Source organism: Pistacia vera, unplaced genomic scaffold (genome assembly GCF_008641045.1).
Source record: "Pistacia vera cultivar Batoury unplaced genomic scaffold, PisVer_v2 Contig503, whole genome shotgun sequence".
Classification (NCBI taxonomy): domain Eukaryota; kingdom Viridiplantae; phylum Streptophyta; class Magnoliopsida; order Sapindales; family Anacardiaceae; genus Pistacia; species Pistacia vera.
In genome coordinates this window covers 1,178,951-1,240,612 of record NW_022196339.1, presented here as the reverse complement: position 1 = coordinate 1,240,612, position 61,662 = coordinate 1,178,951, and the positions used below count along the sequence as shown (strand labels likewise).

The 61,662-nt window shown below is 32.2% G+C and overlaps 2 protein-coding genes and 1 pseudogene across 2 annotated transcripts in view; all 3 read right to left on the bottom strand.

Annotated features, from left to right (window-relative positions):
- Positions 1-940, bottom strand: part of LOC116105694 — a 4,896-nt gene extending 3,956 nt beyond the window's left edge. Inside the window, exon 1 of the mRNA XM_031392104.1 lies at positions 742-940. Within this exon, the coding sequence (XP_031247964.1) occupies positions 742-940 (199 nt within the window). The remainder of the gene's footprint in view (positions 1-741) is intronic.
- A 37,751-nt stretch (positions 941-38,691) lies between these two features.
- Positions 38,692-48,762, bottom strand: LOC116105693 (TMV resistance protein N-like). Its single transcript, XM_031392103.1, has 8 exons — positions 48,296-48,762; positions 46,713-47,811; positions 46,279-46,572; positions 45,313-46,185; positions 42,386-42,916; positions 42,034-42,179; positions 40,497-40,651; positions 38,692-39,029 (listed from the first exon to the last, which is right to left on the bottom strand). The coding sequence occupies exons 1-8, from the start codon at positions 48,760-48,762 to the stop codon at positions 38,692-38,694; spliced, it is 3,903 nt and encodes a 1,300-aa protein (XP_031247963.1).
- Positions 48,763-51,948: 3,186 nt separating this feature from the next.
- LOC116105692 lies at positions 51,949-55,411 on the bottom strand (annotated as a pseudogene).
- Between the last annotated feature and the right edge of the window lie 6,251 nt (positions 55,412-61,662).

The following is a 61,662-nucleotide window of genomic DNA, read 5'->3' as shown; positions in this document are numbered from 1 at the left end:
GGATAATGAGGATTACCTAGTGACATTAAAGTAGGTGGAGCAGGATAAAGTGAACTAGACACTGTCAGATTGAGAGCCTTCTAACTCAGGTTTGGAAACATGATTTGTGTCACTGGTGGAACCATGTAAGCTATGTGAAATACCGATAGAGGTTGTATGTGCTGAACAGTTGTACAGATCTATTGTATTAAATTTTTCAAGTCTTATTTCATATTTCTGCAGCAAAAATTGGGCCTCTTGCAGTGTGACAGAATTGAATTTTGACTCAATGTGTGATGTTAATTCATGACAACTACATCAAATTCAGGTCCTAGCCCATCTAGAACATATTGTAATAGATCCTCATCAGCAATTACCAGTCCACTAGCTGACAAACTCTCAGCAATTTCTTTCATTTTTTTAACATAATCACCTACACTTAGATTGCCTTTTTGCGTGGTTTGAAGAAGATTATTAAATGTAATGCTCTAGCCTTTGAGTCAATAATGAATTCATTCTCTAAGGCAAACCATATTTTAGTGGAACTTCTACACTTTGATACATATCCAAACATACTTTTAGAAACTGATGCCAAAAGCCAACTTACTAGAAATTTATCAGTTCTTTTCCATATTATATAGGCAAGATTCAACTGTTCATTTACAGAAACATTACTTGATTTAACCTCACCACTAATTCAACCTAAATCTTAAGTAATTTCAGAATTAGCAATGATAAGAGGTGAGGGACATGCAATCTTACCAAGAAGATGATCCTCAAGTTCGTGTAAACCAATGGTAGATAATACCTGAGAACTCCAAAAGCGATAATTGCTTTGAGTGAGTTTGGGATTGATGACTTGTAAACTGGTGGTTAGAGCTGATGTAGTTCGATTTGTTGACTGGTTCAACAATTCGTTTGAATTGTTGAGTCCATCAGTAGGTTTAGAAGGATTCACCATTGACGCAAGTCAGTGGCTCTAATACCATGTACAAATGATGGATATCGAATTGAGACAGAGAAAGAACAGAGAAAAAGGGTAAAATGATTTCTTAATAGTTGACTGAAGAGTAAAGCAGTTACACTTATGAAGTAGCTACTTTAGTAGCTTAGCTAATTCTCAAAATGACAGTGTATAAGTACAACTCTTAACAAGCCAAACGATAGTGTACAAGTGCAATTCTTAACACTTTGACTCATTTAGAGAATACTAACTTTTTATGGTTAATACATTGAACTGCAAATACTAAATGACTAGAGAAATAACTAAATTATATCATTTCAACTGTAATAGTAAGAATACATTCCAATTTGTTCATCCTAATTACAAGCATTAAGCATTTGTCACCTCACTAGCTCTATCCTTCCTATAACAAAAACCCTAACTTTCTTCTAAATCTTCTATCATATTCAAAGTGAACAAACATCTAAATTTACATAAGCCAAGAAAACAAATAACTCAATTTCTTCTTTTTCTATAAATAAATAAATTAATTACTAGAAATCGCAAAATGAAACAAAGTCAATTCTTGATGCACAATTTACTATCATCATTATTGCTATTTTATGGAGATTATTATGGCAATTAACAACTTTCTTGCTAAGTAATTTCCTTGCAACTCATCAGTAATTTGTCAAAATTGAACTGTTGATTAATTTGAAATTCTCATAGTTACTTAACTAACGAAGACACCTTCACTCGCACTTGGCAATTTAATAAAAAAGTAGAGGATCAATTTATTATAAATAGTTCAAATTATGCAATTGAAGAATCTAATCTTAATTAGTCACGAAGATGTAAATAGTTAACTTGTCGAATTTAATTTAATTCGCCTTGCTGAACAATTAAGCATGTCTAATTAGTTTTATTTAATTATTTTACTGGTTCCCACACTAAATTAGTAAAATATAATTGGTAGCTACCTAGGCCTGTGACTAGTGGTAACTTTGAGTCCAATTTTTCAACAATCTTACACAAAAATTAACCGCTTTCTTGCTTTCTTTGCTCTCATACTTATCCATGGTTCTCTTCTTGTGACAACCAAAACCATGGCCTAACTTTTAATTAATAATTAAGGGTAGGGATGTGTTTCTCATCGGGAAATTTTGTGAAACACATGATAGCCATTCACAAGCAAATTAACAAACCCAAGAAATTTATGAACCCATTTAACTAATCAACCAAAGCAAATAAATATCAACACAACAAAGTACAATACATTAACATGCAAACAAGAATTTTAATTAAATCAAGTACCCAAGCATTATACACAAGAAATGAAAGCTATACATGTGATATTGAAGTAGATATAAGTAAATTGAGATGATTAAAACCCACCTTTAGCAAAGATGTAACTGTCAGCTTGCTCAGAGCTGGAGGTAGAGAACGGCGCATTTTAGAGGGGAAACCAAAGGAGGGTTATAGTATTGAGTTATGCCATTCATCAGCCTCTGTTTTGATTGAAATGAAAAATAGTATATTGGTGAATCTAAAATACAGGAAACTCAATACATTTTTGTATGAACTCTATTCATCAATTATCAAACAGTAATTTTTTGAAAATTTTCACTGTTATTATATTTAGTTCTATAGCTTTACAGGGTGTGTGGCTTGTCTAAATACAAAATCCAGTCCTACAAGCCCACCTAAGACAGGCCCACCTAAGACAAGCCCACTAATACCCTCATCAAGTTAGGCCACTGATGACCCACCAAGCCCAATAGGATTAATGATTCAACACAGCTTATTGTGTATGGTATAAGGATTGCTCATCTTCAAGAGATGTAAGCTTTAACCCACAGGATATAGATGTTTCAAGTTCAAGAATCTAATAATTATCAGTTCAATTAAAGAATTTATGTTAGTGGTAAAATTAGCAGTGAAAATATTAAACTGCTGAAATAGAAATGATTTGGGAATATCATAATTAAACTTCTGATATATGTGAGGGGTTGAATATGCTTGCATGTAATTACCATTGGGTGGCTCAGTGGTTAACTATGACTCTTAGGTGTATTACTCAAAAGATTTTGAGTTCGATCATCTGAGTTGCTCATAGGGGTCCCTACTGAGGGGATTTATCTAGCTGTCAACTTCAAGGTCCCACTGGATTAGTTAGAATACGTGCAAACTAACTTGGACACCCACGATCACAAAAAAATAAAAGTAAATAAAATATACTTGCATATAGCTGTGCATTATTAACAATTTTCTACCAAGAGGGTTTTTAGAGATGAAAGAAATTGGCCTCTTACAATGAATATTTGAGAAGGAAACTAACCATCGACTTTTAACCACTGAATGCGTGCATTGTTGTGCTAGAAGTTTGAGTTTCAATTATTGTAGTTATAATGTTAACTAGTCTTTTAGAATAATGATTTGTTGAGATTCTAATAAAGCAACCTTTTCTGTTTTGTTAATTAACCATGCGGATGAAGAGGGTCTTGCTTGCATAGTAGATCACAATGGGCCTTTTATTCACCCGTTGGCCAAGGACTGCACCAATGGCATAGTCCGACACATCACACATCACTTCAAAAGGTAGGTTCCAATCAAGAGGTTGCATGATAGGTGACAATTTTTAAATAATAATAATAATAATTAAATAAAATATAGTAATATAATCTAAGTTTTATTTATAATATTTAATTTAATTTTTTATGAAATATTTTAAATTATTAAGGTGGTATTTATCTAATTAATTTTTAATGGATTTCATGATGTAATAGAATATACATATATAAAAATTTAGACTTGAAGTAATTTCATTTCAGAATCACAAATTTTATTCAATTCCCTTAGCATTCCTAATTACAAGCAAGCAAAGAAATTTAGAATATACATATAATAATAGAATTTACTATTCCATATCCCTGGGTACATTTCCATCCCATTGCCAGTCTCATGCCGAAACCAAACATTTCCTATATTAATGTATTCGTGCAAAAGTATCAATGTCACAACTCCTCAAAGAGTCTGGATTTTAATAATTTTTACTTACAACTGAATCATATAAATAGATAAAAATTACATAAAATTTATATAAAATGATTACTTTATCTTTTATTTTTTATCTGTTTGTATAATTCAATAGTAAGCATAACAATGCTCTTATGATTTCTTTCAGTTTTATCATCAATTTTGTATGTTACTCAAACATAATGCATCTTTCCAATTTATATTTTCTCTATTGATCTTTCTATTCATTAGTCATTACTGAAATACAAGGAAAAAAAAACTTTTAACAAGTGCGTTCTTCTTCATGTGGAGACGTAAAAAACATAAACTATCCTTTTCGCCTGAAGGACGGTCCAACAGGATTCAGTAATTCTTTGAACTTTTTTGCCTGACTAACAAAAGCTGTCAATGTGAAGAAGATCTCATATAATTAAAATATTGTTGGGTTGGGTTTCCCTCCTTGTGGGCCGATTTCAATAGAGCCCTTGTAGGGCCACTGAGCCCATAAGTAGACAGAGTCATAGAACTAAGTATTTTTCATTATAGAACAATAGTTTAATATCAAATTTATCCATGTAAATGATTTCATTAAATATTAAATTATTTTTAAATATCATCAAAATTGTATAATATATTTTGTTTAATGTAATATTCAATAAATTGTATAAATCGATGGTTGTTTGCAATGGTGGTAAATAATATTTAAACCTTAAAATTGCTCCTCTTTTTTTTTTTTTTTTTTTTTTACAAAATAATTTAATTTTTATTTATTTGATCCAATAAATATTGATACGAAAATTTTTACAATAATTTTTTTAAATTCAAAATTCAAAATGGTTGTAAAAATTCACAACCTTATGTAAATTTTCAAATAATTATTCATGTTTTAGTATTGATCAATGTACTAATATTATTGGGTTTTCTTGCCTAAAGTCTAAGTCCAATGTAAATTCTCCAAGGTCTCATGTCATGTTCGGCCCATATGTTTTGGGCTTGTACAATGCTAGCCAGACCCACTTGACACGTATGTCTGATAAGATTAAGCTGGCAAATCATTTGTGTTTGTCTGAGCTTATAAAAATTAGCTTATAAGCAACAAGTACTTATAAGCTAATATAAGCATTTGAAATTTTAAGCAATTACGTGTTTGGTTAAAGTATTTATAAGTGACTGATAAGTAGTTGACGTGTTTGATAAAATGTGACTTATAAGTACATTTTATTATAAAATGACTAAAAATGGTACTACATTAAATAAGGTTATACTATGGAATTTTAAAATTAAATAAGGATAATGTGGTAATATACTTGATCAAACTAGCTTATAAGCAGAGTGCTTATAAGCCAAAAAAAAAAAAATAACTCCCCCCCCAACTTATTTTTTTTGGCTTATAAGCTCAACTTATAAGCTCAAAAAGATTATAAACAAACAGGTCAGCTTAATTTTAGAGCTTTTAAGCAAGTTTGACCAGCTTATAAGCTTAGACAAACACCCCCTTAGTCAGAACTGATGTTCTATATAAATTTTCGATTTTAATGCAAATTAATATTAAAAGTATAACATTACACATAATAAGTGCAAATATTATAAGCTTGCCTAATGTAATAAAATGCTACATATGCCACTAGTGTCACAAAACTTTTAGCCACCGCGAGCCTACCAATGTCCATACTCCATAGGATAGAACTCAACATCATCACTGCATAAGCTAATCAATAAAACTCATTTCAAACATCGATCCAATCCCACAACCAACCTCCATCATTGCATGAGTCATCCACGAATTTTGTGCTTAAACATAAACAGAAGGTGATGTTAGGTGGGAAATATCTTGCTCTGGAAAGAATGTGGCAGCCCCATCAATTATAAGTATCCCCTCTATTATCCCAAGCTCTAACCTCTTATTAGCAATTTTCTACCAAGAGGGGTTTAGAGATGAAGGAAATTGGGCTCTTACAATTAATATTTTTGAGAAGTAAACAACCATCGATTTTTAAGTGCTGAATGCATGCAGGATTATGGCTTTACATTAGGATTTGGAAGCTCTGCCATATATAGCTCTTTAAGGAGGTGAAGCAATGGGAATCTTGTTGGTGGCTTCATAAGACAATTCTTTAAGGGAGTGTATCGATCATTGCCTTCCAAATCAAAATGGAGCTCCATGTCTTATTAGAAGAAAAGAAACTGTCCACTGAACACAACTGACATTTTAAGAAAACTTTGGTAACCGCTCAACGGATAAAGAATTTATGCAAGTGTTAGAAATGAAAACGGCTAAAAACTTTGACATAGAAAATGAATATTAGTTGCAGAAACAAGAATTTCAGAGAAAAATATACCTTGAGATCACAGCTTCCTTCTAGTCTCCACAACCCATGCCTATAGGCAATAGGCTAGCAAAATTTCACAAGCATCCCCAAAATTCTCCAGCTGGCAAAATTTCACAAGCATCCCCAAAATTCTCCAGCTGCCAAAATTTCAACATATGATCGCCAACACCTCTAAAATTTTTTCACAAAGCAGTAGCGGAAACCTCTACTAAAATGCAAATGTGGGAATCCAACTAAATCTTCAAATACAATGCAACAATTATGCTCACTTCTCTTATCATAAATAACTTTTGATGTCAAACTCTGCAAAATAACCCCAGAATTTCATTGTTCAAGATTAAGCATAGTCACTTTAAAAGCTCTAATATGATGACAGAAACAGAGAAAACAGAGTAATTTATCACAAAATTATGGAAATAGACCAGAAACTCAATGTTGATAGAGCCAATAATGCATTAAAACAGAAATTCACAAACAATATATTGAAAAATTGTTCAACAACTGGAGAAATCAGAATGCCTAAAATAAATACAAGCAGTAAAGAAACATGATGAAGGTGCAATAAGAGAGCACTAACCCTATTCAACCAAATTTCAAGACAATATCAATGAAGATAGCTGAACGAAAAATCCTCTTCATCTTCAGGAATATGGAGTTGTAGTCTATCTTAAGAAATACAAACAAATTCCAGCTTGCACACGAAGAATGGCCTTAATCTTCTTTAGAACTCTGCACATTCTGTAATCATAAATAAAGCATATTGGATTCACAAAATAAAAGAAAGAGGATTAAAGCAATTGATTAATACATAAATTGCAATAATGTACCAAAGAAGAAAAATTTTCAGTTTATAACAATACCTCTATTTCTTCTAATTAATGAGTAAATATGTTAGTGGCATATATAGCTATCACACCTACAATGCCATCTTATCAGAGAAATTAAAAAGATGAGTACTAATCAGAAAGAATGCATACCAAATTTGTGACATATTCCACAACTATGTACTCCACAAGTGCCAAAGTTTCTGGAAGTGGCTGAATGAAAGAAAACAAGAAATTCATAATATATCAAACTAGACATAAAATTTAAAAGATGAAAATTCATATCATTTTACATTCCAATAACAAAATAACAACAGTTCCATGTGAATCATGTAAAAGTAAAATGTGACCATGTGGAGACTAAGGTTTCTAGCTGTTAATGAAGCATGGATTATATGATGGCCTGAAATAGTCATTCAAGTGATATATACATCAATTCATTAAGAAGCTGATATCTGTTCAGAGAGAAAGAGTATAAACAATATATGTCTATGCATGCAGGTATGTGTTTGCAGGACATACGTGGCTTGAAAAAAGATTATTTTGTTTCTGGATTATGCATACTACGAAAAGTTTCAGCTACAGGCCACTTAAAACAGGTAATAAACACCGCAAACTAAGTTCACATTATTTTGATGCAAACTTAAAAAAGTATGTAAAGATTCTTGCTAACTATTTTCTGGGTTTATCTTACCAAATTCACAAAATCCCCCAAAACCAAATAGCTAGAGTCAACCGAATGAACAAGAAGTAATCTGAATGAACAACAAGTGACGACAGCAATCAGCGGAATCTGAACATCAGAGTAAATTCACATGAAAATTAGGGCATGCAGGGAAATAAGCTAATTCAGGTCTGATAGAGGCTGCTAATAGAGCTTACATTTAAAAGTTATGATTTGGAGATATCCACATGAATCAAAAATAAAATTAGTAGATAACAGATACATCAATTAGCATATGCAGTCCCATGCACAACAACCAAATCATTAAATTTGAGATTGCTCAGCAACACAATTCAGTGTCCCAATCCTGTTGATAAGGGGAGAAAAAAAAGTTGAAAGACAGCTACAATTACTTACATTAGGATCATTGCCAAAATCGTACATCATGTGCTGCACTGCAATACCAAAATACATGAGTAAAAATACAAAAACAGTAATAAAACTCCCAGAAAAGGGGTTATTTAAAATAGAAACGTGATGCATTTACTCACAATCTTTTGAAAGACTCATCACTTATGCTTAAAGGAAGTTGTTATCATTAGGCTGAAAGGATCCTGCCTTTTGTTTTCAGGATTTTCTGGTAGAAGAATTACTCATTTTGCATACAAAATGTCTGTCCCTTTAACTGTCACAAAAATCAACTACATCGAACTGTCAAATACTATATGACTAGAGAAATAACTAACTTATATAATTTCAACTGTAATACTAAGAATACATTCCAGTTTGTTCATCCTAATTACAAACATTAAGCATTCTTCACCTCACTGGCTCTATCCTACCTACAACAAAATCCCTAACTTTCTCCTATATCTTCTATCATATTCAAAGTAAATAAACATATAAATTTACACAAGCCAACAAAAAAAAAAAAAAACCTCAATTTCTTCTTTTTCTATAAATAAATTTCTAGAAAACGCCAAAGAAAATCAAAACCCTGGAAAAGTTATCGCAGTAAACCTTATAACATCAAGAAAAATGTAACAAGAATTGACATAAAAATAAATTTACCTGAATATCTTCTGGTACCAAACAAAGAGAGCGTGTGCGAATGAGAGATTCTGCAAAGAACATCACAACGTAGACAACAAGGAAGTGATATGACAAATGGAATTGCTTTGTTTGATCTTCATAACCAATCTAATTCCTCTATGAAAAGCATGGAAACGTTAATTAATTCAAATTTAATAATCTGTGAGCAAAGATGTGGCCAAACTTTTACTTAATTGAGTGAATGGGTGTGTTTCTCAATGGGGAATTTTGTCAAACACATGATAGCCATTCACAAGCAAATTAACAAACCCAAGAAATCATAAGCCCATTTAACTAATCAACCAAAGCAAATAAATATCAACACAACAAAATACAATACATTAACATACAATCAAAAATTTTAATTAAATCAAGCACCCAAGCATTATACAACAGCAAATCAAAGCTATACATCTGATATTCAAGTAGATATAAGTAATTTTGCCTAAATGCAACATCCCGTCCTTCAAGCCCACCCAAGACAAGCCCACTAACACCCTCATCAAGCCAGGCCATTGATGACCTGCAAGCCCAAGAAAGAAGAGCCCAACAACACCCACATCATGAAGTAGCACAAACAGGATTTCAAAATTTAATAATTTGTATCATGAGCAAGAAATTTTCATCCTCTAATTTTAATTTTTTTTTTTTTTTTTTTTAAATTTGGTCTGTTACTGAATTAGTTGCATATCTTCTTGGTTCTTCCAATATTCAAAGATGAGTAAACAATAATGCATGTTCAGAACCTCATCAAAGGAAGAAGCTCTTACCACAGGTAGACATGAATAGCTAATCTGCCATTGCCCTTTCAAACAATCCATGGATTATGAGCTGTTTAACCGCTTTCTTGCTTTCTTTGCTCTCATACTTATCCCTGGTTCTCTTCTTGTGACAACCAAAACCATGCCTAACTTTTAATTAATAATTAAGGGTAGGGAGTGTGTTTCTCATCGGGAAATTTTGTGAAACACATGATAGCCATTCACAAGCAAATTAACAAACCCAAGAAATTTATGAACCCATTTAACTAATCAACCAAAGCAAAATATCAACACAACAAAGTCAATACATTAACATGCAAACAAGAATTTTAATTAAATCAAGTACCCAAGCATTATACACAAGAAATGAAAGCTATACATGTGATATTGAAGTAGATATAAGTAAATGAGATGATTAAAACCCACCTTTAGCAAAGATGTAACTGTCAGCTTGCTCAGAGTGGAGGTAGAGACGGCGCATTTTAGAGGGGAAACCAAAGGAGGGTTTAGTATTGAGTTATGCCATTCATCAGCCTCTGTTTTGATTGAAATGAAAAATAGTATATTGGTGGAATCTAAATACAGGAAACTCAAACATTTTTGTATGAACTCTATTCATCAATTATCAAACAGTAATTTTTTGAAAATTTTCACTGTTATTATATTTGTTCTATAGCTTTACAGGGTGTGTGGCTTGTCTAAATACAAAATCCAGTCTACAAGCCCACCTAAGACAGGCCCACCTAAGACAAGCCCACTAATACCTATAAGTTAGGCCATGATGACCCACCAAGCCCAAGGATTAATTTCAACACAGCTTATTGTGTATGGTATAAGGATGCTCATTTCAAGAGATGTAGCTTAACCCACAGGATATAGATGTTTCAAGTTCAAGAATCTAAATATATCAGTTCAATTAAAGAATATGTTAGTGGTAAAATTAGCAGTGAAAATATTAAACTGCTGAAATAGAAATGATTTGGGAATATCATAATAAACTTCTGATATATGTGAGGGGTTGAATATGCTTGCATGTAATTACCATGGGTGGCTCAGTGGTTAACTATGACTCTTAGGTGTATTACTCAAAAGATTTTGAGTTCGATCATCTGAGTTGCTCATAGGGGTCCCTACTGAGGGGATTATCTAGCTGTCAACTTCAGGTCCCATGGATTAGTTAGAATACGTGCAAACTAATTGGACACCCACGATCACAAAAAAATAAAGTAAATATAAATAACTTGCATATAGCTGTGATTATAACAATTTTCTACCAAGAGGGTTTTTAGAGATGAGAAAATTGGCCTCTTACAATGAATATTTGAGAAGGAAACTAACATCGATTTACCAATGGATGCGTGCATGTTGTGCTAGAAGTTTGAGTTTCAATATTGTAGTTATAATGTTAACTAGTCTTTTAGAATAATGATTGTTGAGATTCTAAAAAAGCAACCTTTTGTGTTTGTTAATAACCATGCGGATGAAGGGGTCTTGCTTGCATAGTAGATCACAATGGGCCCTTTATCAACCGTTGGCCAAGGACTGACCAATGGCATGTCCGACACATCACACATCACTTCAAAAGGTAGGTCTCAATCAAGAGGTTGCATGATAGGTGACAATTTTAATAATAATAATATAATTAAATAAAATATAGTAAATAATCTAAGTTTTATTTATAATATTTAATTTAATTTTTTATGAAATATTTTTAATTATTAAGGTGGTTATCTAATTAATTTTAATGGATTTCTGATGTAATAGAATATACATATAAAAAATTTAGACTTGAAGTAATTTCATTTCAGAATCACAAATTTTATTCAATTCCCTTGCATTCCTAATTACAAGCAAGCAAAGAAATTTAGAATATTACTATAATAATAGAATTTACTATTCCATATCCCTGGGTACATTTCCATCCCATTGCCAGTCTCATGCCGAAACCAACATTTCCTATATTAGTATTCGTGCAAAAGTATCAATGTCAAACTCCTCAAAGAGTCTGGATTTTAATAATTTTACTTACAACATCAATAATAGATAAAAATTAAAATTTATATAAATGATTACTTATCTTATTTTTTATCTGTTTGTATAATTCAATAGTGCATAACAATGCTCTTATGATTTCTTTCAGTTTTATCATCAATTTTGTATGTCTCAAACATATGCATCTTTCCAATTTATATTTCTCTATTGATCTTCTATTCATTAGGCATTACTGAAATACAAGGAAAAAAAAACTTTTAACAAGTGCGTTCTTCTTCAGTGGAGACGTAAAAAACATAAACTATCCTTTCGCCTGAAGGACGGTCCAACAGGATTCAGTAATTCTTTGAACTTTTTTGCCTGACTAACAAAAGTGTCAATGTGAAGAAGATCTCATATAATTAAAATATGTTGTTGTGGGTTTTCCCTCCTTGTGGGCCGATTTCAATAGAGCCCTTGTAGGGCCACTGAGCCCATAAGTAGACAGAGTCATAGAACTAAGTATTTTCATTATAGACAAATAGTTTAATATCAAATTATCCATGTAAATGATTTCATAAATATTAAATTATTTAATATCATCAAAAATGTATAATATTTTGTTTAATGTAATATTCAATAAATTGTATAAATCGATGGTTGTTTGCAATGGTGGTAAATAATATTTAAACCTTAAAATTGCTCCTCTTTTTTTTTTTTTTTTTTTTTTTTGGATACAAAAGAATTTAATTTTTATTTATTCAATCAATAAATATTGATACAAAATTTTTACAATAATTTTTTTTAAAGTCAAAATTTTAAAAGGTTCTAAAAATTCACAACCTTATGTAAATTTTCAATAATTATTCATGTTTTGGTATGATCAATGTACTAATTATTGGGTTTTCTTGCCTAAAGTCTAAGTCAAGTAAATCTCCAAGGTCTCATGTCATGTTCGGCATATGTTTTGGGCTTGTACAATGCTAGCCAGACCCACTTGACACGTATGTCTGATAAGATTAAGCTGGCAAATCTTTGTGTTTGTCTGAGCTTATAAAATTAGCTATAAGCAACAAGTACTTAAAGCTAATATAAGCATTTGAAATTTTAAGCAATTACGTGTTTGGTTAAAGTATTTTAAGTGACTGATAAGTAGTTTGATGTTTGATAAAATGTGACTTATAAGTACATTTTATTATAAATGACTAAAAATGGTACTACATAAATAAGGTTATACTAGGAATTTTAAAATTAAATAAGGATAATGTGGGAATATACTTGATCAAACTAGCTTATAAGCAGAGTGCTTATAAGCCAAAAAAAAAAAAAATAACTCCCCCCCCAATTATTTTTTTGGCTTATAAGCTCAACTTATAAGCTCAAAAAGTTATAAACAAACAGGTCAGCTTAATTTAGAGCTTTTAAGCAAGTTTGACCAGCTTATAAGCTTAGACAAACACCCCTTAGTCAGAACTGATGTTCTATATAAATTTTCGATTTTAATGCAAATTAATATTAAAAGTATACATTACACATAATAAGTGCAAATTTATAAGCTTCCTAATGTAATAAAATGCTACATATGCCACTAGTGTCACAAAACTTTTAGCCACGCCGAGCACCCAATGTCCATACTCCATAGGATAGAACTCACAACATATCACTGCATAAGCTAATCAATAAAACTCATTTCAAACATCGACTCCAAATTCCACCAAATTGGAAACACGAAGGTGAGAAAGTGAGTGGAAATATCTGCTTGGTAGAAGAAGTGGATGCAGCCCCATCAATTATAAGTATCCCCTCTATTATCCAATACTAACCTCTTATTAGCAATTTTCTACCAAGAGGGTTTAGAGATGAAGGAAATTGGGCTCTTACAATTAATATTTTGAGAAGTAAAAACCATCGATTTTTAAGTGCTGAATGCATGCAGGATTATGGCTTTACATTAGGATTTGGAAGCTCTGCCATATATAGCTCTAAGGAGGTGAAGCAATGGGAATCTTGTTGGTGGCTTCATAAGACAATTCTTTAAGGGAGTGTATCGCATGCCTTCCAAATCAAAATGGAGCTCCATGTCTTATTAGAAGAAAAAGAACTGTCCACTGAACACAACTGACATTTTAGAAAACTTTGGTAACGCCTCAACGGATAAAGAATTTATGCAAGTGTTAGAAATGAAAACGGCTAAAAACTTTGAATAGAAAATGAATATTGTTGCAGAAACAAGAATTTCAGAGAAAAATATACCTTGAGATCACAGCTTCCTTCTAGTCTCACAACCCATGCTATAGGCAATAGGCTAGCAAAATTTCACAAGCATCCCCAAATTCTCCAGCTGGCAAAATTTCACAAGCATCCCCAAATTCTCCAGCTGCCAAAATTTCAAATATGATCGCCAACACCTCTAAAATTTTTTCACAAAGCAGTAGCGGAAACCTCTATATAAAATGCAATGTGGGAATCCAACTAAATCTTCAAATACAATGCAACAATTATGCTCATTCTCTTATCATAAATAACTTTTGATGTCAAACTCTGCAAAATAACCCCAGAATTCATTGTTCAAGATTAAGCATAGTCACTTTAAAGCTCTAATATGATGACAGAAACAGAGAAAACAGAGTAATTTATCACAAAATATGGAAATAGACCAGAAAACTCAATGTTGATAGAGCCATAATGCATTAAAACAGAAATTCACAAACATATATTGAAAAATTGTTCAACAACTGGGAAATCAGAATGCCTAAAATAAATACAAGCAGTAAAGAAACATGATGAAGGTGCATAAGAGAGCACTAACCCTATTCAACCAAATTTCAAGACAATATCAATGAAGATAGCTGAACGAAAAATCCTCTTCTTCAGGAATATGGAGTTGTAGTCTATCTTAAGAAATACAAACAAATTCCAGCTTGCACACCGAAGAATGGCCTTCCTTATTTTGAAACCTGCACATTCTGTAATCATAAATAAAGCATATGGATTCACAAAATAAAAGAAGAGGATTAAAGCAATTGATTAATACATAAATTGCAAAATGTACCAAAGAAGAAAAATTTTCAGTTTATAACAATACCTCTATTTCTTCTAATTAATGAGTAAATATGTAGTGGCATATAGCTATCACACCTATCAAGCCATTCTATAAATAGTTCAAATTATGCAATTGAAGAATCTAATCTTAATTAGTCACGAAGATGTAAATAGTTAACTTGTCGAATTTAATTTTATTCACCTTGCTGAACAACTAAGCATGTCTAATTAGTTTTATTTAATTATTTTAATGGGTCCCACACTAAATTAGTAAAATATAATTGGTAGCTACCTAGGCTTGTGACTACTTGTATCTTTGAGTCCAATTTTTCAACAATCTTACACAAAAAGTGTAACGCCCACATAGAGGTACGTAGCTTTATGAATTCCCTAATACTCTTAGTTGAATTTTGTTAAAGTTATATTGAACAAATATGAGGAAAATGCCTTAAAATTTCATTAGGGGTAAAATAGTATTTTCACTTATAATTAGTTGAACACGTGGGGAGTGAAAATAGATAGAATTTTATAGAGAAGGTAACAAAAATGAGGGCATTATTGTAATTGATTAAGGGACATAGATGGAATTTCATAGAAAGTGTAAGGGCAAAATGGGAAAGTAGAAGTAACAAATGAGATATTTTGAGTTCATTCTTAAAAACCCTATCATTCTCTACTCCCTCACGCACCACTTTCATCTCCAAATTCTCTCATTTTCTTCATCAAATTTCCAAGGCAATTTAGAAGATTTTGGTAGATATTCAATCCTAAGCATCCAAAGGGTTTAAGAAAAAGAGGAGATCTACCAAAGAGAGAGTTTCTAGTGTGGAACTACTCAAGATCAAGGTAAGTAAATCCAACCCTAAGTTTGATTTTAGTAAGTTTGTAGAGATTTATACATGTATGTATGTGCTTATGTTTTTGAGAAGTTTTGATTAGATTGATACCTGATGATAATTAAAATTCGGTCATGAGAATGTAGACTTTGCCTATATGGTGATTGATGGAAGTTTGGTTGAATTTAGAAAGAGTTTGAGTAGACTTTATGGAGTGTAGTTTCCTGGTCAAGTCTAGTGTTGATTTAATGGAGTTTTGCTTCAAATATTGGTGGCTTGAGAAAGAAGTAGAAGTGTAGCCAAATAGAGTTTGAGTATGCATGCAATTTGTTTGATGAAAATCCTAAGAGGAAACATATTACCATGGTTGCCTTGTCACAGCCATGACATTCTGAGTGATTTTTGGGCATTTTACCAATTGAATTAGGTTGAGACCTAAACATAAAAGTTGTAGCCATATCTTTAAGTTTTAAAACGAGACTAAGATCGTAGCAATCCGATGTGTATAACTCGAGATATGCCTTCTTGAATATGACTTGTGTAGAATGACTACCTAAAAATATTTTGTAGTCTAATAATCTATGATTGATTTCAAGTATGGGAATGTTGTTGGTAGAAAATACTAGTTCTCTAATGATATTTTTATATGCCATAATGCATTCTCAGATTCTCACATTTGCATTTAGAAGAATAGCAAAGAATGAGCATAGTTCCATGCACATACACATTGATGAGAATAGTAAAGAATAAAGAAAAAGAAAGAAAAGAATTAATTGTAAAAAGATAAGAGAAGAGAAGGTTGTTGCGATGGGGAACTCGTGAGTAACAGAGAAGAATAGTCTCACATACACGCCGTCTTCAGTAAGCGACCTCAGAATCAGAAAGAAGTAAGTGTACAATTCGTTAGAAGTGTATGTGGATGAGAACTGTACCAACAGAATTTACCTACATGCACGCTGCCTTTAGTGAGCGGCCTCAGAATCAGAAAGAAGAGTTGTATAGTCTGATAGAAGTGCATGTAGATGAGGACTGTACCCATTCACAGGGTTCTGAATCAATGCCTCAACCGAGTCCGATTGGCATAGAAAGAAAGAAAGAATAGAACACAAAAAGAAAGAACATAACATAAGAAAGAAAGATTAGAACACAGAAAGAAATAATAGAATAGAAAGAAAGAAGACAAACAGAAAACAGAAAAGAAATTGTATTCTTTATGCATTTATGCACATGCATCATGGCATTCATATTATTCAGAATTGGTTTCTATAATTGTGCTTACATGTTAATAAGTGAGAAACAAGAATAAAGAAAGAACAAAGAGAAACAATAGAGAAAGAACAGAAAAAGAATAGAGAAAGTACAGAGAGAAAGAACAGAAAAAGAATAGAGAAAGAACAGAGAGATAGAACAGAAAAAGAATAAAGAAAGAATAGAAAAGAACAGAGAAGAAGAGAGAAGTGTGATATAAGGAAAGAATTCAGAATATGAACAACGGAGATAGAAGGGTAACATAGCGGGTTGACTTACTGAGCAATTAGTGTTCACCCCATTGTTTTCAATGTTTTTGCAGGTAGTAGATGAGATGCGGTCGCTTGAAATGTTAAGATGCGGAAGGGTCAGGCAACACTGTCGAGCTTCTTGAGAAATTTATTTACACTATGTATAGTTTTGTATATATAAAGAAAAATTCGGCCCATTATTTTATATTCTCGTAATATTTATATTTAGTGAGTTTTACTGTTTATTTTACGGTATACTAGCTAGAGAGAGCCATTACAAAAATTAACCGCTTTCTTGCTTTCTTTGCTCTTACACTCATCCATGGTTCTCCTCTTGTGACAACCAAAACCATGGCCGAACTTTTAATTAATAATTAAGAGTAGGGGTGTGTTTCTCATCGGGGAATTTTGTCAAACACATGATAGCCATTCACAAGCAAATTAACAAACCCAAGAAATTTATGAACCCATTTAACTAATCAACCAAAGCAAATAAATATCAACACAACAAAATACAATACATTAACATACAAACAAGAATTTTAATTAAATCAAGCACCCAAGCATTATACACAAGAAATGAAAGCTATGCATGTGATATTGAAGTAGATATAAGTAAATTGAGATGATTAAAACCCACCTTCGGCGAAGATGTAACTGTCAGCTTGTTCGGAGCTGGAGGTGGAGAACAATGCATTTTAGAAGGGAAACTAAAAGAGGGTTATAGTATTGAGTTCTGCCATTCATCAGCCTCTGTTTTGATTGAAAAGAAAAATAGTATATTGGTGAATCTAAAATACAGGAAACTCAATACATTTTTGTATGAACTCTATTCATCAATTATCAAATAGTAATTTTTTGACATTTATCACTGTTATTATATTTAGTTCTATAGCTTTACAGTGTGTGTGGCTTGTCTAAATACAATATCCCGTCTTGCAAGCCCACCCCAGACAAGCCCACTAATACCCTCATCAAGCAAGGCCACTAATGACCCACCAAGCCCAATAGGATTAATGATTCAACACAGCGTATTGTGTACGGTATAAGGATTGTTCATCTTCAAGAGAGGTAAGCTGTAACCCACAGGATATAGATGTTTCAAGTTCAAGAATCTAAAAATTATCAAGTCAATTAAGGAATTTACGTTAGTGTTAAAATTAGCAGTAAAAATATTAAACTACTGAAATAGAAATGATTTGGGAATATCATAATTAAACTTTTGATACATAAGAGGGGTTGAATATGCTTGCATGTAACAACCATTGGGTGACTTAGTGGTTAACTATGACTCTTGAGTGTATTATTCAAGAGATTTTGAGTTCGATCCATCTATCTGTCAACTTCAAGGTTTCATGAGATTAGTTGGAATGCTCACAAGCTAACTCGGACACCCCCGGTCGCAAAAAATAAATAAATAAATAAAATAAAATATACTTGCATATAGCTGCGCATTATTAACAATTTTCTACCAAGAGGGTTTTTAGAGATGAAGGAAGTTGGCCTCTTACAATGAATATTTGAGAAGGAAACAAACCATCTACTTTTAAGCACTGAATGTGTGCACTGTTGTGCAAGAAGTTAGAGTTTCTATTATTGTAGTTATAATGTTAACTATTCTTGTAGGATAATGATTTGTTGAGATTCTAATAAAGTAACCTCTTCTGTTTTGTTAATTAACTATTCAGATTAAGAAGAAATAATGAAAAGAAAAACATTATCACTGGTTGAACTACTATGTTTCAGCTCAAAGCTCAACGTGTTTAGAAAAAATAGTTTTGTGTGTAAGCTGGCCCGAACACCTCGGTTACCAAAAATAAAAAATAAAAAAAAGGAATAGTTCATGAACTTATATATCTCAGCACTCCAGCTTAGCTTGTGTTGATTATTAAAGAAGTTAAAAGATCAGAGATCCCAAAAACCTTTTCAGGGAATAGGATATATGGTTCATGGCCATCTGCTTCTAACACAGTCTGATAGAAAATGAACATAATGTCCCCTCAAGGAAGTAAGTTGGAATAAGCAGTAGCTCATGGTTCTCTAACTATAAATATAGGTTTAAAAAATAACAACTAGGATTATGGTTTTGGTGTTACCAGAAAATGTTACAGAAAATAACAAATACTCTCATGACATTATTGATGTCAAAATGTCAATCCAAAGGAAGCTGCTCGATCTTGTTCAGAAAGTACCCTCAAAACAAGCAAAATTCCTCGCAAAACCCTGAAACAAAAAATTGCTATCACAATTGAGATTTCTAAACCCAGGAACTTTATATATCTAACTCAGATGTATTTAGATTTAGATGCTTGAACATACAAGGGAAGAAAAAGAAAAAAATGGAAAAGGAACATAATTGATAACAAGCACTGAAGTCATTAAACTACTTTCATCACACCAATCTAATCAGATAATGAGCTTCCTAGTTACAAGTATTTGATCATTTTCCATTAAATGTCCGGCAAAGCCACCCCGTACGTATCATTCACGAGGTACACTCATCAATGATTTTAGAGATTTTTGTATTATAAGCATAAAACTAAGAAATAACAACTTAGGATTACTTTTGCTATACCAAAAAATGTGGCATAAAATACAGTACCATATCCTTATTTTGACACCTATTATTCCTTTGATCACCAAGAAATATCACTCAGCTGCTGCCACTATTGAACATTAACGAACATAATACCTTATGATACATCTAAACTGTAACTAAACTGTAAGCAATTTAACTTAAGACATAGAAATCGTGAGCAAAATTAGATAGAATAGGGTTAGAAAGAAGATCAGAATTACCTCTGTATGTATGTGGTGCATTATATATACACACACACACACACACATACAACAAAAGTGCAAGATATAGATTTTCCCATTAGAAGATCAATTGATTTCTTCAAGTTATTAAAGTTTTGGTTCACCCGTCATCAGAAGTAGTCACTTCATTGTTAACAGGGCTTTGTGTAGTTGTGGCAATGACATCCATGTTGAACCATTAAAAGTTTCAGGGAATCTTAGTAATTGGATTGAACTCTTCCACTTCTTTCTCATTTAGCAGAGGCACCCCGACCTTTCATGATCAAAAATATAATGAGAAATAATCAATACACAATTATGTATGTATAGCCAACTGTGTATAATACACAACAAGATGCTTTATGTAAATTACAAGATCTTTCCCTTATTCAAAATTTCGAAACCGTACATTAGAAAAAGAAAGAAAAGGATCAGAATCAACTCTGTAGTCTATATGAGTACATTTGATGACACATTTTGCATAAGTCACAGCAAAAATTAAATTTCTCTGACAATTAATTTAGAAATACACAATAAAATGTTTTCTAATAGAACTTCAGTTACATAGTACGGCACATTTGGTTTGTTGTTTTGTGTTGTACTAATTAGTTTTTATTATTTTTCCAAAAAACTTTAAATAATATTATTAACTAATTAATTAAGAGGATAAATATGAGATTTGCTAAATAATATAAACATAACCTAAATTCACCTTTCCACATTGCATTAGTTTATGTATATTAACTACATATACTTTCAATTGTAAATACAATGCAAAAATTAACCATACCATATGTATGGATTATTTAGTACTATACGCATACCATTTGTGGCTAAGTATAATTAATAGAACACAAATTTTCGATTAATTAAGGCAAATTAGTTTTTTTTTTTTCTTTAGTGCAAATAGTCAGGTACGAATATTATGATTATCTAAAGAGACTCAATTAATTTGCATATAAATTCAAATTAAATAAAAAATGAAAATTATAAGTTTTATAATAATAAAATTTTTAAATTTGATAAATAATTTGAAATCCATGTTATTTGATGTAGAAAAATGTTTTCTCTTTGATAATAATGACCAGAAAGATTGTTCCTTGATTTCAACTATAACACAAGTAAATATACAATTAAATGCAAATGAATATTAAGCATTTTAAGTATAATTTCCTGGTTAAAATTGCGACTAAGAGAAAGATAATCAGCATAACAGAGAAAATTGAGAATATACAAAATAAAATATGACAATGACAATACAAAAAATCACAATAACATTAACGAATAATGTTATTATCATTAATATTTAGTTAAATAATTTTTTCTCATTGTTTGAGTAATCGAAACATCTGAGCTATCATATTATCAGCATCAAATCAATAACAATAGCAATGTCTGATTGAGATTTATTATCTTTTTAATATGATAATGCATTACATTACTTGAGTTTTACCTATATGAACCTCAGATTCCCAAGTCATATAAACACATAGATTAAATGATATTTGAACCAAATATATATCATTCAGAAAATAAAGAGAAAAATATCCATTTAGGTCACAAAAACCAGAATTCACTAAGCAAAGTGAAAGGTAAAATATATTCTTTACCTCATGCTGGATTCACCCATAATGAAATTGGAAGATTTTAGTCCCTTAGAGATTGGCTCCTCATAATCAGAGATGATGCATCTCCTGGATCTTGATTTTCCAATGCTCTGCACCTCTGTTTGGAAAACAAATGGACCCACCACTGTCGTTTATGATAAAACTGTTAGAAGTCAGTTATATTAGTTCATCCGCATGCTGCTTACTCTTTACCCTTAATATAAAAGAATACTGTAACAATTGACAAAGTAATAAATTCTTCAAGCGATACATTGCTCTATACGATACCGAAAAAGTAGAGGTTTACTTTTCAATTTATTGATGTTGCAATCCTAGTATTATTTACGTTATCATAAGTTTGCTCATGCTCGGAGTCTTCCATAGGTTTGGTCGAGTTGAGGCTTCACTAGTTCGTTGGCGTGAGTTCCTCCAATTGATGGCGATCAACATATTCCAGATCTTTGTACAATAGATGAATCCACACGCTTTTAAACTATATTCTTGCCATTTATAACTCGAAAGATAGATATTAACATATCGTACTGCCAATTGAGAAAACAACTCAAAAGATGATCAGACTCGAACTTTATGAGATGTGACAATGGGAAGTAAAGAACCTTTCTGAAAATGTGGTCACATTCGAAACGAAAATCTGAAAGATCACCGATATTAAATACTACAGCGAATGCAATTCCCATGAGTTTATTACTGAGCCAATGTGGAGGCAATCCGATTTTTATTGAAGGAGTATTACTCCTATGATTGAACCACTTTGGAATTTTACTTCCCGGAAGACAAATGTCAAAGCGAAAAGCTCACGAGAGTATTTCTGTAACATGAGATCGTGTTGCAATAATAAAGACTCTAAGTAATGATGTATAAGCAAAGAGTAATGCTAAACTTATACCATTTTTTACACCATTTTGTAAACATCATATGTGGCATATGTTATAACCACACAAATTCTATTATATTATTAAAAATTCAAAATAATTAAAAATTTGTGTGATTGTAACATATATCACATGATGTAATGAAAATTGTATAAAATAGTGATGTAAATGTAGAGTTGTGGAAAGTAATTCGTTATCTAAGCCCAACTGAATCACACTTGGGCTAGGAAGATTACAAGGTCTAGTCCTGAGACTGATGTAACCAAAAACTAATATATTAGAGTTAATATCTTTTATTGTTCGAAAATAAATATCAAAAACAAACAGAGTCAAGTTAGTAAAGAAAATAAACCTAAAAAATTCTAAAAGTTCTTGTATTGGGTTTTTCAATCAATAAAATATTATTCCTCAAATTTAATTTCAAGTGCAAAACATTCTTACAAAAGCAATCATACCTTGCATTTTGCTTTCAAGAAAAGCACACACTATTTGAACCCCAAAGTTCTATTAAGAAAATGTCAAAACAAATTTAATTGAAAAAAAAAAAAAAAAATAGTGAAACAATACGTAGCAAACGGATTTAAAAGTAGAGAAATTTACTTAGGTTACATTTGTTTAGTATGAAGTTTGAATGTACAAGTTTGATCAACATGCTTGTTTTTTTTCAATGTATGATTATAAATATTAAATTGTATGTTTTAATACAGGTAAGGATCTTAAAACTAGTGTTTGACATATATGTCCTTATAAATTATAATATAGTTTCATATTTTACACTTTTAGAAATTTAATTATCAATATATGAAAATTAAAAAATTGTATATAAATTAAACATAATTATTTAATTATATGTTTGATGTAATTTTTAAAATTTATTATAAGAATAAAAATTAAATAATGCGAAAAATACATAATGCATAAGAGTTTGTCAAAATTGGAATCATATAAAACTATTAAGGGTATTGTTGACCAATAAGTTTTTTATGATTAAGAGTAAGCAAAAAAAAAAAAAAAAGCAACCTGAAACATCTTAATCCACTAAAATTAATTACATTCAAACTAGATCATAGAACAAATAGCGGCCTTAGTTGACCCTTTTTAAAAAGTCAAATTAAAAAATTAGTTACATTCTATCCTATCTTTCACAATTAATGACATGGATATCAGTTGTCCATGAAAATGAAAAAAACTTTTGATTTATGAATGAAATGCACAATATTATAGTTTTTTGAAACAATATGTATCAAAAGATATATAAAATGTTGCAAATATGTTTAACCAAAAAAAAAAAAATAGAATTACGCTAATTTAAATTGGTTTGAAAATTCAAATTTTTTTTTTTTTTTTTTTTTTTTTTGGAAAATTGATGAAGAAACTTGAATTGTTTGGATTGCAAAAACTGAGTCATCAACCGGGTGCTCGACTGAGGTACAATAATATTAATCTCGTTCAAGTGGACCTTTTTGATATTTTATATGGGTCATATTAATACTTGACATAAAATCTATTATCTAAAATATCAATATCATCTATATAAATATAAAAAAAATGTACTCGAACAAGATAAATATCATTATAACCCACTTGAGAAAGTCAAAGTGGTTGGACTCAGAGTGACTAGAAATTGAAAAAGAAGGGAAATTATGCTGCTTCGTGCGGTTAATTCAACTCCAAGGGAAGGGAAAATTGATTCATACATATGGATTTTTTTTTTTTTTTTTTATATTTTGAAGAAACAATCTAAGACGAAAAGACCAATTCATGGATAGAAAAGACCAATTCACCTCTGCAACTTGTTAACTTACCTATTAACCAACAAAATTTATGTAGTTTATTTTTTAATTTAATTATTAATTGGGTAATTTAGAAATTTAACTAACCGCCATTGAGCACATTTTAAGCCACATAAATCATTAATAGTTTTAAAAAAATGTCAATATTTTTAAACGACAAGTTTGCGTTAAAAAAATGGTCTTTATATTTAATTTGAGTTTGTTGGTTATGATATAGAGATGGGCATTTCACGGTATCGTGGTAATTTTTCCCTGCAAAATCCCCGTAATCCGAGTGGCAAGGCGGGGGGGGAATGGGATCCCTGGCCTGCCTCGCCCTGCGCCCATCTCTATTTGTAACCAACAAACTCAAATACATAAACCGAAGTTTCAGCATATATGAAACACCTAGGCCCTAACTAGACTATACCAACATATGCTACTCCCATAATCAATTACAGACTCACAAGAGAGATAAAGAGGAGAACCTGGAGCCAAAGTTTAGCATCATAACTGCCAAGTCGCTGCCGTAATTCTCAACCAGTTTGAAGCAATTATCAAAGACAGGAAAATGCTGAGGAAGTGCTTTTTTTTGGTGCGATAGTCTTTCGAGTGAAGTACAATCACCTGCGTCAAGAAAAACTATTGCGGTGGAAGCTTGGCAACATTGAAGCTTCTTGCATCTTTCCAAGCCAAGACATTCAAGTTTCATAAGTTGATTGATGCTTGGAGGTAAGGTATCAAAGTTGTTTCGCTTAAATCTAGAACTTCCAACGAGCCTAAGGAGCCAATATCATTGGGGATCGCTCATGCAAAAGATTACAATCACTAAGATCTAAACTTTTGAGAGTATAAACCTGAGGAGGTGGCAACAACAAACACATGGAATCTGGATTTTTGTTCGGTAACAACAATGACAAGAAGAAAGTGAACCAGGTTTGGGGTCGTTGTCCATTACATCCATGAAGAGAGAGTTTTTCGAGCTTTTTCAATTGTACTATGGAGGACGGTACTTGTCTTATTGCCGTCCTACTCATATCTAGTTCTACCAACATTCAGCTTCCTATGTTTCAGGCAGCTTGTCAATTTTAAGCAGCCACTGAGTTTAAGAATCTTGAGAGACTTCAAACAGGAATCGCTTGGAAAACTCGAAAGATTTCTACAATCCTTCAAGACAATACAAGTTGCTTTGTGAGAACTGCAACAGATGGGTGAACCCACGCAATTTCGTACAGCATTCAAGATCTAGCGTCTCAAGATTTGGAACCCAGTAAAGTCTGGAGTTGTTATAAGGTTGCAGGAGGTGACTGAGATTATGGTTTTCAACTTGAAAAAGGACTGTAAGAAACGGAATAAGTTAAGAAAATAACTCGCTTGCAAGGACTTTACGTTGTTGTAATAAAAAATAATGAATAAAGAAATAATAACTTCATGCCCTCCAAAGATATTCAATGCAGCTGTTGCACATAATTAGTTCAAAGAGATTCTCGGGTGGAACAACCAAGGGCAAGGACTTTAAGGGTATCCATTCCATTCGCGAAAAACGTAACTCACTTGAGAGATATTCGAGGTTCTCGGAAAGGTGAACATTATGATGCTGAGTAACCTTAAATTGGTCATGGCTGAAAAGATTTACCATGCCGACCATGATTCCTCGTTCACAGCAATCTCTGGAGTGAGTTACATCAACCATTATACATTCAATGCTTCTGTTCCCTGATAAATAAGAAAGAAAAAACTAATAAATAGTTAATATAGAGGACGTTACTAGCTGAACTGTCATTAATGTGTTGATTTTATTAAAATAATAATGTATATAGTATGCGTTTGTATGTATTAAAAAAATCTCACCTTTATTTTTGTCAAAACTTGTGAGATATCCTTATATACCCATAATCTACTCCATTTGCCAGGCTCATCACGGTGTGTTCTCGAACAATCTCCCAGCCCATTTCTTGCAATAACTGATGCATCCATAATCGGTTTTTGAAATAACAGTTATCAAAGATTTGTCAATCAGTTTTCCATTCCATATTTGCATAAAAATTGCAACTATTAGTATCTCAATAACTCGATCTTTTTCTTTCCTTGAAGAAACATGCTATATCTAAGAATATTTTCTTGTTACATCTTAGTCCATCATAACTATTCTGAGTGATTCCAAAATTTCTTTTGGATTGAATTGGTAGTATCCAAGGAACTCTTCCATAATCAACACCACTTCTACCACACAAATGGGATCCCAAAACTACAATAGCTAATGGAAGTCCGTTCGTGTAATTACCCACCTGTTGCGAGAGCTCAAGAAGATCATTGTGGGTCGTGAGGTTTTAAAGGCATTCAAATGAAACAGCCGAAGAGATTCATGGAAAGTCAGTCCATTAACATCATATATGTTTTCGTTAGATGGGATAGCAAATGTTTATTTTGGTTGTAATGATGATCGACTCCCAGAACCAAACCATTCTCTCTCCCAAGCTAACTCTCCAATTGTTTCCGTTGATCCACATCATAAGAACGAGAAAAACCTTTTTCCGGTAGAGACGTCTTCTAATCAAGTTGATCCATGAGAAACATCATCCACATGTAAATTTCTCATGCATGAGTGAATGTAGAAGTTTTTGTTGCAAAGCTTCCAGGCCTTTTGTATCATGGATTCTTAATATTGCGAAGAATGCATTTACAATCATAGTCTTTTGAAAGCATATCATATACAACTTCAGCTATTGGAGTTTTACCTATCCCTCCTTCCACAGATGCCAATGAAGCGAACATCGTCCAACGGTTTTATGTATGCAGTCATTTTCTCCACTCGAGACTCCATACCAACAAGATCTCGTGTAATATATGATGGAGTTTCTGATCCAGTTTTCTCGTAGGTCTTCAACAATATCTTGGATAAGTTTGTTTCATGCCTACAAAGAAGAGCAATAAACAAAGCAAGGAAAAATAATTTTACAATCAGCTATGATGTACTAAATTGTTTTTCGAAAAGGAACATGAATATGGTACACGGACTTTTTTTTTTCTAAAGAATTTCAAAACAAAGGATATGTTATACTGGTCAAAACATGCTACAAGATATAATTACTCAACTGGGATATAATAGTTGCCATCTTTGTTGAAACCAAACCCCTGAAAAGACTTTTGAAAGATGTTTAAAATATAAGAATTGCATTCGAAATAGAAATTTTATGGGGATGTTAATAATCAATACGCCTACCAAAGTATATAAATTTCCATGAAAAAATATTTCGACTTTTAGTACAGATATTTTCAAATTATGGAAAAAGTAATTATTGTTAACTATTTATATCCAGGGTATTTTATTGGTAGTATGGTATTTGAAGCTAAGAAGCACAATCTATAAGGAGAATAATCAGTACTCCCTGCAAATGGTATCCAGAGATACTGGCAACTCGTTTGAGAGCTGATCTCAACTTTGCACCTTCTCCTGATTCTCTTCTTCATGTTTATCAAAAGCTTTCTTGAAATCTCCCTCCGTTTCCTTACATCTGATGGATGTACGTCGTAAAAAATTGGAACAGCTATTTGCCTTATCCTTCATGCAGTCAACAATCTTGGCAAGTTCATCCAAACACCATGAAGTAGCATAGTTTTTTGATAATATTATGATGGCAAACTCGACCCTTCGATAGCCGTGATGAGCTCTGAAGATATTTCTTTTCCCCTTCAAGTTTTTCATCATCTCTAAACGTAAAAATTCCTTTCTGAATTAAAGCATAATATAGATGATCGGTAAAGTTTTTTCGAGTGTCCTCACCTCTAAAACTTAAAAACGCGTCGTATCGCCCTGATGGACAGATGATAAAGATGCCATTGAACTTAGCAGCTCCTCTGCCCGAAATTAAGAGAAAAACACACTTCTGTAAATTGTAAGAATTAAGCAATTTCAATGGTCAGTAAGACCATAAGAGTACACGCTTTCAAGTTTTTATATTTATGGACGTGGGATGATCAGAGATGTTGTTATGAGGTTATCTTATTCCTATAGGCTTTAGGAATGAATTTAAAGCATCTCGACAATTACTGGCACGCTGTAGAGCCCACAAATAATGTCATATTTATCCAATACATCTTGGTTTTCACTTGGCAAGAAAGTTTGATATGTTACCCTTACCTGCTGCGAAATTTCAATTTATCCCAGCCTTAATTTACCAGACTTTAAAGCATAAACACTCTTCACGATTAATGTAGAATAGTTAAACATTATATATATATAAAAAAGAATTGATATAATATTGATTGTGATACATGAAAGATATTCTTATCATTTCACTTACTACAATCACCATATTGTCTTGTTACATGATGGCAACATAAATTAGTTGTGCTTTTTACAAAATCTAAAAAGCATGTTGATGTGAAAAAAAATATCGGCTTAATTGGAATTGTTGCAATTTATTTTTAATTACTTATTTCTTAAGCTAAAATATTTAAAGTATTTATTAATTATCAAAATACCTGCATTATTTCAAACAAATACTTATTTAATAAAAATTTAAAAATTTGAAAACTTCTCCGCTAGGAGTGCCAACTGACACCATTGAGGTGGTTGAATACAGTCCTCAATGACTCGTTAGCAACATTATCAATACCATCAGGTAAACCAGTAGACTATCTATTCAATTGTGCTTGTGGAAGGCTGCCAGCAATGTTAGTGTAGTATACTTGAAAAGATCGGTTGAACTTTTTCTAATCTGAATAATAACTCTACTGTTGCAGGAAGTATTCTTAAAGCACTTATTGGGAAAAAAAAAAATCATAATGAACAAGTTTTCCTTATCTTGTTAGTAATATATCCATGGCCATGGATGACATATAAGTAAGTAAATGGAATGTTATTAAATGCTCAATATGGTAACAATTTATTTTGAAAATAGATATTAATGAAAGATAGTTTAATTTGATGCTTATCTCTAATAATAAAGTGTTATATATATATATATATATATATATATGTAACAATGGGTTTGGGTTTATTGTGAGTGTATTAGACTAATACTATTATGCTTTATTTTAGTATTTGCAACATCTGGGAGTGCAACCAAGATGTGCCGAAATACGTAAATCGGGTGTCTTTCTATGTGTGGGATTGTCGTATTGTCTTCTTTATTTAATTTCAATATATATCTCTTCAAGCTCCTAATCATCATAATGAAATGATCTTTTCATCAATGTTAGCTCAGTATGGAAAAGATTCTTTTTTTATATTAGGGCTTCTAGAATAAAATGATGGTTTTAAACTTCCCCACTTAGCAAAATATAAATGGAGTAAATGATTGAAAATTGAAATTAAAATGACAACGTCACCCACTAATTAAATTCTCCCTTCAAAATTTACCATTAAGGCAAGTGGCAAACACTTGCTCATAAATGTTAGGTAAAAATAGTGTTGGAATGAAAGAGAGTAGAGAAGAACACAGATGGTGGAAATGGTGCCACCCCCCCAAAACGGTACCCTGGTTTGTTTCCCAGGTGATGCACCCCACCAAGAAAGATGATTAAACAAAAAGTACTTATCTTCTCATAGAAAAACACAAATTAATGGATTCAATTACAATTCAATTATTTGGGTTCGTCATTGCAAAAATAGTTTAAATGAAATATCTGATTATGATTGAATTCAACTCGTTAGTGTGAAAGCAACTACCAATCGGACTGAAATTATTGACAAAGTGTTAGGAAATTTCTTAGAAAGATATCATGTTAATAATTACTTTAATACTTACATAATCAATAATTCAAATGGTAATAAATCAATCCTTCATAATTTTATATATCAAGAATGATTGATAAATATCAAAATCAAACTAAAGTGTGGTGGACCATAATATGTAAGTTTTGGTCAAGTTAATATGATATTCAAAATTCATCAACCAATAACTTTACCGAAATTACAGATTTATTACAAGGAAATTTCTTAGAAATTAATTAAGAGAACATGTGTCCCTGCCATACCAACTTGCAATAAAGGAAAATAATTTGGAATTTGTAATTCTACAAGAGAGTTGTGTTGACTCAATCAGTACATAATACTAATAATGCAAGCATTTAAAATGAATAATATTAACAAATGATGTGGAAAATATAACCTGTAGAGTGAATATACAAAGACAACTCATTATTGATATGTCATTTAAAGAATAATATCACATCACTTTATATTCAATTGAACTCTTTGTTAGAAGATTTTGTAAGTAATATTACTTATTTAAAATTTACAACGGAAAAAAGAAATTGGCTTTAGAAATTAAAGGTTAAAAGGTCTCACAAATTAGTAAAATAAATAGATAAAAATATTTCCCTGGAGGCATATTATCTTGCTACATGATAGTAACTTTAATTAAATTGTGCTTTTTATAAAACATTTATCAAAATCTTAAAAGCATGTTGACGATGAAAAAAAAAATGGAGCTTAGTTTGGAATTAGTGTAATTTCTCTCTTAGTCACTTATTCTAAGCTAAAATCATAAAATATTTATTAGTTATCAAAATACCTCCATCATTTCATACAAATACTTATTGATAGGAATGCCAGTGGCCAAGAATTGGAGTTTGATGAGCCATCAGCCATGTGCTTTATAAAATAATTAAATATTCCATGAATCTAATTTTTAAAACCTGGAATTTATTTCGTTATTTTTGTTTTAAAAAGAGTCCAACAACACCCACCACTAAACCTACAAGCCCTTAGAAAGGCCGACACCGAGCGCATAGGCATTAAATTAAGTTGAGTCACCGCAAGCCAAGCCCGAAATGAGAGACTTCCTCTGCTTTCAAGATATAATTTCAAAGTTAGGAGATTGCATAACAAGTCAATGATGAAGACGAAGATGAAACAATAACTAAAGATAGAAGGAGTGGCACAAGCGGATATGAAAATAAATAATTTCCATCCATTTTCTAAATTATTTTAATCTGGTGTGTTGCTAGGTTAGTTGCATAATGCTTAGTCTTCCTAACATAATATACAATCATTCTGAACCCATCGACGAAGAAGCTCTTACCATGGGCAGGCATGAATAACCTTCTTCTAGCAGTAGATAGATTGCATACAATGTAACTTCATATACAAATCCCAACCAGAGTACTTTCTCATATGCCAGTGCCTTTCAAACAATCCACGGATTCTGTTTTGCATGGCATGCTTCTGGTTGTGTTTGAAATTGTAGGTCTGACTCACGTATTAATCACTCTGTTGATGCCAGTTTTCTTCATCAACCTCAAAATCTTTCCTTGCTTGTTTTAGCGATTAAGTTTTGGCAAATCCTACCAGGTCAATAAAAATTTCAACCAATATTTCAATAACACCATAAAAGTATAGTTTTAAAGCACCAAACTTCCTCAAATACAAAAAGCAAGAAAAAGACAATTGCATTATACCACCTTCCATATCCCACAAAAGCCAAGGAAATATCTCATACTAAATCTTTCAAGTAATAATTTAATCATTGTGCTAAGATTTTACAGTATAGAATAAATGGACATCTGGTGGCATAACAATGGAATTTTTTATTAGAGAAAGTTTATTATGAAGGTGCATTGAAGTTTATTTTTTGGATAAGCAAGAAATAAATATAAAAACCCAGGTGGGAAAATCAACTGCCCTTAATAACAAGGTGAACTAAACAAGCTCTCATGAAAGATCCTTTCTGATTAAATATGAAGATCCTAACTGATAACTTTCTCTCTTTGAGCCAATATCCTGTGCTTTATCTGCCTCTACAAAAAGTGGATATATGTACGATGTTATTTATCAGAGAATAAATAGATGGTACTAATCAGAAAGAACGCATACCAAATCTGTTCATATTCCACAACTATGTCCTCCACAAGGTGTCAAAGTTTCTGGAGAGTGGTGAGTGAAACAAAACAAGAAATTCATACAACATCAAACTAGACATAATTTAAAAGAGCAAAATGCGTATCATTATAAATTCCATAACAAAATAACAACAGTTCCATAGAATCATGTAAAAGTAAAATTTGACCACATGGAGACTAGTCTCTAGCTGTTAATGAAGAATGAATTATTATAATGGCATGAAATAGTCATTCAAGTGAAATATACATCAATTCATTAGAGTGATATCTTCAGAGAGAGAATAAACACCATCGGATAATATAGTATTGCATGCAGGTATATTTCAGGACATACGTTCAGGAGGCTTGAAAAAGATTATTTCGTTTCGGATTATGCGGACTGCAAAAAGTTTTAAGCTACAGGCCACTTAAAACAAGTAATAAAACATGCAAACAATTTTCACATTATTTTGAGGCAAACTTCAAAAGTATGAAAAGAATCTTGCCACTATTTTCTGGGTTTATCTTACCAAATTCACAAAATCCCCCAAACCAACTGGCTAGAGTCAACTGAGTGAACAACAAGTAACCCTAATGAACAAAAAGTAACCATGGCAATGAAAGCAATTTGTAATTTATGGAATGAAGAAGAAAAGTCATCCTAAGGGGAAAAAAAAAAAGAAGAAGAAAAAAATTGTCCCGGATTACTAAAGCCAATCTAATGTTTAGATTAGCTGAATTTAAACATCAGAGTAATTTCATATGAAAATTAGGGCATGCAGGGAAATGAGCTAATTCAGGTCTGATAGAGGTTGCTAATAGAGCTTTTTAAAAGTTATGGTTTGGTCATATCCACACGAACCAAAATAAAATTAGTAGATAACATATCATCACAAATAGCATATACAGTTCCATGCATAACAAACAAAATATTAAATTTGAGATTGCTCATCAAAACAATTCAGTGTCCCAATCCTGTTGATGAGGGGAAAAAAAAGAAAAAGTTGAAAGACAGTTACAATTACTTACATTAGGATAATCACCAAAACCGTACATCATGTGTTGCACTGCGCACCAAAGTACATGAATAAAAATACAAAAAAAGCAATAGAACTCCCAAAAAAAGGGTTTCCACTAATATAAGAAATTTAAAACGAAAACGTGAGGCATTTACTCACAATCTTTTTGAAAGACTCTCGCTTGCGCTTAAAGGAAGTTGTTTCTTAGGCCGTAAGGATCTTGCTTTTTGTTTTCAGGATTGTCTGGCAGAAGAGTTACTCATCTTGTATACAAATGTCTCTCCTTTAGTAACTATCACAAAAATAACTGCATTGAACTGCAATACTACAGACTAGAGAATAACTAAATATATAATTTCAACTACAATACTAAGAATACATTCCAGTTTGTTCATCCTATTAACAAGCATTAGCATTTGTCACTCACTAGCTCTATCCTCTATAACAAAAACCCTAACTTTCTCCTAAATCTCTATCATATTCAGAGTAAACAAACATCTAAATTTACATAAGCCAAGAAACAAATAACTCCATTTCTTCTTTTTCTATAATAAATAAAAATTACTAGAAAACGCAAACTGAAAAAAAGTCAATTCTTGATGCACGGTTACTATTCATATATTGCTATTTTATGGAGATTATTATGGCAACTAACAGCTTTCTTGCTAAGGAGTTTCCTTGACAATCATCAGTAATTTGTCAAATTGAACTGTTGATTAATTTAAAATTTCAGGGTAACTTAACTAACGAAGACACCTTCACTTGCGCTCGGCAATTTAATAAAAAAAGTCGAGGATCAATTGTTATAAAAGTTCAAATTATGCAATTGAAGAATCTAATCTTAATTAGCACGAAGATGTAAATAGTGTAACTTGTCGAATTTAATTTTATTCACCTAACAAAAGCATGTCTAATTAGTTTTATTTAATTATTTTAATGGCTCCCACACTAAATTAGTAAAATATAATTGGTAGCTTCCTAGGCTTGTGATACTTGTATCTTTGGTCCAATTTCGACATCTTACACAAAATTAACCGCTTTCTTGCTTTCTTTGCTCCATACTCATCCATGGTTCTCCTTTGTGACAACCAAACCATGGCCGAACTTTTAATTAATAATTAAGAGTAGGGGTGTGTTTCTCATCGGGGAATTTTGTCAAACACATGATAGCCATTCACAAGCAATAACAAAAACAGAAATTATGAACCATTTAACTAATCAACCAAAGCAAATAAATATCAACACAACAAAATACAATACATTAACGTACAAACAAGAATTTAATTAAATGAAGCACCCAAGCATATACACAAGAAATGAAAGCTTACATGTGATATTGAAGTAGATATAAAGTAAATTGAGATGATTAAAAACACCTTCGGTGAAGATGTAACCCTCAGCTTGTTTAGAGCTAGAGGTGGAGAACGGCGCATTTTAGAGGGGGAACTGAAAGAGGGTGTTAGCCTAAAAAGTCACGCTTATGTCAGTTCAATAAATTTCTTTTGTACTAGCTGTCAAATCCATATCTGCTCAAAGATATTCATACCAACCCATCTCATTCAAGAAATGAATGGACGAGAACTTCCATGTGTTAAGGCAACTCGCAAAACATTCATTACAACCTCAAAGGTGTATAAATTGGCACTTTTCTTACGAATAAGGAGGCTGTAAACTGCTGAAAACTGTACAATGCATGCAAATAACAATAGAAAATTGGCGCCAAAACTTTCTTTTCATTATAAGTCATATGTCTTTTATACACAAAGAGTATTGTTTACAAAAATTCATTTTAAAAGACAAAACAGGGGGAAACAATGTAGCTATTGTTCCTCGCTTGCCGACGCCCCTCCGACTGCATTAACACCTAGATCCTGCACCACAAAGGAAAATAACGGGGTGAGCACAAATAATGCTGTAAGAAAACTCTCTATCTGTCTGTCCCCGTATGTATTACCCTAATTTTTCCTATACTATTTCTGATTCTATTTCGTTTCTACTAAACGTCTGCCATCTTCACGCGGCGACGCGCCGAATGGCGCTCACACAGCACCATTCACTCTCCATGACTATCGGGTGAAACACACAGTACAACCCGTCTTATGGACTACCGAGTGGGGATCACAAAGCACCTACTCGTTTTCATAGTTATGGGTGGAAACCACCTAGCACCTACCCGTTTCTCATGACTTTTGGTAACGATCACCAAACATTAACCCGTTCTATTTACTGTTGGGTGATGATCACAAAGCATAACCCACCTCTAGTAAATGTCGGATGATGATCACAAAGCATCAACCTTTCTCTAAGACTAACGGGTGGGGATCACAAAGCATTCACCATTCCTACTACTCATCGGGTGACGATCACAAAGCATCGACCCATCTCTAAGGGCTATTCGGGTGGTGATCACAACGCATCAGCCCGATTCCCAAAAAGGGGTGATGATCACAAAGCATCAACCATCTCTACTACTCTTCTAGTTTACTCATTCTAGTATTTTTCATCCTCTCTATCCTTAGAGTAGTTGCATCCACAAGCTCTCTACTCATAGAGTAATTGATACACAAGTTTCCTACACTTTCTTAGGTCACTTTCCAATTGTACAATTAGTGCCTATGGATGGTTCATCTCCACCAATGCACTTATGAAATGCCAACATGCAAGTTGCAAGAATTAAGGTTCACTACTCATACTCAAATCTTTATTAGGCATTTCATCAAACAACCAAGTGCATTATAAAACTCTATAGCAATGATTCTAAAACTTTTTCTAACTATCCAAAATGGGGAGAAAACCTTCACATAACCACAAAAACTGCCAAATAAAAACACTTCCAAAAAAAGGTTCCACAATACCCTTCAATTTCATCTCAAAATACCTTCCAACTACAACTCATCTTATATTTGAAAGTATAAACAATCACAAGGCATAGAAATCTCTATTTAAGCTCCATACCGGCATATCACATGTATATCACATACATACATCATTCTATTAAAACCCTAATCAAGAAAATCTTAAATCTCAACTTGGGTTGGGATTATTTACCTTGTTATGGAGAGACTCACCAAATCTTCCATTCACTTGGTTTGCTTGACTTTTTCTTACTTAACCAAAGAACAAAAACCCTCAACTTCAATATAAGCTAAAACTATAAGTTTCACAACCAAGTAAGAATCCTTACCTTAGGAAGCCTTAGGTTGATTTTACCCCAAATCACTTCAAAAACCCCTTAGAACTCCTTGATCAAAAGAAAGAGAAGTTGAGAGGAAACAAGAGTGGAGAGTTGCATTGAGAAGAAATGAGGGGTTTGCTAACTCTTAATTCCTTTTAATGAAATTTATACCCAAGCATTCCCATATTTGCCCTTACTCTTCTTTGGGAATTCTATCTATATCCTTGATTCATTACAAACACACCCCCATACAACATATTTCCATGAAAAATCTTACAATTAAACTCCCCACTTTTCCTGCTAATTAGGGGTAGAAGGTCAAATAGCCCTTAGGGAAGAAATATCTAAAACTTAACAAACATTTTAATCGGCATGTACGCGCGGCGAAGAAGCTTTGTCGCTGCGGCGAAACTGTCCAGAGAGTTTCCCATGTTTCAACACATCTTCGCCGCGGCGAAGATTCTTCTTCGCCCGGCGAAGCTGGTACACTGAACTTCTTCTATTTTCAACCAATTTCAGGGCAAGCATCACACAAACACTCAATCAAACAATATTACCAAAAAACAACTCAAATAAGAGCGAAAGAAGAAACCATAACTACGTACTCAGGGGGCGTTACAGAGGCTGGGCCTATGAGAGCTAGACATAGATTGAAGCTCAATTCTTTCTCGCTGAAACACTGTATTTCTTCATCGTGTATGCCTTATGGGCAATATCATAGAAATAGTCAGAGATCAATAAAATAACAGTGGATGTAGGAGTCGTGTTTGAGCATCCGAACTCCTTTAGCCTTATTTATGTTTTCTGCAACATATATAATCTACAGCTCCATATTCAAACTCATGGATCCATCACGTGTAATTTCTAAGACTCTCTTAGCACTTTTCAGCGCCGAGCGTGGCGTCCAAATCATGCATCAACATATTTCCCGTTTTCGTTTTCTAGTTGGCAAACTCTCGATGCTTGTAGCTGCCGCATCGTGAGTTTGAGGGGAGATGTTCAGAAATATGGGTTATTTTGTTTTATTATTTATTAAGGGTAGATTTGTCTTTTCATTATTTCCTTTGTTTAGCCTATATATATATATATCTCTGTATTTAGGTTAAATCATACTTTTTGTATTCAATTGAATTGTGCAATATCAATGAAATCCTAGCCTCCTCTTTTTATTATTTTCTTTGGATTGTTTAACAGATAGTAATGTTTCTAATCAGGAGAACAAGAGAAATAGTTTCTAAAGGAGTTGGATTTGGAATTTATAGTAGTGTTTCCACACAAGGAGACAAGAGACAAATAGTTTCAAAAAGAGTTGGACTTGGTGTGAGTCTACACAAGGAAACAACAGAGAAATAGTCTCCGAATTTGGAATTGGAGTTGAAATAAGTATTGATGTTTCTTTACGTGAACAGAAGAGAAAAGAGGTTGCCAAAGGGATTGGAGTTGGTTAATAGTACTGCTTCCACGGAAGGAAAAAAGAGAAGTAGTTTCAAAAGGAGTTGGAGATAATGCTAATGTTTCCACACAAAGGAAAAAGAGACAATAAGTTTCAAAAGGAGTTGGAGTTAATACTAACATTTTCTACAAGAAATTGGGGTTAATTCTAATCTTTTCATACTAGGAGAAAATATGCAAGAAGTTCCAAAAGAAATTGGAGTTGGAGTCGAGGTATCTCCACATAAAAGTATTAAGGGGAAAGATAAGCCCGGTTGTAGCATTGAGGAAGTGATGCAAATTGTAGAAGGAATTCCTGAATTCTGTTAATCATGACGAGCTATTGATGAAAGTGGCCGATATCTTAACTGAAAGGAAGAACACAGAGATCAACAAAACCAACAAATTACGCGGCTTAAGCGTAAGAAATTAAGTTTGATATCTCTTCTGGGGTTATTGCGTATGCGGCAATTTATTTTTTTTAAAAATCATTACTGTCTATTTTTTAATATGTATAATATTTCAAATTACAAAAATATTTTATATTAAAAAAATAATTAATTAATTAAAAAAATAATTAAATAGTTTTTTTTAACAGAATTAAAAAATTTCACAACATTTTTGTTGAAGGGCCAATAGCGATAGTGACACATCAAATGATACTATTGAGGTCACCTGAATCGATGTGAGAAAATCTACGTGTGCTCGGTGAAACCTCCATGATTTATGGCAGTAGAATTTTATACTATGCTAAAACACGTATTATAATTTTGGGATGGAATTAGGGTTAAGTAATTTGAGACATGTAAATGACTATTTTAGCCTTTTATTGTTAAAAGAAATTTCAATGTATTAATTTAAGGGTACAAATTGGAATATATAAAACTAGAGGTACAAACTTACTATTTTATCAAACTTTGGGTGGAAATATATGTAAAAAGTTGATTCTCAACCGTTATTTTAAGTTGATTCCAACTAACGAAGGTTATTTAAAAAAAAACTTGACCTAAAAAACTAAAAAAGACAGAAGTTTAAGGAAATGTGGCCTAAAATTCTTGTATAATATATATATACTCAACCACAAATATAATTAAGATGTATTATTTATTTGTTTAGGAATTCACAAACACTCAAACGCATGCATAAAAATGAAATATATATGTAGTTAAAGATGCCTTAAAAAAACACTTAAACGTAAATATTAAGTAAAGTCTAGTAATCTTCAAGTTTTTGAGCTTCGGCATCATCATCATCATCAAAAGTAGCATCAGGTTCATCCACTTCATTTTCAACCAGAGGTGCTGCAGTTTCTTTTTCTTCATTTTCCTCCTTCAATGCAGTTTCAACTTCTTCCTCTTCTTCTTCATCATCATCTTCATGAACAACTACTTCTGCTTCTTCAGTAGGTGTCGCTACTTTTTCTTCCACGGTCGAAGGGACCTCAGAAGTTTCTTCTATATCTCCAGTGGCCGGTGCTTCAACTTCAACCTGAAATAGTATGCTATTTGTGTTATAGTAAATTTGGGTCTTTTTGGATTCCCCCCCCTTTCCTGGATAAAAAATCATAGACCACTTTCATTTTTGTAATATATTAAAAAAAAATTGGACTCCTATTTTTGAGGGGCCCTAGGCAGGTGCCTCACCTGCCTACCCCTTGAGCCGGGGCCTATTTGGTACCAGTGTGAGGAAATTACAATCCAAAATTTTAAGCTAATAAGAAGAAAACCCAAACAATGGCATTTAAACTCCTCTGCATGGATTCACAATTATTATTACACATAATATTTTAGCCAAACAGATTTGAGAATATAACTGAAGATAGAGACTGAGGATCCATCAACAAGTTAGAAGCTAAGAAGTTAAATTTTGGTCAAAACATAGACATTCAACCCCTTGAATGGACTTCGAAGCTCATGGTACTATGTAACTCTTCAACAAAAGACATGATGGTACCCTAGCGAGCTCCAGGACACCTTTTATCAGAGATCCCAAACCCTTTTCAGGGAATATGAGATATATGGTTCATGGCCATCTGCTTCTAACACAGTCTGATAGAAAATGAACATAATGTCCATCCAAAGGAAGCTAAGTTGGAATAAGCAGTAGCTCATGGTTCTCTAACTATAAATATAGGTTTAAAAAATAACAACTTAGGATTATGGTTTTGGTGTTACCAGAAAATGTTACAGAAAATAACAAATACTCTCATGACATTATTGATGTCAAAATGTCAATCCAAAGGAAGCTGCTCGATCTTGTTCAGAAAGTACCCTCAAAACAAGCAAAAATTTTCCTCGCAAAACCCTGAAACAAAAAATTGCTATCACAATTGAGATTTCTAAACCCAGGAACTTTATATATCTAACTCAGATGTATTTAGATTTAGATGCTTTTGAACATACAAGGGAAGAAAAAGAAAAAAATGGAAAAGGAACATAATTGATAACAAGCACTGAAGTCTCATTCAGAACTACTTTCATCACACCAATCTAAATCAGATAATGAGCTTCCTAGTTACAAGTATTTGATCATTTTCCATTAAATGTCAGGCAAAGCCACCCCGTACGTATCATTCACGAGGTACACTCATCAATGATTTTAGAGATTTTTGTATTATAAGCATAAAACTAAGAAATAACAACTTAGGATTACTTTTGCTATTACCAAAAAATGTGGCATAAAATACACGTACCATATCCTTATTTTGACACCTATTATTCCTTTGATCACCAAGAAATATCACTCAGCTGCTGCACCTATTGAACATTAACGAACATAATTACCTTATGATACATCTAAACTGTAACTAAACTGTAAGCAATTTAACTTAAGACATAGAAATCGTGAGCAAAATTAGATAGAATAGGGTTAGAAAGAAGATCAGAATTACCTCTGTATGTATGTGTGTGCATATATATATACACACACACACACACACATACAACAAAAGTGCAAGATATAGATTTTCCCATTAGAAGATCAATTGATTTCTTCAAGTTATTAAAGTTTTGGTTCACCTTCGTCATCAGAAGTAGTCACTTCATTGTTAACAGGGCTTTGTGTAGTTGTGGCAATGACATCCATTGTTGAACCATTAAAAGTTTCAGGGAATTCATTAGTAATTGGATTGAACTCTTCCACTTCTTTCTCATTTAGCAGAGGCACCCCAGACCTTTCATGATCAAAAAATATAATGAAGAAATAATCAATACAATTCATGTATGTATATAGCCAACTGTGTATATATACACTAACAAGATTGCTTTATTGTAAATTACAAGATCTTTCCCTTATTCAAAATTTCGAAACCGTACATTAGAAAAAGAAAGAAAAGGATCAGAATCAACTCTGTAGTCTTCATATGAGTACATTTTGATGACACATTTTTGCATAAGTCACAGCAAAAATTAAATTTCTCTGACAATTAATTTAGAAATACACAATATATAATGTTTTCTAATAGAACTTCAGTTACATAGTAACGGCACATTTGGTTTGTTGTTTTGTGTTGTACTAATTAGTTTTTATTATTTTTCCAAAAAACTTTAAATAATATTAATTAACTAATTAATTAAGAGGATAAAATATGAGATTTGCTAAATAATATAACATAACCTAAATTCACCTTTCCACATTGCATTAGTTTATGTATATTAACTACATATACTTTCAATTAGTAAATACAATGCAAAAATTTAACCATACCATATGTATTGGATTATTTAGTACTATACGCATACCATTTGTGGCCTAAGTATAATTAATAGAACACAAATTTTCGATTAATTAAGGCAAATTAGTTTTTTCTTTTTTTCTTTTAGTGCAAATAGTCAGGTACGAATATTATGAATTATCTAAAGAGACTCAATTAATTTGCATATAAATTCAAATTACATAAAAAATGAAAATTATAAGTTTTATAATAATTAAAATTTTTAAATTTGATAAATAATTTGAAATCCATGTTATTTGATGTAGAAAAATGTTTTCTCTTTGATAATAATGACCAGAAAGATTGTTCCTCTTGATTTCAACTATAACACAAGTAAATATACAAATTTAAATGCAAATGAATATTAAGCATTTTAAGTATAATTTCCTGGTTAAAATTGCGACTAAGAGAAAGATAATCAGCATAACAGAGAAAATTGAGAATTATACAAAATAAAATAATGACAATGACAATACATAAAAAAATCACAATAACATTAACGAATAATGTATTATTATCATTAATATTTAGTTAAATTTAATATTTTCTCTTAGTTTGAGTAATCGAAACATCTGAGCCTATCATATTATCAGCATCAAATCAATAACAATAGCAATGTCTGATTGAGATTTATTATCTTTTTAATATGAATAATGCATTACATCTACTTGAGTTTTACTCTATATGAACCTCAGATTTCCCAAGTCATATAAACACATAGATTAAATGATATTTGAACCAAATATATAATCATTCAGAAAATTAAAGAGAAAAATATCCATTTAGGTCACAAAAACCATAGAATTCACTAAGCAAAGTGAAAGGTAAAATATATTCTTTACCTCATGCTGGATTCACCCATAATGAAATTGGAAGATTTTAGTCCCTTAGAGATTGGCTCCTCATAATCAGAGATGATGCATCTCCTGGATCTTGATTCTTCCACTGCCTTCTGCACCTCTGGTTTGGAAAACAAATGGACCCCACACTGTCGTTTATGATAAAACTGTTAGAAGTCAGTTATATTAGTTCATCCGCATGCTGCTTTACTCTTTACCCTTACATATAAAAGAATACTGTAACAATTGACAAAGTAATAAATTCTTCAAGCGATACATTGCTCTTAATACGATACCGAAAAAGTATGAGTTCTACTTTTCAATTTATTGATGTTGCAATCCTAGTATTATTTACGTTATCATAAGTTTGCTCATGCTCGGAGTCTTCATCATAGGTTTGGTCGAGTTCGTAGTCTTCATCATAGTTTCGTTGGCGTAGTTCCTCCAATTGATGACGATCAACATATTCCAGATCTTTGTACAATAGATGAATCCCACAGCTTTTCAACATATTATTCTTGCCATTTATAACTCGAAATATAGCATTAACATATGTAGAATCACCCATATCGAGACGTACTTTGTCAATTCGCCCACGTGAGAAAAACAACATCAAAAGATGATCAGACTCGACGACTTTATGAGCGATGTGACAATGGGAATGTAAAGAACCTTTCTGAAAATGTAGGTCACATTCGAAACGAAAATCTGAAAGATCACCGATATTAAATACTACAGCGAATGCAATTCCCATGAGTTTATTACTGAGCCAATGTGGAGGCAATCCGATTTTTATTGAAGGAGTATTACTCCTATGATTGAACCACTTTGGAATTTTACTTCCCGGAAGACAAATGTCAAAGCGAAAAGCTCCACGAGAGTATTTCTGTAACATGAGATCGTGTTTGCAATAATAAAGACTCTAAGTAATGATGTATAAGCAAAGAGTAATGCTACACTTATACCATTTTTTACACCATTTTGTAAACATCATAATGTGGCATATGTTATAACCACACAAATTCTATTATATTATTAAAAATTCAAAATAATTAAAAATTTGTGTGATTGTAACATATATCACATCATGATGTAATGAAAATTGTATAAAATAGTGATGTAAATGTAGAGTTGTTGGAAAGTAATTCGTTATCTAAGCCCAACTGAATCACACTTGGGCTAGGAAGATTACAAGGTCTAGTCCTGAGACTGATGTAACCAATAAACTAATATATCTAGAGTTAAATATCTTTTTATTGTTCGAAAATAAATATATCAAAAACAAACAGAGTCAAGTTAGTAAAGAAAAATAAACCTAAAAAATTCTAAAAGTTCTTGTATTGGGTTTTTCAATCAATAAAATTATTATTCCTCAAATTTAATTTTTCAAGTGCAAAACATTCTTACAAAAGCAATCATACCTTGCATTTTTGCTTTCAAGAAAAGCACACACTATTTGAACCCCAAATGTTCTATTTAAGAAAATGTCAAAACAAATTTAATTGAAAAAAAAAAAAAAAAATAGTGAAACAATACTGTAGCAAACGGATTTAAAAGTAGAGAAATTTACTTAGGTTACATTTGTTTTAGTATGAAGTTTGAATGTACAAGTTTGATCAACATGCTTGTTTTTTTTTCAATGTATGATTATAAATATTAAATTGTATGTTTTAATACAGGTAAGGATCTTAAAACTAGTGTTTTGACATATATGTCCTTATAAATTATAATATAGTTTCATATTTTACATCTTTTAAGAAAATTTAAATTATCAAATATATGAAAATTAAAAAATTGTATATAAATTAAACATAATTATTTAATTATATTGTTTGATGTAATTTTTAAAATTTATTATAAGAATAAAAATTAAAATAATGCGAAAAATACATAATGCATAAGAGTTTGTCAAAATTGGAATCATATAAAACTATTAAGGGTATTGTTGACAAAATAAGTTTTTTATTGATTAAGATGTAAGCCAAAAAAAAAAAAAAAGCAAACCTGAAACATCTTAATCCACTAAAATTAATTACATTCAAACTTAAGATCATAGAACAAATAGGCCCTTAGTTGACCCTTTTTAAAAAGTCAAATTAAAAAATTAGTTACATTCTATCCCTATCTTTCACAATTAATGACATGGATATCATTGTTTCCATGAAAATGAAAAAAACTTTTGATTTATGAATGAAATGCACAATATTATAGTTTTTTGAAACAATATAGTATCAAAAGATATATAAAATGTTGCAAATATGTTTAACCAAAAAAAAAAAAAATAGAATACGCTAATTTAAATTGGTTTGAAAATTCAAATTTTTTTTTTTTTTTTTTTTTTTTTTTTGGAAAATTGATGAAGAAACTTGAATTGTTTGGATTGCAAAAACTTGAGTCACTCAAGTCCGGTTGCTCGACTGAGGTACAATAATATTAATCTCGTTCAAGTGGACCTTTTTGATATTTTATATGGGTCATATTAATACTTGACATAAAATCTATTATCTAAAATATCAATATCATCTATATAAAATATAAAAAAAATGTACTCGAACAAGATAAATATCATTATACCCCACTTGAGAAAGTCAAAGTGGTTGGACTCAGAGTGACTAGAAATTGAAAAAGAAGGGAAATTATGCTGCTTCGTGCGGTTAATTCAACTCCAAGGGAAGTGGAAAATTGATTCCATACATATGGATTTTTTTTTTTTTTTTTTTATATTTTTGAAGAAACATCATCTAAGACGAAAAAGACCAATTCATGGATAGAAAAGACCAATTCACCTCTGCAACTTGTTAACTTACTCTATTAACCAACAAAATTTATGTAGTTTATTTTTTAATTTAATTATTGAATTGGGTAATTTAGAAATTTAACTAACCGCCATTGAGCACATTTTAAGCCACATAAATCATTAATAGTTTTAAAAAAATGTCAAATATTTTTTAAACGACAAGTTTGCGTTAAAAAAATGGTACTTTTATATTTAATTTGAGTTTGTTGGTTATGATTATAGAGATGGGCATTTCCAGGTATCGTTGGTAATTTTTCCCTGCAAAATCCCCGTAATCCGAGTTGGGCAAGGCGGGGAGGGGGAATGGGATCCCTGGCCCTGCCTCGCCCTGCGCCCATCTCTATTTGTAACCAACAAACTCAAATACATAAACCGAAGTTTCAGCATATATGAACACCCCTAGGCCCTAACTAGGACTATACCAACATATATGCTACTCACATTAATCAATTCACAGACTCACAAGAGAGATAAAGAAGGAGAACCTGGAGCCAAAGTTTCAGCATCATAACTGCCAAGTCGCTGCCGTAATTCTCAACCAGTTTGAAGCAATTATCAAAAGACAGGAAAAATGCTGAGGAAGTGCTTTTTTCTGGTGGCGATAGTCTTTCGAGTGAAGTACAATCACCTGCGTCAAGAAAAACTATTGCCGGTGGAAGCTCTGGCAACAATTGAAGCTTCTTGCATCTTTCCAAGCCAAGACATTCAAGTTTCATAAGTTGATTGATGCTTGGAGGTAAGGTATCAAAGTTGTTTCCGCTTAAATCTAGAACTTCCAACGAGCATAAGGAGCCAATATCATTGGGGATCGCTCCATGCAAAAGATTACAATCACTAAGATCTAAACTTTTGAGAGTAATTAAACCTGAGAGAGGTGGCAACAACAAACACATGGAATCTGGATTTTTGTTCGGTAACAACAATGACAAGAAGAAAGTGAACCAGGTTTGGGGTCGTTGTCCATTACATCCATGAAGAGAGAGTTTTTCGAGCTTTTTCAATTGTACTATGGAGGACGGTACTTGTCTTATTGCCGTCCTACTCATATCTAGTTCTACCAAACATTCAGCTTCCCCTATGTTTTCAGGCAGCTTGTCTAATTTTAAGCAGCCACTGAGTTTAAGAATCTTGAGAGACTTCAAACCACGGATATCGCTTGGAAAACTCGAAAGATTTCTACAATCCTTCAAGACAAATACAGTTAGCTTTGTGAGAACTGCAACAGATGGGTGAACCTCACGCAATTTCGTACAGCATTCAAGATCTAGCGTCTCAAGATTTGGAACCCCAGTAAAGTCTGGAGTTGTTATCAGGTTGCAGGAATGACTGAGATTAATGGTTTTCAACTTCAAAAAGGACTGTAAGAAACAGAATAAAGTCAAGAAAATAACTCGATTGCAAGGACTTCACATGCGTTGTAATAAAAGTAATAATGAATAAAGAAATAATACCTTCATGCCCTCCCAAAGATATTCAATGCAGCTGTTGCACATAATTAGTTCAAAGAGATTCTCCGGGTGGAAACATAAGGGCAAGGACTTTAAAGGGTATCCATTCCATTCGAAAATACGTAACTCACTTGAGAGATATTCGAGGTTCTCGGAAAGGTGAACATTACTGATGCTGAGTAACCTTAAATTGGTCATGGCTGAAAAAGATTTACCATGCAGACCCATGATTCCTCGTTCACGCATATCTCTGGAGTGAGTTACATCAACCATTATACATTCAATTGCTTCTGTTCCCTGATAAATAAGAAAGAAAAAACTAATACATAGTTAATATAGAGAGACGTTACTAGCTTGAACTGTCATTAATGATGTTGATTTTATTAAAATAATAATGTATATATGTATGCGTTTGTATGTATTTAAAAAAATCTCACCTTTATTTTTGTCAAAACTTTGTAGATATCCTTATATACCCATAATCTACTCCATTTGCCAGGCTCATCACGGTGCTGTTCTCGAACAATCTCCCAGCCCATTTCTTGCAATAACTGATGCATCCATAATCGGTTTTTTGAAATAACAGTTATCAAAGATTTGTCAATCAGTTCTTCCATTCCAATATTTGCATAAAAATTGCAACTATTTAGTATCTCAATAACTCGATCTTTTTCCTTTCCTTTGAAGAAACATGCTATATCTAAGAATATTTTCTTGTTCACATCCTCTAGTCCATCATAACTTATTCTGAGTGATTCCAAAATTTCTCTATTTGGAAATTGTTGTAGTCTATCCAAGGAACTCTTCCATACCTCAACACCACTTCTACCACACAAATGGGATCCCAAAACTACAATAGCTAATGGAAGTCCGTTCGTGTAATTCACCACCTGTTGCGAGAGCTCAAGAAGATCATTTGTGGGTCGTGAGGTTTTAAAGGCATTCAAATGAAACAGCCGAAGAGATTCATGGAAAGTCAGTCCATTAACATCATATATGTTTTCAGTTAGATGGGATAGCAAATGTTTATTTCTGGTTGTAATGATGATTCGACTCCCAGAACCAAACCATTCTCTCTCCCTAGCTAAACTCTTCAATTGTTTTTTTTGATCCACATCATCAAGAACGAGAAAAACCTTTTTCCGGTAGAGACGTCTTCTAATCAAGTTGATTCCATGAGAAACATCATCCACATGTAAATTTCTTTCATGCATGAGTGAATGTAGAAGTTTTTGTTGCAAAGCTTCCAGGCCTTTTGTATCATGGACTTCTCTAATATTGCGAAGAATGCATTTACAATCATAGTCTTTTGAAAGCATATCATATACAACTTCAGCTATTGTAGTTTTACCTATCCCTCCCATTCCACAGATGCCAATGAAGCGAACATCGTCCAATCCTGGTTTTATGTATGCAGTCATTTTCTCCACTCGAGACTCCATACCAACAAGATCTCGTGTAATATATGATGGAGTTTCTTGATCCAGTTTTCTCGATAGGTCTTCAACAATATCTTGGATAAGTTTTGTTTCATGCCTACAAAGAAGAGCAATAAACAAAGCAAGGAAAAATAATTTGACAATCAGCTATGATGTACTAAATTGTTTTTCGAAAAGGAACATGAATATGGTACACGGACTTTTTTTTTTCTAAAAGAATTTCAAAACAACGGATATGTTATACTGGTCAAAACATGCTACAAGATATAATTACTCAACTTGGGATATAATAGTTGCCATCTTTGTTGAAACCAAACCACTGAAAAGACTTTTGAAAGATGTTTAAAATATAAGAATTGCATTCGAAATAGAAATTTTATGGGGATGTTAATAATCAATACTGCCCTACCAAAGTATGTATAAAATTTCCATGAAAAATATTTCGACTTTTAGTACAGATATTTTCAAATTATCGGAAAAAGTAAATTATTGTTAACTATTTAATTATCCAGGGTATTTATTGGTAGATATGCGTATTTGAAGCTAAGAAAGCCACAATCTATAAGGAGAATAATCAGTACCTCTCCTGCAAATGGTATCCAGAGATACTGGCAACTCGTTTGAGAGCTGATCTCCAACTTTGCACCTTCTCCTGATTCTCTTCTTCATGTTTATCAAAAGCTTTCTTGAAATCTCCCCTCCGTTTCCTTACATCTGATGGATGTACGTCGTAAAAAATTGGAACAGCTATTTGCCCCTTATCCTTCATGCAGTCAACAATCTTGGCAAGTTCATCCAAACACCATGTAGAAGTAGCATAGTTTTTTGATAATATTATGATGGCAAACCTCGACCCTTCGATAGCCGTGATGAGCTCTGAAGATATTTCTTTTCCCCTCTCAAGTTTTTCATCATCTCTAAACGTAAAAATTCCTTTCTGAATTAAAGCATAATATAGATGATCGGTAAAGTTTTTTCGAGTGTCCTCACCTCTAAAACTTAAAAACGCGTCGTATCGCCATTGATGGACAGATGATAAAGATGCCATTGAACTTAGCAGCTCCTCTGCTCCGAAATTAAGAGAAAAACTCTACTTCTGTAAATTGTAAGAATTAAGCAATTTCAATAGTCAGTAAGACCATAAGAGTACACGCTTTCAAGTTTTTATCATTTTATGGACGTGGGATGATCAGAGATGTTTGTATATGAGGTTTATCTTATTCCTATAGGCTTTAGGAATGAATTATAAAGCATCTCCGACAATTACTGGCACGCCTGTAGAGCCCACAAATAATGTCATATTTATCCAATACATCTTGGTTTTCACTTGCGCAAGAAAGTTTGATTTATGTTTTACCCTTACCCTGCTGCGAAATTTCAATTTTATCCCAGCCTTAATTTACCAGACTTTAAAGCATAAACACTCTTCACGATTAATGTAAGAAATAGTTAAACATTATAATATATATAAAATAAGAATTGATATAATATTGATTGTGATACATGAAAGATATTCTTATCATTTCACTTACTACAATCACCATATTGTCTTGTTACATGATGGCAACATAAATTATGTTGTGCTTTTTTTATCAAAATCTAAAAAGCATGTTGATGATGAAAAAAAAATATCGAGCTTAATTTGGAATTGTTGCAATTTATTTTTTAATTACTTATTTCTTAAGCTAAAATATATAAAGTATTTATTAATTATCAAAATACCTGCATTATTTCAAACAAATACTTATTTAATTAAAAATTTAAAAATTTGAAAACTTCTCCGCTAGGAGTGCCAACTGACAACCATTAGAGGTGGTTGAATACAGTCCTCAATGACTCGTTAGCAACATTATCAATACCATCAGGTAAACCAGTAGACTATCTATTCAATTGTGCTTGTGGGAAGGCTGCCAGCAATGTTAGTTGTAGTATACTTGAAAAGATCGGTTGAACTTTTTCTAATTCTGAATAATAATCTTACTGTTGCAGGAAGTATTCTTAAAGCACTTTATATTGGGAAAAAAAAAAATCATAAATGAACAAGTTTTCCTTTATCTTGTTAGTAATATATCCATGGCCATGGATGACATATGAATAGTAAGTAAATGGAATGTTATTAAATGCTCAATATTGGTAACAATTATATTTTGAAAATAGATATTAATGAAAGATAGTTTAATTTGATGCTTATCTCTAATAATAAAAGTGTTATATATATATATATATATATATATATGTAACAATGGGTTTGGGTTTATTGTGAGTGTATTAGACTAATACTATTATGCTTTATTTTAGTATTTGACTCACATCTGGGAGTGCAACCAAGATGTGCCGAAATACGTAAATCGGGTGTCTTTCTATGTGTGAGATTGTCGTATTGTCTTCTTTATTTAATTTCAACTATATATCATCTTCAAGCTCCATATAATCATCATAATGAAATTGATCTTTTCATCAATGTTAGCTCAGTATGGAAAAGATTCTTCCTTTTTATATTAGGGCTTCTAGAATAAAATGATGGTTTTAAACTTCCCCACTTAGCAAATATTAAATGGAGTAAATGATTGAAAATTGAAATTTAAAATGACAACGTCACCCACTTAATTAAAATTCTCCCTTCAAAATTTACCATTAAGGACAAGTGGCAAACACTTGCTCATAAATGTTAGGTAAAAATAGTGTTGGAATGAAAGAGAGTGAGAGAAGAACAAAGATGGTGGAAATGGTGCCACCCCCACAAAACGGTACCCTGGTTTGTTTTCCCAGGTGATGCACCCCACCAAGAAAGATGATTAAACAAAAAGTACTTATCTTCTCATAGAAAAACACAAATTAATGGATTCAATTACAATTCAATTATTTGGGTTCGTCATTGCAAAAATAGTTTAAATGAAATATCTGATTTATGATTGAATTCAACTCGTTAGATGTGAAAGCAACTACCAATCGGACTGAAATTATTGACAAAGTGTTAGGAAATTTCTTAGAAAGATATCATGTTAACTAATTACTTTAATACTCTACATAATCAAATAATTCAAATTGGTAATAAATCAGATCCTTAACTAATTTTATAATATCAAGAATGATTGATAAATATCAAAATCAAACTAAAGTGATGGTGGACCATAATATGTAAGTTTTGGTCAAGTTAATATGATAATTCAACAACTTCATCAACCAATTAACTTTACCGAAATTACAGATTTATTACAAGGAAATTTCTTAGAAATTAATTAAAGAGAACATGTTCCCTGCCATACCAACTTGCAATAAAAGGAAAAATAATTTGGAATTTGTAATTCTACAAGAGAGTTGTGTTGACTCAATCAGTACATAATACTAATAATGCAAGCATTTAAAATGAATAATATTTAACAAAATGATGTGGTAAAATATAACCTGTAGAGTGAATATACAAAGACAACTCATTAATTGATATGTCATTTAAAGAATAATATCACATCACTTTATATTCAATTGAACTCTTTGTTAGAAGATTTTGTAATTGTAATATTACTTATTTAAAATTTACAACAGGAAAAAAGAAATTGGCTTTTAGAAATTAAAGGTTAAAAGGTCTCACAAATTAGTAAAATAAATAGAATAAAAATATTTCCCTGGAGTCACTATATTATCTTGCTACATGATAGTAACTTTAATTAAATTGTGCTTTTTAATAAAATATTTATCAAAATCTTAAAAGCATGTTGACGATGAAAAAAAAAATGGAGCTTAGTTTGGAATTAGTGTAATTTCTCTCTTAGTCACTTATTTCTTAAGCTAAAATCTATAAAATATTTATTAGTTATCAAAATACCTCCATCATTTCATACAAATACTTATTTGATAGGAATGCCAGTGGCCAAGAATTGGAGTTTGATGAGCCATCAGCCATGTGCTTTATAAAATAATTAAATATTCCATGAATCTAATTTTTAAAACCTGGAATTTATTTCGTTTATTTTGTTTTAAAAAGAGTCCAACAACACCCACCACTAAACCTACAAGCCCACCTTAGAAAGGCCGACACCGAGCAGCATAGGCATTAAATTAAGTTGAGTCACCGCCAAGCCAAGCCCGAAATGAGAGACTTCCTCTTGCTTTCCAAGATATAATTTCAAAGTTAGGAGATTGCATAACAAGTCAATGATGAAGACGAAGATGAAACAATAACTAAAGATAGAAGGAAGTGGCACAAGCGGATATGAAAATTAAATAATTTCCATCCATTTTCTAAATTATTTTAATCTGGTGTGTTGCTAGGTTAGTTGCATACCTGCTTAGTTCTTCCTAACATTAATATACAATTCATTCTGAACCTCATCGACGGAAGAAGCTCTTACCATGGGCAGGCATGAATAACCTTCTTCTAGCAGTAGATAGATTGCATACAATGTAAACTTCATATACAATATCCCAAAGCCAGAGTACTTTCTCATATGCCAGTGCCCTTTCAAACAATCCACGGATTCTGTTTTGCATGGCATGCTTCTGTTTGTGTTTGAAATTGTAGGTCTGACTCACGTATCAATCACTTTGTTGATGCCAGTTTTTCTTCATCAACCTCAAAATCTTTCCTTGCTTGTTTTAGCGATTAAGTTTTGGCAAATCCTACCAGGTCAATCAATAAAATTTCAACCAATATTTCAATAACACCATAAAAGTATAGTTTTAAAGCACCAAACTTCCTCAAATACAAAAAGCAAGAAAAAGACAATTGCATTATACCACCTTCCATATCCCACAAAAGCCAAGGAAATATCTCATACTAAAATCTTTCAAGATAATAATTTAATCATTGTGCTAAGATACTTTTACAGTATAGAATAAATGGACATCTGGTGGCATAACAATGGAGATATTTTTATTAGAGAAAGTTTATTTATGAAGGTGCATTGAAGTTTATTTTTTTGGATAAGCAGAAAATAAATATAAAACCCCAGGTGGGAAAATCAACTGTCCATTAATAACAAGGTGAACTAAACAAGCTCTCATGAAAGATACCTTTCTGATTAAATGTAGAAAATCCTCAACTAATAACTTTCATCTCTTTGAGCCAATATCCAGTACTTTATCTGCCTCTACAAAAAGTGGCATATATAGTACGATGTTATATTATCAGAGAAATTAAATAGATGAGTACTAATCAGAAAGAACGCATACCAAATCTGTTACATATTCCACAACTATGTCCTCCACAGGTGTCAAAGTTTCTGGAAGTAGCTAAGTGAAACAAAACAAGAAATTCATACATACATCAAACTAGACATAAAATTTAAAAGAGCAAAATGCGTATCATTATAAATTCCAATAACAAAATAACAACAGTTCCATATGAATCATGTAAAAGTAAAATTTGACCACATGGAGACTAAGGTCTCTAGCTGTTAATGAAGAATGAATTATTATAATGGCATGAAATAGTCATTCAAGTGAAATATACATCAATTCATTAAGAAGCTGATACCTGTTCACAGAGAGAATATACACCATCGGATAACATATGTGTATGTATGCAGGTATGTATTTTCAGGACATACGTTCAGGAGGCTTGAAAAAGATTATTTCGTTTCTGGATTATGCGGACTGCAAAAAGTTTTAAGCTACAGGCCACTTAAAACAAGTAATAAACACTGCAAACAATTTTCACATTATTTTGAGGCAAACTTCAAAAAGTATGAAAAGAATCTTGCCAACTATTTTCTGGGTTTATCTTACCAAATTCACAAAATCCCCCAAAACCAACTGGCTAGAGTCAACTGAGTGAACAACAAGTAACCCTAATGAACAACAAGTAACCATGGCAATGAAAGCAATTTGTAATTTTATGGAATGAAGAAGAAAAGTCATCCTAAGGGGGAAAAAAAAAAAAGAAGAAGAAAAAAATTGTCCCCGGATTACTAAAGCCAATCTAATGTTTAGATTAGCTGAATTTAAACATCAGAGTAATTTCATATGAAAATTAGGGCATGCAGGGAAATGAGCTAATTCAGGTCTGATAGAGGTTGCTAATAGAGCTTACTTTTAAAAGTTATGGTTTGGTCATATCCACACGAACCAAAATAAAATTAGTAGATAACATATTCATCAAATAGCATATACAGTTCCATGCATAACAAACAAAATTATTAAATTTGAGATTGCTCATCAACACAATTCAGTGTCCCAATCCTGTTGATGAGGGGAAAAAAAAGAAAAAGTTGAAAGACAGTTACCATTACTTACATTAGGATAATCACCAAAACCGTACATCATGTGTTGCACTGCAGCACCAAAGTACATGAATAAAAATACAAAAATAGCAATAGAACTCCCAAAAAAGTGGTTTCCACTAATATAAGAAATTTAAAACAGAAACGTGAGGCATTTACTCACAATCTTTTTGAAAGACTCCTCGCTTGCGCTTAAAGGAAGTTGTTTCATTAGGCTGTAAGGATCTTGCTTTTTGTTTTCAGGATTGTCTGGCAGAAGAGTTACTCATCTTGTATACAAAATGTCTCTCCCTTTAGTAACTATCACAAAAATCAACTGCATTGAGCTGCAAATGCTACATGACTAGAGAAATAACTAAATTATATAATTTCAACTGTAATACTAAGAATACATTCCAGTTTGTTCATCCTAATTACAAGCATTAGGCATTTGTCACCTCACTAGCTCTATCCTTCCTATAACAAAAACCCTAACTTTCTCCTAAATCTTCTATCATATTCAGAGTAAACAAACATCTAAATTTACATAAGCCAAGAAAACAAATAACTCAATTTCTTCTTTTTCTATAAATAAATAAATAAATTACTAGAAAACGCAAACTGAAACAAAGTCAATTCTTGATGCACGGTTTACTATCATCATTATTGCTATTTTATGGAGATTATTATGGCAACTAACAGCTTTCTTGCTAAGGAGTTTCCTTGCAACTCATCAGTAATTTGTCAAAATTGAACTGTTGATTAATTTAAAATTCTCAGGGTAACTTAACTAACGAAGACACCTTCACTTGCGCTCGGCAATTTAATAAAAAAGTCGAGGATCAATTTGTTATAAATAGTTCAAATTATGCAATTGAAGAATCTAATCTTAATTAGTCACGAAGATGTAAATAGTTAACTTGTCGAATTTAATTTTATTCACCTAACAACTAAGCATGTCTAATTAGTTTTATTTAATTATTTTAATGGCTCCCACACTAAATTAGTAAAATATAATTGGTAGCTTCCTAGGCTTGTGACTACTTGTATCTTTGAGTCCAATTTTTCGACAATCTTACACAAAAATTAACCGCTTTCTTGCTTTCTTTGCTCTCATACTCATCCATGGTTCTCCTCTTGTGACAACCAAAACCATGGCCGAACTTTTAATTAATAATTAAGAGTAGGGGTGTGTTTCTCATCGGGGAATTTTGTCAAACACATGATAGCCATTCACAAGCAAATTAACAAACCCAAGAAATTTATGAACCCATTTAACTAATCAACCAAAGCAAATAAATATCAACACAACAAAATACAATACATTAACGTACAAACAAGAATTTTAATTAAATGAAGCACCCAAGCATTATACACAAGAAATGAAAGCTATACATGTGATATTGAAGTAGATATAAGTAAATTGAGATGATTAAAACCCACCTTCGGTGAAGATGTAACCCTCAGCTTGTTTAGAGCTAGAGGTGGAGAACGGCGCATTTTAGAGGGGGAACTGAAAGAGGGTTGTTATGCCTAAAAAGTCACGCTTATGTCAGTTCAATAAATGTCTTTTTGTACTAGCTGTCAAATCCATATCTGCTCAAAGATATTCATACCAACCCTATCTCATTTCAAGAAATGAATGGACGAGAACCTTCCATGTGTTAAGGCAACTCGCAAAACATTCATTACACTAACCTCAAAGGTGTATAAATTGGCACTTTTCTTCACGAATAAGGAGGCTGTAACAACTGCTGAAAACTAGTACAATGCATGCATAATAACAATAGAAAATTGGGCCCAAAACTTTCTTTTCATTATAAGTCATATGTCTTTTATACACAAAGAGTATTGTTTACAAAAATTCATTTTAAAAGACAAAACAGGGGAAACAATGTAGCTATTGTTCCTCGCTTGCCGACGCCCCTCCGACTGCATTAACACCTAGATCCTGCATCCACAAAGGAAAATAACGGGGTGAGCACAAAATAATGCTCAGTAAGTAAAACTCTCTATCTGTCTGTCCCCGTATGTATTACCCTTAATTCTTTCCTTATACTATTTCTGATTCTATTTCTGTTTCTACTAAACGTCCTGGCCTCATCTTACCGGAGGCACGGCCGAATGGCGCTCACACAGCACCATCTCACTCTCCATGACTATCGGGTGAAATTCACACAGTACCAACCCGTTCTTAGTGACTACCGAGTGGGGATCACAAAGCACCTACTCGGTTTTCATAGTTATCGGGTGGAAACCACCTAGCACCTACCCGTTTCTCATGACTTTTGGGTAACGATCACCAAACATTAACCCGTCTCTATTTACTGTTGGGTGATGATCACAAAGCATCAACCCATTTCTAATACTCTTCTCATTCACTCTACTCTAGCACTTCTCATTCTCTCTACCCTTAGAGTAGTTGCATCCACAAAGTTCTCTACTCATAGAGCAAGTGCATACACAAAGTTTCCTACTCTTTCTTAGGTCACTTCTCAATGCACAATTAATGCCTATGGATGGTTCATCTCCACTAATGCACTTATGAAATGCCAACATGCAATGTTGCAAGAATTAAGGTTCACTACTCATACTCAAACCTCTATTAGGCATTTCATCAAACAACTCAAGTGCATTATAAAACTCTACTATAGCAATGATTCTAAAACTTTTTCTAACCATCCAAAATGGGGAGAAACCCCTTCACATAACCATAAAACCTGTCAAAGAAAACACTTCCAAAAAGGGATCCACAATACCCCTTCAATTCCATCTCAAACTACCTTTCCAACCCAACAACTCATTTCTCATATTTGCAAGGTATAAGCAATCACAAGGCATAGAAATCTCTATTTAAGCCTCCAAACATGGCATATAATATGTATATCACATACATACATCATTTCTATCAAAACCCTAATCAAGAAAATTCTTAAATCTCAACTTGGGTTGGGATTTACTTACCTTGTTATGGAGAGACTTCACCAACTCTTCCTTTCACTTGGTTTGCTTGACTTTTTCTCTACTCTTAACCAAAAGAACAAAAACCCTCAAACTTCAATATAAGCTAAAACTCACAAAGTTTCACAACCAAAGTAAGAATCCTTACCTTAGGAAGCCTTAGGTTGATTTTCTACCCCAAATCACTTCAAAAACCCCTTGGAACTCCTTGATCAAAAGAAAGAGAAGTTGAGAGGAAACAAGAGTGGAGAGTTGCGTTTTTGAGAAGAAGAATGAGGGGTTTGCTAACTCTTAATTCCTTTTAATGAAATTTATACCCAAGCATTCCCATTTTGCCCTTACTCTTCTTTGGGAATTCTATCTATATCCTTTGATTCATTACAAACACACCCCCATATCAACATATTCTCCATGAAAAATCCTTACAATTAACTCCCCACTTTTCCTGCTAATTAGGGGTAGAATGGTCAAATAGCCCTTAGGGAAGAAAATATCTAAAACTTAACAAACATTTTAATCGGCATGTCGCCGCGGCGAAGAAGCTTCTGTCGCTGCGGCGAAACTGTCCAGAGAGTTTTCCCATGGTTTCAACACATCTTCGCCGCGGCGAAGATTCTTCTTCGCCCCGGCGAAGCTTGGTACACTGAACTTCTTCTATTTTCAACCAATTTCAGGGCAAGCATTCAACACAACACTCAATCAAACAATATTACCAAAAACCAACTCAAATAAGAGCGAAAGAAGAAACAATAACTACGTACCTCAAGGGGGCGTTACAGAGGCTGGGCATATGAGAGCTAGACATAGATTTGAGCTCAATTCTTTCTCTCTGTAAACACTGTATTTCTTCATCTTTGTATGCCTTATGGGCAATATCATAGAAATAGTCAGAGATCAATAAAATAACAGTGGATGTAGGAGTCACTTGTTTGAGCATCCGAACTCTCTTGTTAGCCTATTATTTATGTTTTCTGCAACATATATAATCTCAGCTCCATATTCAAATCTCATGGATCCATCACGTGTAATTTCTAAGACTCTCTTAGCACTTTTCACGTGCGAGTCGTTGGCGTCCAAAATCATGCATCAACAAGGGTTATAGTATTGAGTTCTGCCATTCATCAGCCTCTTTTTGATTGAAAAGAAAAATAGTATATTGGTGAATCTAAAATACAGGAAACTCAATACATTTTTGTATGAACTCTATTCATCAATTGTCAAATAGTAAGTTTTTGAAATTTTTCACTGTTATTATATTTAGTTCTATAGCTTTACAAGGTGTGCGGCTTGTCTAAATACAACATCCCGTCTTGCAAGCCCACCCAAGACAAGCCCACTAATACCCTCATCAAGCGAGGCCACTGATGGCCCATCAAGCCTAATAGGATTAATGATTCAACACAGCTTATTGTGTACGGTATAAGAATTGCTCATCTTCAAGAGAGTAAGTTGTAACCCACAGGATATAGATGTTTCAAGTTCAAGAATCTAAAAATTATCAGTTCAATTAAAGAATTTATGTTAGTGTTAAAATTATTAGTAAAAATATTAAACTACTGAAATAGAAATGATTTGGGAATATCATAATTAAACTTTTGATATATGAGAGGGGTTGAATATGCTTGCATGTAACAACCATTGGGCGACTCAGTAGTTAACTATGACTCTTGGGTGTATTACTCAAGAGATTTTGAGTTCGATCCATCTAAGTTGCTAATAGAGGTCCCTACTGAGGGGATTTATCTAGCTGTTAACTTCAAGGTCCCACGGGATTAGTTGGAATACACACAAGCTAACTCGGACACCCCCGGTCACAAAAAAAAAAAAATATATATATATACTTGCATATAGCTGCGCATTATTAACAATTTTCTACCAAGAGGGTTTTTAGAGATGAAGGAAGTTGGTCTCTTACGATGAATATTTGAGAAGGAAACAAACCATCGGCTTTTAAGCACTGAATATGTGCATTGTTGTGCAAGAAGTTTGAGTTTCTATTATTGTAGTTATAATGTTAACTATTCTTGTAAGATAATGATTTATTGAGATTCTAACAAAGTAACCTTTTCTGTTTTGTTAATTAACCATTCGGATTAAGAAGAAATAATGAAAAGAAATACATTATCATTGGTTGAACAACTATGTTTCGGCTCAAAGCTCAGTGTGTTTAGAAGAAATAGTTTTGTGTGTATGCTAGCCCAAACACCTCGGTTACCAAAAAAAAAAAAAAAAAAAAAAAAGGAATAGTTCATGAACTTATATATCTCAGCACTCCAGCTTAGCTTGTGTTGATTATTAAAGAAGTTAAAAGAAGTTATGTAAGGCTATTAGTATCTTTGTAAAGTCCAGCTTGTCTCTATGCTTATTATTAATAGTTTACTACTATCCTTTAGAGGTTTACATAAGCTTTTTGCAAACCATCAAACCTCTCTTTGAGACAGTGAGATTTTTAATAATTATTTGAGGTTTTTTTTTTTTTTTTTTTAATGATTCCCATAATTATTTGAGACCTTTTTTTTTTTTTTTTTTAGGTTTCCAATACATGTAACTATATTGTTAAAATGTTAATTATATGAGAAAGATAATAATGAGTGAAATATTAAATTAAATAAAAAGTATATTATTATATATTCTAAACCAATATAATTATGATAATTTAACATATTATCATCCTATGAATAACAAATGAATTATTTATTTTGGTCAAGAAGAAGATGAAAGAAAGGCATGTATAAGAGTCATTAATTTTTAGCATAAGGGGCACGCACCCTCTGTTGTCAATTCATTGCATAAGGATACATATTTCACATTATTATATGGTTAATGTTTTCATTTTCTTTTATCCAATTGTAATGTCAAGATTTGAACTTTAGAATTTGTCTTTAATACTATGTTAAATTGTCATCTCACCTCAAAACTTGAGTTAGTAAGTGATCACTCAACATTATATTGGTCTAATAATTTCCAATTTTTTAATGGTGGCATGAATCTCTTTTGCAATAAAATCTTTACCTTTTCATTACTGTGATAACTTTTCAATAGTATGTCGTTTGACTTTATTTTTTATTTCATTTTTCAAATGTCATATTTCTCATGCATTTTTTTTTTTTTTTACACTTTATTGTATTTAAGGGATAAAATTCATTACATCTCCGTAGGTAATCTTTTTACGCAAATTTTTTCTTGTTCTGTTGAAGTTTAAAAACTAAATAAACCTATGAATATGATTAGTCAAAAAGTAAGATGAACATTTATTTTCATCAACAATGTTTAATTTATGTTTTTAATTTTTATTTAAAATTTATGTTAGATATTTAAAATTTAGGTTAACGTATATTTAAAATTTCTTTTAAAGTTTATTAACTTTACCATGTAAAAATTATGTGTAGAAAATATATAGTTTTGTAATATTATGTAATTTCTGTAAAAAAAATATTATTTAGTATTAATTTTAATAAAATACTTTTATAGGAATCTTAAATATATTAAATTTATCCCCCTATTTGCTTCACTCTTTTCAATCATTTTTCTGTTATCCTATTTTGATTAAAAAACAGATTAGGTGTTTGTTTATTTATTGAGATGATTATTTTGAAAATCAATCCCAATCAAATAAGATTTTTTCTATTGAAAATGAAAAGTGTGTAGGACTTGTTTTCTATTATCCTATTATAACATTTTTTCAACTATATTCAACTGAAAACAATTACATTTTACAATAAAAGTTTATAAATTAACAAAAGCACCCCAACCCACCCAAGCCATTATCGGTCGCCAACAACCACCACTGGCAGCTGCCGCTACTGCAACTGTCCGTCAGTGCCGATCTAGCTATTACAGGCCAGATTCACCATGGATCTGGCCGAAAACAGTTAGATCTACGACCATAGATTTGTGGTCATTGACGACAGCCATATTTTGGCTGTTAATGACGGCAAAAAATCAAGTTGTTAATGACGGCTAGATTTTTTGACAACTAGATTTTGGCCATAGATCTGGCTGTTTCCAACTAGATCCATAGTGGATCAAGCTGGAAAAGGCCAGATCAGTGCATGACAGACCAGATCTAGCCGGTAGTGTGCCATTCCTCAATTGTCGGTTGCCGTCCGACAGTGGTGGCTAGCTGGTAGCAACTTTTGGTGGGTGGCGGTGTTTTTGTTAATTTATAAACTTTTATTAGGGTTGGGGGCTGTTTAGCTAAATTAACAAATACAGATAATTAAAAGTAATATAACTATTTTCAAAAAATGTTTTCGAAAAATGTACCAAACAACCATTCTAATTTTTATCCAACTCTGATATAATTTTTAGATATTATACTAAACACATTCTCAGAATCTTACCCTACTTGATTTAATTATATCCTATCATATTCAGATAGTTTTTCATAATAATATTTTTTTAAATAACCTATCAAATAGGCCCTATATTTTTCATATTTTATTTTGTTTATTATATAATTTGATGTCTCAAACCATTTACTTGGCCAAGTGCTCAATGAGTTGGGTCTTACTTTTGAGATCACCGGTCCGAATCCCGCCTATAACAATTTAATCAATGAATGATTAAAGTGAAATGTTGGTTATTTCAAAACTTTCAATGGGTAAAGGTCTTTATGGATGCTTTTAGGAGATATAAAATGACAGACAAAGTGTTATATTTTGTTAAGGAAACAATGAAAGAAAAGCTTATATATTGTTAATTAGCATATTATAAGAGCACATTCTCACTATCCTTACAAATCTTTGATCTCTTCAATGGTGGCATAAGTTTCCTATAGCAAATAAAGT

Excerpts from the sequence above, each read along its gene's own strand:
- LOC116105693 (XM_031392103.1), bottom strand. The coding sequence starts at position 48,762 with ATGGCATCTTTATCATCTGTCCATCAATGGCGATACGACGCGTTTTTA. Across the intron at positions 46,573-46,712 it reads AAGTTTTGACAAAAATAAAG|GGAACAGAAGCAATTGAATG; the intron begins GTGAGATTTTTT and ends CTTATTTATCAG. Across the intron at positions 39,030-40,496 it reads GACTACTTCTGATGACGAAG|GAAAGGGGGGGGAATCCAAA; the intron begins GTGAACCAAAAC and ends TTTTTTATCCAG.